The sequence below is a fragment of the Betta splendens genome, chromosome 4, assembly GCF_900634795.4.
Source record: "Betta splendens chromosome 4, fBetSpl5.4, whole genome shotgun sequence".
NCBI lineage: Eukaryota > Metazoa > Chordata > Actinopteri > Anabantiformes > Osphronemidae > Betta > Betta splendens.
In genome coordinates, this window is record NC_040884.2 from 17,067,578 (window position 1) to 17,137,640 (window position 70,063).

Here is a 70,063-nt window from a genome sequence, read left to right on the forward strand (position 1 = left end):
ACCTTAATAATGCACAGATACCAGACGCTATAGCAAATATTAGGAAATTATCCCTCTGTTTCAGTGTAAATCATTTGCTGCAGTTAATTATATTTATTTCAAAACTGCATTATTATTTAGTTATAAAATCATTAGCCTACGTAGGCATGACCGGTCCTCGTGCTGTGGGTGGGGGGGTCCCACAGCTTATTGTGGTCAGACTGAGCATGCTTCTAATGCCCTGATGAAACGTCCTCCAGGGCATTGAGGCAGGCAGTCGCCCCGTTTCATGCCCACAAGAGACTGTGGCAAGAAACTCACACATCTCATTCCTCCCACCGGTCTGTCCCTCCAACTCTGGCGCAAAATGCGTTTTATGGACATTTTCCCCCGTTTGCTGCAGATGGGTTAAATATTACATCAAAGCGTCTTTAATGTTTCGCAGAACTTCTCACATTTCGTCTTAGTATCAAGTTCAAACCTAGTGCAGGCTGCATTTTTACAGTAGATTTAATGGATAAATGTCCATAATCACATTAGCACGGGCTTAACGTATAACAAATTTCACCATGCCAGCATCAAAGACTCGACCTCTTGTCATAATCAGGCATAGCATCTTTTGCTCCACTCAAGCTCAATGGACCTTCTGATACTTGAAAATTGTCAAGGGGGTGATAAGCTGTAGTGTACACAGCTCAGAGACTAGTTTTCCCCTGAAGTCACACAGTCACAGGTTTGCATGGTTGAACTCTTTTCATGGATGATGCTGATGATCTACCCCCTCCCCCTCTGGCAAAATACAACCTTTCCCTCACACATTTATACAATATTAAAAAATACAAGAGAGGTTCTTTTCCTACAGGCGCGAGGCAGTGGAAATGGGTCCAACTGAGTGGATTTATTTGTAAAGGAAAGCATGATGTATGATGTCTGAGTAAGAAATACCACAACAGCGTTCACTCAGTGCTTCCTGTACGAGGCCAACAGGCCATCAGTGAAAAATACAGATTAGCAAAAAATTCAAACAGACAAACTGCAGACAAACTAGAATTGATGGCTTCCACCGAGCCACTCAGGGAACGGGCCATGACGTCAAAGGGAAAACATGTCGGGTTCCTCTGGTCAGGTTAATCAAGACAAGCTTCCCTGCGAAACACCAGTGTGTGTGTGTGTGTGTGTGTGTGTGTGTGTGTGTGTGTGTGTGTGTGTGTGTGTGTGTGTGGTGTGTGTGTGTGTGTGGTGTGTGTGTGTGTGTGAACCCATTGCTCATTCATAATATGCAATCTTATTTCACGGCTGATTGTATTTGCCATCCATGGGCTGTATGCATGAGGTCCCTGCCCATATTCCAGCATAGCATAAATAAACAGCAACACTCTATAATCCATCATCCCGCGTGTGCGGTGGGAGCGTGCCCAACACAAACACGGCTCCTGTTTTCTATCTGCATACGTGGCTGCGTGTGAGGCCCGGGATGGGCAGCGCTATTATGTTAGCGCTCGCTGATTGTCCATGACTGTGAAACATAAGACGCCAGCGCTAAATGAGGATTATACAAATGAGCTCCCTCCTTCCCCGTTGTTTCCGCGTCTATCGCCTGGACGCGCTGCCGATTAGACCGTTCTCACTGCTCCTACAGGAAGCTTGAAGTTGACTCGTAAGGTAAAAAAAATAAAATAAAATGTTTTTATTTTTTCACATCTAACGTAAAACAACCCCTTTAGGGTTTAAATCACAGAGAATAAAGACGTATCCGTCTCATAGTTAATTATCTGAGACTAGTCCCTACAGGTAATCAGGCCTTATGTCAGATTTGTGGCAGCCACTGACCTCATCTCTCCTATTTTCTTCCTAAGCCTAGATTGATTTTGATGTTTCACTTCTTGTTATTCTACACCCGCAGCTTTTCTGGAGCAGAAATCCAAATAATAATCCAACGATGGGACTATTGTACTCGGGACTTTATTTACAGAATGCTCTTAGTAATGCAATGCCCCACTCTGATCACTCACACACACACACACACACACACACACACACACACACACACACACACACACACACACACACACACACACACACACACCAGCCCCGCTGCATGTAATTATCCTCCGCATGTTCTCCGATCTGTCACTGCCCGAACCGATTTGCGAGTGCGCCCGTGCGGTGATTAAAGCAACTTCTGTCCCGTGGCACGAAGGGGAGTTGGTATCCTCCAGGAATCAGGCAAAGCTGCCCTGTCAGGATGATCCAGGCAGACGAGCACTCGTCGCCAGCATCACGGATGCATCTGAGGCGGCGGAGCAACAAGTCGGGTCATAATAATTAAAGACATACTGCATCTCAAGACTTCATTAATCATGGTTTATATGGACTTTGAAGCCTTAATGGAAAACACCCTGCCTCTCTGGTTTTATTGTGTCTGTACAAATTGCGGGTCTGGCGAACGCTGGGACCCCCCCCCCCCAAAACGACCAGCCGTCACACAGTGTACTGATTGAAAACACAAAGATAAGGCGGTTATGGAGAGGTCAGACGAAACTAAGCTGCTGACACTGATGGAAGTGAGAGCTTGCATGACATCACTTTGTGCATCTTTGTGTATGTTTGCGTCTTCTGGCTTGTGTGTTCATGAGTTCCCTCGCACGTGATCAGCTTCGACTTGCTGTTGGCTCCTCGCGCTCCCGCCATGCTAGAGGTGAGATCAGACGTCGATCAGAGTCGACCGGCTATTAGGCTCTCGGTACCGAAAGTGGAAACTCCAAAGGGTTTGTCGTTGCCAGACTTTTCCCTGTTTGTTTTCTCCTGGAGAGAGCGAGGCGATGCATTGCTCCACGCGTTTCCTCCCAAATGGCTTGTGACTGGACTCAGCCGGTGCGATTCGTGTCAGGTCACAACCTGAAGCGTGCGCAGTCGGACGAGCCAAAAGAGGACAGTGAAACCTAGAGCTGCAGATCAGCACGCGAGCTTCTTCTTGCACTAAAAGTCCCTGTGGCAGGTTTAGATTTCATTAGTCCTCTGAACCCGAGGAAATATACAGCAGAGGAGAGGAGAGAGGGGAGGATGAACTCATGCTATTTGTTCTTAATAATAGGTCATACCAACATATCGTCCTTCTGCAGAGAAAAGCTCCTTGATACAGTCCATAATAGCAACACTACAGCTTCAGCATAAAGTCTGGGTGGTAACTATCTGGCACTGACTCATTTCCTCTCCAACACAAGTTGCTGCCTTAAATTTGTCATTTTATGGAGTGCCTCTGACGGAGCACATCTGACAGATGAACCTTAGAGCGGCCTCCTGGAGTAAACAACTCAGAAAGCTCTGACTTGGGCTAAATTAAAGGAGGAGAGTCGGGGGGGGGTGCTCTCTGGATCCTGTGGTTTGTCAGCGTTCCTCCCAGGTGAGCTCACACTGGGCCGGCAGAGCACCCCCCACCCCCACCACCACCTCCTCTGCTACAGCCAAAATGAAATAGCATCCTCCGTCCTCCAACCTGCCCCAGTATTGTGCTGGTAGTCAAAACAAAATTAGAGCTAGTTTATTGTTTCTAGTTAGATCATCCACGACCCCTGTGATCATCATTTCAGAGTTAAGGGAACTGAAGTTAGGCGTATGTTGGTCCTGCGGCCCCGTTTTCGTTGTTGTGGTTGCTCATGTACCTGATTCTACTGTTTAAACTGTCTTGGTGGTGTCAACGAAAGATGTTCTGTGTAGGAAACAATCCCTCAATCACAGAAAAATTAATTTGCAATGAACTTGTAAAAATCCCACCACAACTACAGTGTGCATTTAAACACTTATATAACTTACTGGTAGAATATATCTAAAAGACCATGATATATTAATATTGTTGATAGTTCTGTAACAGATCTGCGTGGACCAGCAGCGACTCCACTAGAAATGTCAACCTAGACAGCTTCGCCATCTAGTGGTCAGAATGTGTATTACAGAGTTGGAGAAAATAAAAAGCGGACATGCTGGCAGAACTTACAATGTTTAGACTAATTAAGAGTTTTGATAAATTGATGTTGAAATAAATGGCATTTGTAAAAAATCTTTACTCAAGCAAGAATAAATAAAACAAATTGTTGCATTAAATAAAATAATTTTACCTTCATGAAATATAAATTACTTTAATTAGTATAATATGAGAATGTTCTGTTTCACGTTGATGAATGAGGATTTGAGTCAAGGTTGTAAGAAGTTCCTTATTCTCCTGGAGGTTCCCGTGTCCCTTCCTGTTCCATCCACTTCATCTGCCTCCCTCCAGTTCCCCTTGGGATGCAGAAAGAGGTAGTACGACACAAGACACACCAGCCCCAGCAGGGATCCTCCAACGATCAAACCACTGACTGTCAGCAGCAACGTGTCGCTCTTCACGTCTGGTTGAAGCAAAAACAGCAGCGTCGGAGCCATGACGTTTATAGCAGCGTGTGAAACGTAATAACTGATCATCTCCACTTTCATGTTCTGTCCTTTCACGTTGAAATAGGTGAACGTCAGGATGACTCCTACGACGGCCCGGTAGAGAAGCTCAAGGCGTTGGGACGAGCAGAAGTTGGTTTTTAACCAGTGAGCCCAGGTGGTGCCCAGCAGCCAGAGGACGGCGAGGGCCGCTGCGCTGTAGGTGCTCAGCAGGAGGAGGAGGCCGTAGCTGAGGATGTGGCTGGTGATGGTGCCAAGCTTGTAGAGGAGGTAGATCAGCGTGGGGAGGCCCGAGGGCATGTCTGTGACATGGGGGAGGGATCTGCGTAAGCAGCGGCGATAGTCCACCAGGGCCCAGGCAGTGTTGAGGAAGGAGAACGAAACGGACACATCTGAAAGAAATGCGTAATAATAAGTAATAATAGCGCTTCACAAATGAGCAGAACATGTGCCAGCGTCTGACTTACACTGCATGACTGAGCACTGGCCTCGACCCAGTAGTATGTAGAGCTGTAGGAGAAGCTGAGGGACGCTCTCCATGAACGCCTCAAACAGCTTGAGCATGCTCAGATCAGTCGCCAGGCAGAACAGACTGTGGTGCTCCACGCACGTTCCGTCACCCGCTGCCCAAACGGCTTTGTATCCTCTTTTCAGTAGGTGATAATACCTGAGGAAGCAGGATAAAATCACCAAGGGCGTGTCGCGATGAATAGAGAGCATGAGGGTTCAATCCTAACGTCACACACTGGCGCTTACATGTTGTCGTTCCAGTTCACACATTCCGTGAAGCTATGATTAGCATACTGTACATTCTGAGCCATGACAACCAGCAACAACAGCTAAAGCTCTCCCAGTCGGTGACTCCTACCTGATGAAGATGCCCCCGCCGCATAAGTGGGCAGCCATGAGTTTACACCTGGACAGTCCTGCTATTTTTCTCTTTCCCTCTGGGTTTATCAAAGCGTCCTCCATGTCGTCGCTGTACCAGGCAAAGCTGAAGGTCTGGGTCACAGTCTGCCCAGTTATGACGAACGCCAGCGTCAGACCAGTCCAGATATATTGTGTCTCCAGGAAATATTTGACGACCAGTGCAGAGTCGGTCCATATGTCCACGACGTACAGAACCAGTCCAGCAATGGTTAGTAACCACCGCAGCTTTGAGTACTGATTGTCTGAGTGAGTCATTACACTGTAAAACATAAAGACATTTACAGGAATGAAGTATTTTTTTTATATTTAAAGGTCATAAAACAGTTAAGAGTTATGTTGTATTCTTTGGAACTTACGTTTTTAGTAGTAATAAATAATTTAAAAGGATTCGCAGCGCGGCTGAAACAAGGGAGGTGCTGCTGCTCGACTCGGTTCCGACTCCACGTTTCTGAGACCGAGCTGACGTGGACTCCGGTGTGTCGTGATCCATGAAAGCAGCACACTATATGTGTGATTAAAAAACTGCAATGTCATAAAAACTTCACATGTGAACCTAATGTGTTGGGGAAAACTGAGGTTTGGAGCTGCAGTGTGATGGCAGTCAGCTGATGTGTCATTCAGCTCTCCTGCACTTTGAGCTCTGTCATAAACACCTGATACTGAAATGCTGTATTAGTTCATAGGCTTATTTATGAAATTGTCTTTTTCCTGCATTTTACTTAAAACAAAAGGAGTTTGGAACTTTAATTACTAACTCTACTACTAAACTGTTAGATGCTCCTTCTCCTATAATTATCGTGACTAATTATTTGACTTTATAAAAAAAAACATGTCATAAAATATATTATATAATTCAACCACGATACAATGAGTGATATAATAATAAGAACAATAATTTGCACTTACTGTAGCTGTTTCTTGGTTGTGTTCAGTCGGAGAATTTTCACATGTCCGTTTTCTTGTACTGTTCCTTGAGCCTCATGACAAGCTCTACGTCAGTGACTCTGGACTGACACTTTGCAGGGAGGTAACTGAAGTTGCATAACAGGACGCCTGTGGTGACTGCTCCCACGTTGTAGTAGGTGTGTAACCGTATGACTGAAGCACAGCCACACTGTGACAACGTTCTTTCATTTCAGCTGCTGGGATCACAGAGGGTGGGAACTTCCTATAAACGGCCACAGTAAGCGTGGGAACAGCTTTATCAACAGAAACTATGTATGTACTTCTATGTATGTTCATTACTTCTTTTTTGTATTTATAGACAATGGACAGTTTAAGGTTAAATGCTTGTGTAGCTCAACAATAGCAATTCCTTGTAAAAAAAAAACTGACTTATTTACTGACTTTATTAATATTGTTAATTTCCCTGGAACAGTGGTTCCAGGGAAATGGTTAGAGACTGGTTAGAGATACAGAAGTTCAACTACTCTACACACAGGGACAAGACAACAAGCCCTATGTTAATTAAAGAAAACCCGCAAAAGAATCTTAAACAACTTACTATTCACAAAAATAATACGAAATGACAGAAACAAATCAAATAAAACTGGCCTGGACAAAAATGCTGGCTCGCATGTTTTAAATACTATAAAGCCTACAAAAAGACTTATCTTAGTTTTATTATAAGACTATTATTAGACTATATTATTATCTGTTGTTTTGGACATGTAACCGAGACTGGCGCGTTATACTCCGAGCCTCCAGGCGGCGCTAGAGAGCTCCAGATGTTTTCCTCTTGTGCGTGAAGCGCGTCGCCGCTCAGGCGCAGCAGCTCTCGCGCTCTGGACCCTCCCACTAGCCGAGGAGTGACACGCCATTCAATTCCAGTCTGGCCCTGTGCATGAAGGGAGCTGAGGCGTTGTGCGGCCACGTAGAGGGGATTATTATATTTGAGAGACACCGACTAGATCTGCGCCGCGTGAAGCTAAAAGCAGACAGAAGCGCGTCGACATGGGGATCCGGAAAAAGACTAACAAGAATCCGCCGGTGATGAGCCACGAGTTTGTGATCCAGAACCACGCAGACATTGTTTCCTGCGTTGCTATGGTTTTCCTTCTCGGGCTGATGTTTGAGGTGAGTCCACCACGCGTGCTGAGTGGGCTTTTCGGCACGGCGCGTGGGGGGGGATGCGAGCCGTGGGTGCCGAGCACTCGCCATCACTTCTCTGAAACTGACATGGCTGTCTGTCTATTCTGGTCACCAACTACTTCCTCCTGTGATCGAAAGTTCTTTTGCGTCCTGTCCTCTCTTGTTCCTTTTCACGAAGTGCGTTACAAACTCACCGAGGTCGACTTTACGCCAGACTAAGCCTTAATTATCGCTGAGAGGATATGTGTGTGGGTGCTCCCCATGTTTCCTCCATTCTTCAACACACCTCGTCCCTGGTCCGGTGTTTTATTAAAAACAAAGTTCGTTTTGTGCCGCTTCACTTGAATTGAACGTCTCTGCGTGTCGCAGGTGTGTTGCAGTATTTTCGATCGGGTGTTTGCATTGTTGTGCAACACTTTCGACTTGGGTAGTTTTTGCGTGGATGTGTTACGTGGCAGTCACACAGCGGCGGAGAGGGCTGTCATCCCGCAAACCCGCTTAGCGCCAAACACTCGAAGTTGCGCTCGGAGGCGCAGAAACACCGTCGGACGTCGACAGCAGCGCTTTGACGCACCGTGGCCGACGCTGTGCGCGCCGGTGGTTCACTTTACCCCAGATTTGTGTGCGATTTTCAGGCGCGTTTCGTTCCCGGCGAAGACCAGCGCCATTGGTGTCACGTCTGCCGTGATGAGAACAGCTTCCCCGTTTTAGTTTTTCAAAGCAAAATTCCTCACGCAAGCACTTGCTGTAATGCACAAGGCAGTGAATTGCAGCCTTATTAGATTTGACCAACCCCTGTCAATGATGCACTGTATTTACCTGGCACACCAGTGTTGTGCATTTATTTTATGCTAACTTTGATTCGTAGATCCTTTATTTTGGAGGGGTAACGTTAGACTTCCGGTTAAGCTTTACTATTTAGTAACTTTACAACTCCTACTCCTGCAACATTTTCAATTATGGTTGATTATTGGTAAAGATTTCAGTCACATCTCATATTTGTCGAAAAAATTGAAATAACATATGTTTTTAAAAACGTTTATGCATTCAATATTCATAAATATAGAAAGGCCTCATCTTGCAGCTAAGATTAAAGGAACATAATACCAATATAGTCATATCTTCTTTTGGAGGTGATCTTTGCATCTTTAGGGCTAAATGCAGTGCAATATTTAGGTAAAAAATATATATATATATAATTGCAGTGTTATGCATAATGTGCATGCTTTAATTTGCAATGTTTTTGTGTCTTTATATACAGGTCACTTCAAAATTTGCAGTGCTGTTCATAACAGTCCAGTACAATGTCACCATATCAACACAAGGTAAGTTGAGAATACAAAAGGACACGTATGAGCCTGCAAGTGTCCTGCAGTATTCTCTCAGCGTGTCTTGCTGGAAGTCTCTCATTTGGATTCTGGAGCGATACTAGTGTGGCCTTACACAAACCCATTCGAGAGCTTTTTTTTTCTCCTCTGGAGCTAAATTTAGTCTGCCTGATTTATAAAGTTCTCTTGTGGCAAGGTTGTGCCGGACAAATTTGGGCTAAGGTGTAATATGGGCCTCTTAATTCAAATCCTGCTCGTTTCAAGGTTAACAGTTTGTCCGCCACCTTCAGATACCGTTGAATGAATGTGTGACCACAGAGCTTCCTTATGCTCTGTTGTACAACCTGGAGGATTTGCAGTTCTTATCTTGCAGACCAAACTACTTACACAGTTCTGTAACTTATTTACAGACTAGCACCTAAATTACTTTGCAGCTAAGACAATATTACATCTTTTTTATGGCTGATGCTGATTTTTTTTCCAGATGTCTCGGTTTAGAAAGCACAGGTTCAGACTTTTGCAACCTGTTTGTTCTTTTAACACTTCTTGCCTGTTGTCTACATTTTCTCATTTCTCCACATTACAGCACATCACATTGCTTTTATTGGTTTACAGATGTTACGTTGGATGCTGAATAGATAATGTGTAAGTTTATGGAGACTGGTTTCTGTGCTGACATGCACTATGACTGGCATTTACAGTGTGTTGTAATACTGCGCAGACGGGCCTCTAATCCAAACACGTCACCCCAGGAGTTAAGGTTATTAAACTTGTGGATCGCTTGGCATGGCCATTCATGTTAAGGATCAAACACTTGCATAAGCTGGGGACAGCTGGCGTTATCATATAAAACAATCTCATTCTCTTATGCACAAGTCATTTTTTTCAAACACTGTGGTCTTTGTGATGACTCTGCATGATGTCTGTGTTGTGCAGAAGGCCCAGAGGAAACTGCTGTGAGCCACTTTCACCATGGCATCAAAGACTTGGCCACAGTCTTCTTCTACATGCTGGTGGCCATCATCATGCATGCCATTCTCCAGGAATATGTGCTGGATGTAAGTCAGTCAAACGCAGTTAAATGCAAATACTTTCATTGCTACACACAGTTAACCTTTTATTGTTTAACATATGTGCAGAAACTCAACAGAAAGAAGCACTTCTCCAAAACCAAACACAGCAAGTTCAATGAGTCGGGCCAGCTCAGCGCATTCTACCTGTTCTCCTTCGGCTGGGGCGCCAGTGTCCTGCTGTCCGTATGTACTCACCTCAATCTGCCTTTCTACTTGTTTACATACGCTCTCAAATCGCCAGTGATTGTATTTTAAATGCCTTTAATTTGTTAGGAAAATTTCCTGTACAACCCAGTCACCCTATGGGAGGACTATCCCCACACCCTGATGCCGTAAGTACCCACGTACCATACCAAACCCTGCCTTGTTGCTATTCTTTCTTCTTTTAATTTCCTCCAGTGTCCTTTTGAACTGTTAACACATCTACATTTCCATATTTCTTTCATACAGATTCCAAATGAAATTCTACTACATTTGCCAGCTGGGCTACTGGTTACACGCTCTGCCTGAACTCTACTTCCAAAAAACAAAGAAGGCAAGTGTGTGACGTACTGTGGCTTCTGTCGGCGCCCTGAGGCTATTTCCTGTTTGACTTCCTTGGTTATGTTGCTGTTGTTTCAAATTATCAGTCATCTGGTTTAATTCTACGTGCGCGGCCACTCCGCTGTAAACATTTTGATGATTTTCTGCCTGTCCGTCCGTTGTGTTTACTTTTTCAGGAGGATATTCCTCGCCAGCTTGTGTATATCTCTCTGTATCTCGCACACATCGCGGGCGCCTACATTCTGAAGTAAGAGCCGCTTATTCACAAACGCTGAAATTAATGGAATGGGTTCATTCACTGCTGCGCTCTCGCACGTTTACCCATCGTTAATAATAAGAATCGCTTCTCTGCTGTTTGTTTAGTTTGAACCGCCTGGGTCTGGTCCTGCTCGTCTTGCACTACTTTGTTGAGCTGGTCTTCCACGTTTCCCGTCTGGTTTACTTCAGCAACGAGAACAGACAGTCAGGGTGAGTTGTAACCTTTTAGTTGGTGCTCAAAGAGTCGTGAATCAGTGATGTCGTTGAAGTTTGAGTGCATTGCCATGATCCTTCATTTCTTCTCCAGTTTTACCATATGGGCTGTCTTGTTTGTCCTTGGACGGCTGCTCACACTGTCCCTGTCTGTCCTCACCATTGGCTTTGGCCTCGCCACAGCCGAGAATCAAGGCTTTGACTTGGCGGCAGGAAATTTCAATATTCTTTTTGTTCGGTGAGTGTCTAAGAAGCAAAATTGGACTTTGAAGTTCAAAAGTTTTGTTTTAAAGCTTTGTAAGGAAACTGACCTAAAAATCTGCCAAAGTCAGCATTTTTATATTTATAATCCTTCAGCAATTTTGGGGAATCTACAGAGAGTGTAGAGTTTCTTTACACTGGACGAAACCTACGGCAGGAAGAAATGTAGCTGGTTACTAAGGCTACTTAGAAAAGGGAAGTTTAAATTAATTCAAGATGTAAAGTAGAGAAGTGCCAGCTACAGACTATGTCCATCTGTCAGACACCTGCTTCGCAGAGGGTTAGCAGAGGCTGCAGTTTGTGTAAACTTAACAGTAACTCAATAAACTGAAATAAATAGCAAAAATTAATACTTTGTTTCAAGTTTAGTCCAACACAATTTTATTTAAAAAATGAAAAACCAAGCAGGACACAACAGCCCCATTCCTGATTCTATAGTCATTGGTGTACTAATAACTACTTTAGTTACTATGAGAGTATTTAACTCCTTGTGCAGATGAGACAGTGTACAACCTTATAAACAATATATGTCGACTTTGGGTTTTCCTCTTACTGGAAAATAAAGGAACTTATTTCTAGTTGATACAGGAAGAGATTTGTTGCAGAAGAGGAAAAGAGTTGAACACCAGCTTTAGTAAATGTCATTAAATGACTTTTTGAGTAACACACCTTTTACTTCTCACCACAAGGATCACAGTCCTGGCTGCCATCTGCCTCACCCAGGCCTTCATGATGTGGAAATTTATCAACTTTCAGCTGCGCCGATGGAGAGAGCACAACCAAGCTCAGACCTTGAAAAAGAAACCAGTTCCTGCCAAGAGCAAATCAAAGAAAGACAAAGGTGAGGAGAGGAGGACATAGAACACAGTTTGGACAAAGAAGCTGCAGAATGTGAAGAGAACCTCATAATTATATCGTATACATTGTGTGGTTGACTTTGTTGTCTCTTGTTTTGTTTTTAGCCAATGGAGTAAATGGTGTGCACTCTCATGGAGCTGATTCACCGAGACAAAGGAAAGAAAAGTCATCATAGATACCCTCCCATGAGCCCCTGTCACCCTGTTCTTAAAGAACATCTCTCATGGGCCTCCATGGCGGCGTCAGACTCCCGATTCCCTCTATTATGCGCATTCTTAGCTTTCACACTGAACTGACCTCCCAGCTGGATTTTAAGGACCAGAATGCATTTAATGTAGCTCCATCACTTGTTGCCCAGCACACCTTGCTTTGATAGTTATTGATCTGCTGTGCCACTTAAATCGAGAGGAAACATTCGTAAACAAAAAAAGATCCTATTTAAAAAGTGCCTATTGATGAAGAGTTTTATACATGGTGTTATTTTAAATTCCCAGGTATGATTATTTCAGTGTTTAATGTTTATCCCAAGTCAGGTAAAGCCACGCTTGTTTCCTATGCTTTAGTAGTGCATATTCTAGTTTGTGGTATTTTTCTTTTCTTTTTTTTTCTCCTTGTATTTATAGCTCAGCTCTTTGTCTTTGACACCGCCGTCCCTCTTTGGAAGCATTTTTGTGGACATTGTTTATTCTGTTTGACGAGGAGTTTCAATACAGTCTTTGAGATATGACCACCACAGACTGCGCGAACCCATAATGTAAAAACATTAGTAGTGTCTTATCATCTTGCTGACACCCTCCACCTTTACCCACCTCTGATTGTGCCAAATGAGCCTGACTGACTGTTGATATTTGCCTTTTACTTACACGCCATAATTAGAGGGTAGAAATCTATGGAGCGCACTCAAGTGTATTATTGTAAGAATCACACACCTAGGTAATGTTACACTTAGTTAATATCCCCGTTAACTAAGTTTAGTCACATGGTAGCGACCAGTAGTCTATCAGTGGTTTGTGAATTTTCTCAACTTGTTCTGAGGGCTTGTTCTGTGATGGAATAAAGGTTTTCTGATAAAAGAGCTGTACAGACTATTGAACTGATTATTTGAATGTATAAAATGTGTCTTGGACCTCAGAAAGTTAAGGGTTAAAAAGGAGACTGAGTGCAGTGGTTAAAGCGTACCATTATATTACAATAATAATTAATGTACAACATCTTCAGCTAGTTTTGATTATTGTGCTTTTACTCGCAATCGCCGTCCTCCCCAATAACAAAATTATTGGGGAACATGGTGAAGCCTTCAATTACGTGTTTATTATCCCTGTACGCCCCAGTTGCTGTTACCGCCGTCTACCACTTGGTGTCAGTGTTGCACATGATTTGGGGGGACGTGAACGCCTGCTCGCTCGCTCATTTCATCCATGGACAGTTGTCCGGACAAAATCCAGGAAGCTTCATAACTAGGACACGCTTATGCCAAAAGGTTGCTATGTTATTATCACGTTGAGTGTAATCTACTTGGTTCATTTGAAACTGCAGCCAAACGACTGTAATATTTGCACAGGGAAGCCGTGTTTCTCATCGCTGTAATTATTGACAGTGATAGGATAAGTGTTATAGCAGCTGTAGCGTTGTAAAATTAACTAGGCTTGAGTAAAATTGAACTTTCAGTAATGTGATTAAGGGGAGTCCTGACTACTACAGTTATTTTACCACCCTTTTTTATTTGCGGCACTTACACTAGTCATTTAATAGGCTGACATAAATCTTTATGACCTTAAATTAACATACGTCTGGCACTATCCTCGTTGTTGTAGCTTATATCTAGGCACCGCATTTATGTTCGCTTAATTCCTCAGATGGTTTGGGAGCACGGTTATAGTTCGAACCGCAAACACGCGCACGCGACATTCAGCCCGGCGGCGTGAGACCTAACGTTTGTAAACATCCGTGTATGGAAACGTTTCAGGTGAGACTCGCTGGACCGGACCGGACCGGACCGGAGCGGAGCGGCCACCGCCACCCCGACAGGTAATTCGCTGGAGGGTTCGCTGCCGAGCCTGGCGGTGAGCGAGTGGATCCCGCCGAGCCCCGTGGTGCGGTCTGCTGTGGGGGAGGATAGCAGCTACCAGCCAGATAAACACTCAGCATTGGTTTGCAGCGCAGGAGTAACATGGCGGCGCAGTTAGCCAGCAGAAATGTTTCAGCGCCGCGAAGGTCAGCGCCGCTTCTGCTGAAGGCAATTTAACGGCCGCGACACCGCCGAAAGTGTTCAATCGTAAGTAGACGCGCGCGCGGGTGCTGTCCGTGTGGAAGGGACGTGGTGTTTTTGTTGCGAAATCCGCGATCCAGTGCGGGGTCCTCAATCTCGGTTGTGTGTCTGTCTGGCACGGGCTCTCGCTTCGGCGTTAGCCCATTAGCAAGTGTTAGCTTCTTGGCTAAGCTCGCCGTCTGAGTCAATGGTGTTTTCTGCAGCAAACTCAATTAGACGGTTCGGACGGCGAGCGTGCAAAGCACTTATATTGCGGCGTGTGCGGGCCGTTTTTATTTGGGCGTGGGTCGTGTCGTGGCGAAAGTGCGTGTGTAATTAACGTGCAGCGTGCAGAACACTCCAGATGTCACGATTATTGTGCTGAGTGAGCAAGTGGCTGAGCGTACAACACCGGACGAAGTTCGCCAGAATCTATACCAGGGACGTCGTTAGCACGCTAGCTAGCTAGCCTGCTAGCCGCGGGGCTAGTCTCGCTGCTCGGACGTCGTAGTCGGTATTTATGAGTGACTTGGGACAGTTTTCACGGCCGTGCGCGTCAGCGGGCTGTTAACTTTGTTTACGGGGGTTTTAACCGAGCCTCTGCGCCGCTCGGCGCGGCTGGAAAGTTGACGTCGCCGCATTTGTTGAAGGTGCAGGGACCGTTCTACCGAGCCGTGTGACTCTATGCATTGTGGTGCTCTGATAATAAGCCGACGTTAGTTCCCACTCGTGTGTGTGGCTCCGTGACAATCGAAAGCAGCGGCTTCAAACTGTTGAAAACGCGCTCGCAAGTGTCGCTCCGCTTCCAGACACGTTTGGAGCCGCATGCAGCTTCTGGATATTCGTGCGGGCTCTCGGGTCCTTGGACCGACGACACAAGATGGTCTCTGAAAACGCGAGGCACCAACGCCGCTCGGAGCCCGAACTTGTGTCGCATGCTTGAGTGCGGTGCCCTTCTAAGAGCTCTCCTGCTTGACTGACTCGGGACTATAGAGGCAGACAGCGTGTGCCATTTCGATGATTGTCAACGTTCCTCTCGGTAGTGCTGGAGGAATGCGTGCCGTGGAACCCGTTGAGCGCCCTCCGTTGCATCACTGCCCACCTGATGGTGCGCGGTGTTCGGTGTCACGTCGCTCACAGGGAGATTCGACTTGACGCGTTGTCCAGCTGTGGTTTGGCAGCCACTTGTGGGCTCCTGGGAAGATGTGATGTGATGGATTTATGTCAGATCTACTGGTAGCCGTACGCAACGTAGAAGATGCACAATTGGCTTGTGGGTTATGTATTTTTTTAACCACACACTGGAAAAGAACAGAGTATACCACTATTGCCAGCCCAGCCTGTTTTATTTCCAAGGCCAAGTGCTTCAAGTTATTTACTTTTCAATTTGCTGTGAAACACAACTGTCTTTTGTGGGTAATTGTAAATCAAACAATTTAAGGAAAGCAACTGACCTGGTTTTTAGGATTTGAAACATTGTTAGATGAGAACAAGAAGAACGATGACATGCTACTGTGGCAGCTTAATGCTGCTGGGATGCCGTATTGTTGGTGCCCAAGCTTTTGTTGTTGGTGTTAATTGAGAAGGATGCTTTAATGCATTATGTATCATGTAGCAGAACTTTGGCAAAATTAGCTTGAGCATTTTTATACTTTGTGATTTCTACAGAATCAGACAGTCTTGAGAAACCAGCGCAACTTATGCAACTCATGCTCTTTCTTCAGTCTCCAGAGTGAATATTAAATTGAGAAAGTCCGTTGCAAAATTGATTATGAACATTACTGTATGTTTATCAGTGAAGTATGTACAGTAAACTACAGCTGATATAATTTCTGTTAGACGTTACAAATGCTCCTTACCATCTCTAGGCTAAACAATGTGTTGGAGCTCGAGACCTGCAGGGAGCTTTGTTGTGACAGTAATTGCAGAGGTTGTTGGTATTGTTCTGGTCAGGAAACCCTAGTGAAATTGGGAGTTTGTTTTTCCGAAGTGAGATGGAGGTGAAGTCCCCAGGTAATTGTGGCCCATTGTTATTAGGCCATTCAGCATTATCTACAGCTGAATTGTAAGCGGCTAAACAAACCCCAGTAAAGCTAAGAAAGGGTTTTGGAAGAATGAAGATATCTTGATAACTTAACTCTTTGAGAATGTTGGATCTTGATGAATGTTACAGTAAAGCTGTTTTTAGAATTTAAACATCCACATCATCTTAAACCTTATGCCATCTGAACATGTAGCATGCTCTTCTTGTTTCCACACACTTTTTTTTTTATTTGCTAACAACATTAAGTTGAGTCATTTAAACCAGCCTGGAAAATGACATCTGTGTCACTGCTGCTCAGTGTGGCCATCTCCTGAAAAGCACCATACCTCTACGTCTCACACAAGCTCTTTAATGTGTTGTACCGAGCTAATTTTTGTGGGCAGCACCGAACGACGAGAGACTGGCAGAAATCTGAGCTTTTATAAGGACGTTGGGAAGCGTGGCTCTTACTCAAATCTTCGCCTTCCGTTTGAGTACTTATTGCTCTGCTTTAAATGCTTTAAACAATAGTCTTCTTTTATCAGTTTGAGTCAGTCTGTTGGTCATTTCCTTGTTTTTTTCCAAATGTAATTTATTACATTCAATAATTAAATCAAACAGGAAGATGGACCTGATGCTAGCTTTGTAAGACACACAGAAATCATGTGTCTTCCATTCATGGTTGGATGTAACATATCAGTCTACGTTGTGTTATCTGTCTATCACATGCTATATGACGTCCACGGTGTACTCTTGACATGATGCACCACTCCCCCTGGTATCTGTTTGCCTTGTCTCACTGGGCATCGCTCCCTACCGTCTCTGCGTTTGTGTTGTCATGGAAACAGCAGTGTGACAGGTCCTGGGTGGGCGTGAGGGATGAGCTGTGGGGTAATGGCCAGGTTTTTACAGCAGCAGGAAGGATGGAGGGGGGGCAGGTGAGAGATATCTAAAGCAAGAAAGAGATGCTTGATGGAAAGCTAAGAGGGCTTTGACATGGGGAAAGGAAGAGCAAGGAGTATTTACTCCCTCTCTGCTCCAAGGCATGTTGTCATTGTGTTTAGCTGACCTCAAATTAGCCATTCCATCTATCAGTGTTGAGTAGGTCCTGTCATGTTTGCTGGAGCTTGTATAAGATTTGATTAAAATATTGCTATGGCTTTTAATATTTAAGAGTGGCAGATTTAATAATGAAAAGAAGTGCTGGCCTATTTGTGACTGATCATGAACAGGGCTGATAAATGGCTATGGTGGAGTATGCCTCTTATTATTCAAGAACATTAAGGCTCTACTGTACATTTAAGAAATGGACTGTTTGAGTGTCCTGCTTTCTCTGATCAGGGTTCATTCTGGGCTAATAGCATGTGTCATTCAGGTTATACGTTTTTTTGTGACATTATTTTAGTTATTTTAGGTCCAAGTGTTTTTTAAACTGAAAACTGTGGCGCTGCTTCCTAGGCTACTGCTGTGGAGAGTCGAGCAGGTCTCCCAGGATCATGAGGCTCACAGGCAATCCAATGATTTCGACAATCCAGGCTCCTCCACTTATCTAGGTCAGCCACAGAAAAGTGCATATTGATCTTCCAAGCTAAATGATATTGTGGTGTCTACTGTGCATTGCTAAGAAGGTGCCCTCAGCCAGTTTGGCTTGAGCTGAGGAGACAGCAGAGGTCACATGTGTGACAGTATTTCTGCAGCTGTTTCCCTTTTGTAGTGAGCCTGCTATTGCTTTGTTTTGTAGGGCTGTAGGGTTCTGGTGAACTTTGCTCATTCTCATTTTATTAAAATACCTGGAGTTTTTTTTTTTCATCATTTATCATTTCATCATTAGTAGTGTAAACTAGGTAAGATAAAAATAATATAAACAATTTAATGGAGCTGTGACAGGTGATGTAAACTTTTGTGAGGCGATGTCCAAGAATAACAAAGATGACTTGTAAAGATATGAGGGTGCACTACAAATTGATAGATGACAGGATGCTGATGTGGATAAACATGGAGAGTGTGCTGTAATGTCTTAATTTGTGAGAGTGGGTGAATTGCCTTTTCCTTTCCCACAATGTGTTTGTGGCACTGGTGCTAGCATGTGGTTGGCACGTTTCCCACTGCCCAGGGTGGAATCCTTGGCACGGAGCGCGAGAGAGAAAACTTGGATTGAGCAAGATCCCTGCTGGAGTTGGGTGGGTGGTCCAAAAATATGCAGGGTGAAGAAAATCTAGTTTACAGTCGTCGTCTTCTCTGTTCTGCAATGGAAGTAAACAGCGGCTATTCGCCGCCATGGCAGGCGGTGCTAAGGTAGTATGGAATGACATGTGCAGCGCAGCAGCATTTCTCACGCTTGTCATACAGCCAGAGGAATGCAGGGATTCAGTTTCAGGCTTTTCATTTCTGTACACATTGTGAGGGTCAAATTCTGACCAGCGTGATCCTCCCCCCTAACTCTCTGTCTCTCGCTCCCTGCTGACTCAGCAGTGTTCCTTTAGTGACCTGTAGTGTGGTTTTGCTTGCTTTAGCTTTACTGTTTTCAGCGGGTTAAGGAATCTCCTTAGTTGACCTGCAGTTTTCTGTCATATTTTAAAGATTGGTATAAAGAGGTAAATCAAGGTTGAGACTAAAATAAAATCTAATCAAGCTACAAAATATTGGTGTTTTCCTCCATTAATAATGAACAACGAATTGTTTGAAAGTTGTATCAAGACAATCAATTCTCACAATCATCTGATGTTCCAAGCAGAACATGCAGTTATACTGTGTGGACCAGAAATACACACGGGTCGTTTTGTTTTAACAAACAGTCTTAAAAGTAATGACAAATTAAATTTCTGAGCTTTAAAAAAACATCATGTGAAAATTTTATTTTCCAATTTGTGTTTTTATTAATGGTGGTAATACTAATTCTATAATTATGTTTGCTTAATTCAATTACACAAACAAACCTAATTGAATAACCAAATTACCTCTGTTTGTCCCCCACAGACATGTGCGAGTGTGCATGTGTTTGTTTGTATGTTAAAGTGTTTCAATTCATGCCTTTACTCCAGAGATTTGTGGTTTTGGCACCTGAAGATGTGGGCCATCAAAACAAAACCGCCTCCCATCTCATCTGGCAGTCGAGTGCAAAACAGAGGCAGTCATTGGAGAGGAGATTACACAGGAGACGTAGGGCCGTGTTGTTACACTGACGCTCCTGCTACAGAAGCAGACTGATCATAATTCAATTTGAAAACACACTGTGGGTTGGAGAGACCTAGACCTTTGGGTACAAATAATGACAAATGAAAACATCTCTGCTTATGTGACACTCTAGTTTCTCATGATGTTGGTCTAAAAAAAAACAGATATGAACAACTGAATGAACAACTATTTTTTTTTTTTACAATGTTTCTGCAATTTGTATTTAAAATGTCAACTTGAGTCCCGTTTGACCTGGCTGGTTTTCATCTCTGGTCAGCTGATGTGTGTGTAAATGGAGGAGATCACTTTCTGTGCAAAGAGAATCATTTTCATCCAGTGCTCCGAGAGCGATGGGGTTTATCACGGTGCTCCGATTACATGTTCCACTGTCAGAGCCGCACTTGGCATTTAAAGCATCCCCAGAAATGCGTTTTACCGATTACTGTTATCCTGCTCACGCTTTGTGCAGGAAAAAGAAATGCAAACCCTGCTTTTGTGTCCTCGTGTCTTGCATATTTGACAGACTCTTGTGTGTTTTTGCTGTGAGGCCGAGCGTCGACCTGTCACTTTGTCTCAGTATTTGTCTGATTAAAGTGGCATAGTTGTGTCGGCTGATCTTTCCCCCTCCCCTCCCTGCAAACATGGAACCTCCTTATCCTTCCACTGCATAGCCGCAGGCCTCAAGTGGAACCAATTTCGTACGTACTGTAACAAGCAAGGCGACTTTATAGATGGAGAAACACACAGGCTCCATAGATATGGAGCGGACATGCAGGCCAGTCACAAGACGGGCTCTAAATCCCCTTAAAAAATGTTGATACAATCAACTGCGCCCATAAACTATGCCCTGCCCAAGTCTTTCTCACACTCTAATAACACCTCTCACCTTTTACAACACGCATTATCAGACTCATTATGGCACTTGCTACTCACTCACTTGTGATGATATCCCTTAAGTCACAGCTGAAGCAGCTGGCTTTGCTATTGGAGCAACAGATGTAAGGGGCATCTGGTGCAGGGTTGAATTTGCAACAGAGCGACCATTGATACGGCAACTGTGACTCTAATGTGCGAATAAATAAGTCTTTTATGTGGGGATTCCGTTATGCTGATCTATATGCTTGTCATATATGTGATAGGGTGTGGATTGATGGTCAAGGTATATTTAGTCAGTTTAATATAAATCTACACACTATTTAAGGTGCAGCCAGTGGAGGAGGGTGAATAAAGCCTCTGTATGTGCATCCATAAAGCTGGTGTGTCTTAAATTATACCACTGATGTGGTGTCACTGAGTGAATGAAGGGATTGACGACTCACCTGTGATTCCATGTCAGCGGACGCCATGCCAGGGTCGTCGGACAGCAGCCGCTGCACTGTTTCTGTTACGTGTTTGTTCCAATTAAAACTGATTTCCATGATTGTATTAAGCAATAGAATTAATTTTGCAAGGAAAAAATCATCTCTGTAAAAATCATTAGGGCATTTTTCATCCAGATTGGCCATTTAAATAGGATTAGCCGTAAACTAAACCGGTGAAGTGTTTCCACACTTTGGCTCGTTCTGTCACTCGGTCTGTAAATTAAGGGCTGAGCATGTAACAGCTTTAAAGTTTAAAGGAAATTCCTCCACAGTAAGAGCCGTAAAGTTTAAAAAGAGGAAGGTGGAGCTGACAGATGTACTATTAGTTTTGAAATGACATTTTAAAACATCAGCAATCGAGCAGTTTTTTGCTTTCACTTCATCTGGTGTTCAGTTCTGCTGAGTCACCTTCTGTTGGGCCTGCTGACTCATCAGATGTTATGTTGTGAGGAATATTGAGTGTCACCTATAGCACGTGGCTTCCGGCAGTGCATTTGTGCAGGGTGCAGAAGGGAATCGCTCCACTCCATTATGTCATCACATGACATCATGTGAACGCATTCCTCAGCTGGCTCACTTGGCAGGTATTTGGGAGGAATCCGTCGGTCCAAGAGGGGCTCGCTGGCTCCTCTGCATCAGCTCTTCCACAGAACACGCTTGGTTTGTGTAGCATGGCCAAAAAGCCTAGCGGAGTCATTTTTGAGCTAAAAGTTACATTCTATAATTATCCTAATGGGAATATGTTTTATAAATGGGGACTTTTCTCCTGTCTAATTAATTGTGTGCTGTGATTTGAAAAAGGCACATTGTGTTCTGCGGTGTAATAGGCTTTGAGCTCCCCAAGGAGATGAAAATACCCTGTAGATGCTTAACTTGCGCTACCACGCCGACTGAAATACAAACACTTAGCACTGAATAAGATGATATGTGCACTTGTGCTGAATCACATTAGCGGTTAAGAGCAGCTGAAGTTTCTTTGTTCAAAGAAAAGTTTAAATTCTCTTGTCTGATTATATGCACACTTTTGTTTCAGTGCCTCTTTTTTTCTAATTTCGTATTTTCACTGAAACTGTCGAAACTGCTGAGTCAGGAAACATTAGTCAGTAGGGCTTGGCTGTGAGAGTGTGTGCTGTTTTTGTAGTTTTAATTTATTGTGATAATTTTAAAGGTGAGACGTACGTGGCTTTCATTCATTTAATTCATGTTATATGTCAATGTGTTTTTTTCTTCTTTTGAAAGTCAATGTAGATAAAATGATAAAGGATTACCTTACTTTCCAGTGTTGTACAGTATATCCCAAGTCTGCTGTTATTTCTTTCAGCAGGGAGACGTGGATCATGCTTAAAGGTTTCCTAGCATTACCGTGTTGCAGCAATGGCCTGAGGGACTCTCTGGACTAAAACCAAGGTGAGAAGCAAAGCCACAGCCAACTCTCCTTTACGCAACTGTGTTGTGTGGCAACTGTTCACTCCTGTTTAAACACAAAATGACCAGTTGCGCAGATGACTGAAAATACTAGACTTTGCCTCATGTGTGCTCAACAGCGTTCTTGCATGTCATCCCCTGCAGAGTTAGCTTTATTCATCGATGCAGTTCCCAGTACACTTCGTATCCTGAGCCAACTGAAATCACTTGTGAAACACGTTTATCTTTAAGGGTCTTCCTGGTTTGTGCACTTGTTTGTGTGAGATGGAAGCAAAATGAATCCCCTTCAATATAACGTCTCACATTTTCTGCATAATTTAGTTTGATGCAGTGCATACTTGGCTTCTCATATTGGCCTGCAGGATGAAGGATGATGCTAATTAATTTTTCTATAATGTCCTGTGTAATGTTAAGAGGTGACTGGAGTGAAGTCAGTGTGTTTTATTGCCTGATAGCATTAGACTGGACTTGAAACATACAAATATATTTTGTGTGCAACTCAATTCATAATGATACACTATTCAGTGTTTAAATAGATAACTGTAGGTTACAATAAAAGAGAGATCAGTCCAGTGTATATTTATTTTACCTTACACAATAATTTCCCGTAATGACTGTTGAACCTTTCATCAGTGCAGTGCTCTTAGTCACAGATAAATAGTTTAGAGATGCTTATTTTTACCAGTTAATCAGTTTTTCCATATCTTGACTCTGCATGTGATCTTTGATTCTCTGTTCTTCTTTCTGCTAGCAAGAGCCCAGCTTTGTGCATATTATGCACAAATACCCACCCTTTCCATTCTGCGACATCCTGAGGTGTTAAAGATTCATGAGCATGATCAGCTTTCAGTAAATGGGGGCCTGGCTCTAGGTTGCACTCTGGCACTTTAGAGCCAAACCATTACCTTGCAGTGATTCTACAAGCGCTTGGGTGGGACTTGGTAGCAGGCAGGGGGAATACCTCGCTGTGTCTCAAACAATCGTTTGTTTGTTTGTCAGATTTTAAGGACACATGATTTGCTTTTTGGACTGAGTAACCCAAATAGCTGACTGTTAACTTTGTGCAATTATATAATGCACTTTCGTGCTTCAGAAGTGACACATTGGATTCTCTAAAGAGTGCCATCCAGGATCTGCTTCACTCTGATCCTTCTCTGTGAAAAAAGTCCCACTGTCAATCATCTGAGTTCTCATGGTCATAGATTGATCCTTGCATTGCTTTATTTGTCTTTCAGTCGTTCATCACAGCCACTTACTTCATCTTTTTATGCCTCCCCTTGACGCCAATGTATTATTGCAACAGCTGGCTCAAGGTAACTTCAGCAGTCAGCGAGGCCAGAGTTCATATCATACACACTGCATTATGTTAAAGCTGATTGTGTTTTCAAATTCAAGCATGTCTTTAATAGGGTGAGATGTGATTCTAATAGATCTCTGCAAAATGAGACTTGGAGTCAGTTTGGCGGGGGGATAAATGGGACACATTGCAGTCCTAAAGAAGCGCTCCTTGTTTCTGTTCTCTGTTTCCCTCTTGGGCCTGTTGTGCCAAAAAGCCATGCAAGGACAGATTACACACCAGCGAGACATTGTTCAGTGCCCCACAGTGGTTTTGTACTTTCTGGAAGGGCCCATCGTTATTATAGTGCAGGAGACTTCAAACGCTTCCCCCCCGACAGCTTTTGATGCAGTTTAATGCACAGTCATGCTCGGCACTCGCTGAGCTACAGAAGCACTGGGTGTGTCTTTATAATCAAAGCCTGCTAACCCACATGATTACAGGAATAGCACACTGGCACATACCCTCTACCCCAGCAATCAGACACTGATTTTTGTTTCCTGCATTTTTTATCTCTTATTATACAATGACTGGAATGGCTCATAGCATAATAAGCTTTTTTTTCAGGCTCCACTCTTTCAATGATAATCATGTAGTCTGGCTTGTTTCATAATGTTATGCAGCTGCATATGTTTAAAGAAAATGCATCTAGTAATATTAGGTAAGAGGGTACCACAGCTATACAATCGTGACTCAACATTGGGAAGGTTGACCCTCAAAGCGTCATAGCTTGTTCAGATTCATTCATTTACATTTATTGCACTTTGACAAAGCCTATATGTACACAGTGAACGAGCTTGAGTTAACCAGCAGGAAATGTTGTCGTCTCAGCACCGTGTGCTGCAGCAGCTTCTTGTCGTCGATGCATTCCTCCTTCACCAGACTGGTTGGCTCCAGCTCAGTCATGGAAAGTCTCCCCTTGTGACACTTAAGATAAGCAGTGACACTCACCTACGATCACCTCCTTGAAGTGTGTCTAGTGTTTTCAAAGTCAATCGATTTTTCCAAACGTACCTGTTTTTTTATTCTTTAGTCAAATGACTTGCATAATTTGAATTTTTTGTATTTCCTGTTTAGCTCTGATATTATATAATCTGTGGTACAGTGATCTAATAAACAAGCTAAGATACTGGAAAATCACCAGGGTTGTGTTGCTGTGACAGTGTTCTGCCTGCGTTTTTGTAACCTGATATTACATTTGGCGCTATGAGTCACTAACACAGTTAAAGATGAAAACCTGTAATGTGTGTTGGGACTGACCTGCCCGCACACTAATATATAATTTTCTTTGATCTTCTGTGGGCATCCGTGGCTTTTGTGAGAGCAGTGACAAAAGGAATCTAGGTAGAGGTGATTACTTTCATTAATTCCAGTGACTCAAACTGTGAGATTCTTCTCACAGGTTTTTGATATTAGTCCATATTCTCCCCTAGTGGCTGAGGTTGATAATTAACACGGTGACACACCTCTGTACAGTAAGTGCTAACACCAGTGTCCAGCTGTTTATAGCTCCCAGGGGATCAAGGGCATTTTCTAGGATTAGAAATCCCTCTCTAGTCTGCCCATGCAAAGATCCGACCCCCCAGCAACAAATAGGGCTCGCCAGTCTGCTGGTCTGTCTGTGTTGGTGTCATTGAGACGTGCCTGGTACTTTCAGTCTTTCTTATTTGTCTCGATTTACAATGACCCATCATTACTTCCATGTCAAGGAGAGGAAAGCAACCAATCATATCAAGCCCAGTGGGGACAGGAACAACCAATCACGTCTAGAATTCCCATGGTAACTTGAGCTGGAAAGGCCGAGCACAACCAATAGGAATGAAGAGGGCCACTTAGTGATCTAACGGCCTGTTTTTGTTATCATTAAAAAATGTACATAACCTTTGCCATGGAGACTGTTTTGTATAATTTCCCTGGATGTCACAGCTTCACTGCAGGGACATTGTGATGGCATTCAAAATAGATGTTGCGAGGAAGCATTCACAGTGATGTATTGTTACCTGTCCACGCAGTGTACAGACCTCCATCAGTACTCAAGTCATATGTCAACATAAGGATACAAATATGCTTTACCCTTCAGAGTCTCCTCTGTGTCTCCAGCAAACCACCACTGCTTTGACTTCATCTATTTAGGCACAGACCCTACCATTAGCTTAAAGTAGGTCACTGTAGACAAGGAGAGAGCCAAACTCAAGTATGCATGGTCACTGGTTCCCTATTTAGCTTAGCTGCTAAACGCTGTCGTTTCACTCTGGTCTACATTGTGCTGTCCTGCCGTATGTAATGACTGTAACGATTGACCAGTGAGCTGTATTTTTCATAACCGTTCCATGCTTGAAGTGGCTCAGGGTGTATCACAGTGTTGTGCTTCCCAACCTTGTATACTGAGTGGGGGACAGTCTGTTTTTCTTTCTCCAAGGGACTCAAAATCACCTGTCCTACCTGGACTGTGCAGACTTGGCTTTAGCTTTTGGGTGAGCATTACAAGGCGGTCCAGGTAGAGCATATTCACAGGCGATTGTTGTGATTGTACAGCCATTCCGCTCTCAGTGTGAGCTGGCTTTGCTTGGTTTTGTGTAACGAATGGGTACATGGTTGAACTTGCAGTCTGGTGCTGTGGGCAAAGCGCCGTGCTCTCATTTCGGGCTCTCTGGGGAGAGCTGCACCATCAGAGAGAAATGATTGAATCTCTTTCTTCGCTCCATTTTCACTCCTTTCTCCTGGAGTGGATCAACCTGTGCCCCAAGTGCAAATTTGTGTGCCCGTGTGTTGTATGCATATATGCACGTCTATGTTGGCATGATCCCAAAACTACATCTTGTGTAGATTATACATTAGATGTTTTATGGTTGTTTTAGATATTAACTGTGTGTGTGTGTGTGTGTGTGTGTGTGTGTGTGTGTGTGTGTGTGTGTGTGTGTGTGTGTGTGTCTCTTTCTTTTTTCCTAGACGCTGATATGCACTGAGGATGAGCGGACTCAGTGAAAACACATCTGACCCTGCCAGGGCAGATTCAAGAAAACGCAAGGAATGTTCTACCGAACTTTTAGGACCCAGGTAAAAATCTTACCCATAACCCCTCTAACAAGGGCAGACATCATCAAAAGCTCAATCAAGTTGTGGCAACTGTTTGTATTTTTTTTCTAATGTTACATATTTGTTTGGTTTTTGCACTGACTTAGTTTTTCTCTTGAACTTCTCTTTAGCTCTGCGTGTTCCTCTTACCCTTTGACTTCTCTTTCTCCACAGTCCCAAGCGCAGCAATGAGAAGCGCAACCGTGAGCATGAGAACAAATACATTGAAGAGCTGGCCGAGCTGATCTTTGCCAACTTCAATGACATCGACAACTTCAATGTCAAACCTGACAAATGTGCAGTCCTGAAGGAAACTGTGAAGCAAATTAGACAAATAAAGGAGCAAGGTACATGTTGCAAACAGTTTTTTTAAAATTATGTATAAGAAACCATCAACTCCAGATTCTGATAAGTTTACTAGGTTTTCAGCTGGCAGCTGAATGATTTTGCAGTATACAGTGTGTGGCATTGAGGTGATGTAAGATTTTCACAAACAGACAGTTTTAGACAATAGTTTATCTAAAACATTGTTTTAGATAAACTAGATAAGTTTAATTTAACTCATCAGATTCAGCTTTTTAAATGAGCCATACAGGAAAAGCATCTGAGTGGTAAATAAAGGGTTGCCCACTTGAGGTACAGATGATACAGACCAGCTGATGATGTCATCTTGCTATTGTGACTCAGAGCCTAGCGTTATGTAATGGTGAGCAATGTGATGCAGAAACGAAACACCAACTAGCTACAGTCTGTCCAACATTCTCATACACTACTGACTTTTTTATATCCCCCTATCTCACATGAGCCTTCGCTCCTCGGTTTACATGAAGCTACCATGTATTATTTCATTATGATGTAATCTAACACACCTTTATTGCCATTTCAGTTTGTTTAGTAGTACGTTTAACAGACTGAGTAATGATATTGTAATAGATGAAAGTGAGACATACAGTAGCTGCTGGGGTGCAGCTAGTAGTTTCCTTTACTTTTTCAGTTAAAAAAAGTTATTAAATCATAAATTAGATTATATACAACATTAACTATTTGCTCTTTTCTCCCTAAGTGACATATTATTAGCTAGATGATCAAGGCCTTTCTCTATTTGTGGCATAGCTCTGCAGACAAATCCAGTGAGGTTTGCATTGACATTGAGTGATAGGTCTGTATGCAGGTCAGCTGTGCTGGTATACTGGGCCCCACTGGGCCCCAAGATGTCCTGCCGATACACCGGTCATTATTGCTAGAGAAATAAATGTCGTGTTGCACCAGCCAACAGAGTGAGAGTAACCAATGCTGCATGGGTGTTAGCTTTCATACATGTCTACCTGAGGAAAAAATGTGAACGTGAATATTTTTTTACTGCCGCTTTTCTCACCCCCACTCATTCACAAACCCCACCTACCATTACCCCACTCATATTCTACCTCTCATCATTGCCTTCAAAAGTAGGGCAGCCTAACCTTGTTGCACATTAAATGCCCATTCTTATTTATTTGATTGTTGTTTTTGAAATTAGTTTGCTCATCCAATGATGAATAACATAATTAATAGATAATTTATCATTTTATGATAACCTTTATTAATAAAAAGCACTTTCTTTGCTGTTTGACCTAATAGTAACAGCTTGATTTGGAGCAGAGCTGTTTTCACACTGTCAGTGTTTCCATAGTAGCCTATTTGTGCATGACAATGCAATTTGTCCAGCGTCCACCAGCATGACTGCTTGCTCTCACACGCGCATTTACAACAAGCTTTCACTCAAATTGCTGCTCTGTGCTTCTGTTTAAGCCATGGCCACATGTTTTTACAAAGGGACAGAACGTTTTTGCTTTGTATTGGCAAACACACCTGTTAACAAGTGACCTATTTTGAAGTATCTTTGTCAATTGTAGGAGAGGGGAAATTTCCTAGTTTGACTTCCTTGTGAGATAGTCCTCCATAAAGTAATGTTGCTTCTAAACATTTGCCATCGACTTTCCCTTTAACAGAAAAAGCTGCGGCAGCGAACGAGGAGGAGGTTCAGAAGGCTGATGTCTCGTCAACAGGCCAAAGTGTGATTGACAAAGATGCCTTGGGGCCAATGATGCTGGAGGTGAGAAAAGGTTTTAAGTAATTGCTTTTGTATTTAGAAAGCAACTACACAGTGAACAATCCCTCAAACACTAAATGTGATATATGATCATCCTTGTCATGAATGTAATAGAGTGTTATCCATAGAGAACAATCACAAATAGGCCACTAGTGATTGTGTGTGAGTGCAACTGTGTGGTGTAAAACCTGTCAGCATCTTGTATCTGCCCTGGATTGGCTGTAAATCGGCAAGTGGAGCAATGGCCTCGTTGTCCTGGGAAGGGCCACTGAAGTGCTTACGTATAATGGGAAAGAAAGCAACAGCCTGGCGAATGAATTGGTCCATTGAGTCTATCCTCTCACACACTCTCTCCCTCCCTTTCTGTCTCACTTGTTCAGTTCACTTCTCTCTCTTCTCTTTCTCTCCCTTCCCATTGTCTCCTCATTCGCCTCTAGATCTGTCCTGTCATGGAATATTTATAGCTCTCCTGGTCCAGCGTCACTGAATTGACATACTAACTTGTGACTAAATATAGCCCGAACACAGCCTGCATGCTTTCCCATCTGCCAGCAGCCCCAAAACACCGCGATCGGCCATTCATACGCGCCCCGCTACGGCTGTGTCTCTGTCCGCCAACCCAGGCTCATTACAGGACACTTTAACAAGAATGGCTGCCAGCAGGAAATGTACCCACGCGCTCCGTGACCCTCCTCCAAGGCCTCACTGCCGCCCACTCTCATGCAAGCGTAGGGACCATGAAGGCCACAAAAAGCCTTAAACCGTTGTAACTTCTACTGTACGACCAAGTACTGTTTCATGTTGTGGTGTGTAGTCCACATTCCTGTTAGACTGCCTGTAACTTTGCCTGCTTTGGTGTGATATGACAACATCATTAGTAGACACTAGACTGTAAGACATATTGACTTACAAGTTTTGGCACATAGATGCTTTTTATCATGAGAAGCATTGTGAGTCCTTCTTGCAAAGCATCAGTATCATATCAGATACTAGCCAATAACGTTTCTTGTCCAGAATCTTGGATATGTACAAGGCTGCCTTTCCTTTTTAGTACCATATTTCTTTTTTCTTATGGGAGGTTTTTACCACATGTTTGGATATAGTAGCTGTATAGGGGTCTTTAACTATAAACTAGCACAAGCAATGCTTTGAAACTGAAGAAGACATGAAGGCCACTTCTGTTAAATGAAAACCTTAACGGGTGATTAGCTCATGGAGCGTGTAAAGCTGTCACCAAGACAAACAGTAGCTGCTTTGAGGAATCTACAATATAACACTTTTTCCCCTAATTACACATTTGCATATTTAAATATATAAGTTAAATAAATAAATAGTACATATTTAGTAATTTCTACTACTTATGTTAATCAGGACGTTGTAATTAAGGAATTGGCTAACAGCATTATGCAAGAGTGAAGAGAGAAGGCAATAGTTGGCACCAGAAAGTGTTTGCTCTGTTTCTGTTTGCCCCACTTGTCCAGCACATGGCCTTTTTCCACACTGGGTGGAGTTATACAACCATGTTGCATTGTGGAAGCGTTCCTTTTCATGCAGTGATAAATGAGATCTCCAGTTTATTTTCAGCTTGTACTTTAAGATGACCAAGACACTCACTTGGAACAGGAGTTTGATTCTTCATATTATTGCCTACTCTAGTTATGTAATATAGGATTGTGATGGCATATGGAATTAATGATTAATATGGTTCATGTTATGCAAATGTATACAGTTTTAAGAATATATGTTACAAACTCAGATTGTGAATCTCTTATCTTATGCCAGCTTTAATTGTTTTACAAGCACCAACATTTCCTTTTTAAGAGCTCTGAGAGATATGATGGCCTAATTGACACCATCTTGTGAGTAATGGCTGACCTGGGGCTGTGTTTTTTCAAACAAGTGCTCCTTCACTTCACATGCTCCAATCTCTGCAGGTTGTTTTTTTTTTCTTCTTCCTGTTTTCTGTCAGCCACACTGATAACGAGCATCTGCAGGAGTGATTGACGTACCCACCACACCGTGACTAATCAGTCTGTCTAAGATAAAACACAGACACGCTGCCTAAATAGTTTTGTCTTGCATGGTTTTCAGTTTGCTCTTGTGGACCGCGCACACACACACTTGTTTTAAAACTATTCAGACCTTCAGTTTGCAATGTGCAAAACCCATTTAATGAAATTATTTGTGTTTGTTATTATTTTATTTGTATGTAAATGTTTCATAGCTATATAAGAAGTGTGGCTGCAGTACTGGCAGTAAGGTGCTGATAGGAATTAGCGTGGGCAAACATGTTTTTACCCTCCTGCATCACTTTTATAGATTTCTGCAGTGAATAAATAAACATATGTCTGAACACTCCTTCTCTCTCTCTCTCTCTCCCCTCCAGGCCCTGGACGGCTTCTTCTTTGTGGTAAACATGGAGGGTAACATTGTATTTGTTTCTGAGAATGTGACCCAGTACCTGCGCTACAACCAGGAGGAGCTGATGAACACCAGCGTCTACAGCGTCCTGCACGTCGGGGATCATGCCGAGTTCATCAAAAACCTGCTACCCAAATCCCTCGGTTAGCTTCCATCATGTTTTCCCTGATAGCATTCTCTTTTCTCGCAGGCTTTCTAGTCTGTCATTTACTTTTTTTGCTTTGTTAGTCGTGGTCCACGTCTCCCCCTTTTTCCCCCAACTCCACACTTCTTTTTTTGGCTTAATATCTTCACCTCTCTACTTTGGTGTGTTAAATGTATGTTGTTGGTGGCTAGTTGACAGTGGTCTGTTTAATTTAAATGTTTGCGGTTAAACAGCTTCTGGGAGGATGCTGGAAAGCTGGCTTATTCAGAGTGTTACATAAGCTTTATATATAGGCTTGTTACTGTGAATCAAACCTATAGCTTCTACATTTTCTCTCTTCCTGGCCAGATATTTGCTTTTGCTCTTCGCTCCTTCCTCCCTCCTCTTGCAGCTAATTAACTTCCTTTTTCAGCTTCTGTCCCCTGTCAGCAGCATCGCACTCTTCCTACATTTTCATCTCATGCCCTTCCTTCCCCTTTTTCTTTAGGTTATTTTGATCTATCTCTCTTTCTCCTCCATACACCCTCACCATTTTCCTAGTTTACCCATTTCTATTTCCTACCCCCACCCCCCTAAAAACTTTGCCTTGTCTTCTCATACACCCACAACCATTTTCATCCTACATCTCCTCCATTAAAGAAGTGATAGTAATGTATGTCAGGGCACCCCATCAGGCGCTTTTCTAAGTCCTTTCTCCCTTTCCTCCTCTCTCCTGGTGCTTCGGATTGAGGTCTGAGTGCCCAACCATCTGGGTGGGAGAGCAGCACGGAGCAGAGCACCCTGGAAACGATCAGCGAGCTGTGTCCCAGATACTAGGAGATTATCAATGCACTGAATGAGATCACAAACCAGATGGAGTGTGATGGGAGTTTGCTAGGGTGAAATGAGTCGTGTGTATGTGTGTGCGTGTGTGACTGTACATGCCTTTTTTTCTGTGTGTATGTGGGTGCACACATTCATATCTACGTGCACATGTGTGTACATGTGTCTTTGCTTGTGCCTGTGTAAGTGTTGGAGAGATGATGAAGGTTGGCACCGACCTTTTAGAGGACATGCATATGGAAGCCTGGCTGTTATGCATGGCTGTGGATAGATGGCACAGGGCTCATGGTTCCAACTGCTCATTATGACTGATCTCTACCCAGTAACTGCTCTCTCCTTTTTACACTTTTTCCGCCTTCATTTACTCAGTCTTGTTCTCATTATGTCTTTCACTTGCAGTGTGGTAGCCTCTTTGCTCATTTGGTGCAGCTCCCCAGCTCCATATTTTTGTTGTTCAGTTCTGGCTGTAGTAAATATTTCTCAAATAAAATCTCCAGGAGGCCACATTGCATTGTAAATCACTTACCTCCTCTTTCTCCTCGTATAGTGAACGGCGTTCCATGGTCCAGCGAAGGTCCGAGGAGGAACAGTCACACGTTTAACTGCAGGATGCTGGTCAATCCCCACAGCAAGAGCCAAGATGAGCCGCACGAGCATGAGACCCAGCAGCAGAAATACGAGACCATGCAGTGCTTTGCTGTTTCAGAGCCCAAATCCATCAAGGAGGAAGGAGATGGTACGGAAAGAGAAAGTGAGAATGTGTGGGGGAGAAGGGAGTGGTTAGACCACTGGAGGATCATTTATCATTAAAGTACAAGAATAAAAATGAATGGGCTGTGGTTTAAAAAAAAATCGCCTTCAGGTTGCAGCGCTTTTAGTTTATTGTAAAATATTAATTTATAACTGACACTGTATGTGGAAAAGGATATAAGCAGCTGATTGAGTGGTGCTGGTGCCATGCAACTTACATCCATGAAAAGTTAAGTAACACAAGGGAGAGCAGGTTCTGGCCAGCTGTCATTAAAGCTTATCTATAATTCATGTATATCCTTCAAAACCTGGGCTTGCGACTCCCAGGGAAGGATGTGTTCAAATCTTTTATTTCAGTGGACCAGTCTGTTCATAACCTTTTTAAATACATTAAAACACAGCAATTATGAACAGTTTTATGTCAGAGAGGAGAAATGAGTTGTACTGCATTTGAGGTAGGTGAAATGGTTTTATGACTTTTAACATAGGATCTTGTAGTCAGTGTATTTCTGTCACAAGGAACCTTTTGTTCAGAAATGTTACATGGTAAAGCGTTCATGCAGTTTGCGATGCTTTTAGAACAATGTTATATATTTCATCCACCTAAATCCCTTTAGCCCTGTGGTTTTCATGGGCAGCCATCATTCCACCTGCCAAACTACAGCTTTGTGGTTAATTAAAACAATAAGTGAAAATGTATTTTGCTCCAAGTATAGTCTCAACCTGTCTCTTCCCCTCTCTGACTTCCTTTGTTCACCAGCTGCTTGCCAGCCGTACTTTGGCAAGTAGACTAACTAGGAGGTACGCCAGGGGTGTGTGTGGGTGGGGGGGGTGGTTGAGTGGCTGTGTGTGTGAGCGAGAGAGAGAGAGAGAGAGAAAGATGGTGAAGCAGGATCCAGTGGTTACAGTTGCAGGAATTTGCATAGCCATAGACCAAACGGAGAGTTGAGACATTGATAGATTTATAGGCTCTTCGTTAAAGCCAAAATGAGGTAATGTAAATGCAGAAATGTTGACCCTATCCATTAGGTGTGGGCTTGTGTGTATTAGATGGCAGACGTTGGGATCACCCCAGTTCTAGGTCTGGTGGTGCCGTTCCGTACGTGCCTGCGCGTGTGTGTGTGTGTGTGTTACAGACTGTCATGATTGAGCGATGGTAAATCTTTAATGTGGGGACAGGAGGGGTGTCATCAGTGTGAGATGGCACCGTAGGTGAGACCAGCTGGAGACACAGGCACAGGAGCGCACATTCACAGGCATGCATTCACACATGCACGCTCGCACACCTTCAAAGGTCACACTTTATCATTTTCCTCGCCAGCGATAGCTGCTCCTCCTCATGAAAGGAGCGGAGCCCTGATCCCCATGCTCATTAATAACTGTATTAATTATGTTGCTAGGAATAACATGCATTTCATTTTCTATCCCTCCCTCTGTCTCTGTCATTTATGCCCCCATCCTCTCCTCTCTCTGTCCCATCCCCCTTCATCTCTTCTCTATCTGCCCTGTCCTCTTTTGTTACATCCTCTACCTTTTTATCTTTACTTTGCACTCCCTCACTGTCTGCTTTGCTGTCTTCTGCTCACTTTCTTTCTAGATTTTCAGTCGTGCCTGATCTGTGTGGCTCGCAGGGTACCCATGAAAGAAAGGCCGATGCTTCCCACACACGAGAGCTTTACCACGCGCCAGGATTTGCAAGGTACACAAACTAGCCGTAGCCAAGAATTACAAGTAAAACGCAACAAACTTAATGATTCCTTTTGGTTAGAGGCTTTTTTTGTTATTAGTGGTGGTTTTAGGCTACTCACCATTTATCATCACATTGGCAAAGCTTAATTCGCTAAAGCTTTTGTCCACATTGAAACTAACAGGATGGTGTTTCTCCTATAATGTGTTCGAACTCTAAGACATTTATTCACACACAGGCTTAGACCTCTCTAATCCAGTGCCCTGTGTTTAGGTAAAATAACATCTTTGGATACCAGTCTGCTGCGGGCCTCCATGAAACCAGGCTGGGAAGATCTGGTGAGACGCTGCATTCAGAGGTTCCACCTACAGAATGATGGAGAGATGTCTTTCGCCAAAAGACATCAGCAGGAAGGTAACACTGATAACGCCATGGTCTGTTTTTTTTTGTTTTGTTTTATTTTAATCCACGTAAGAATCTTTTTAATTTCATGGTCTGCAGGGGCACAGGTCTGAAACTTTGGTGGTACATTATATTAAAAGTTTTGAAGGGACAGCCTGTAATCAATGATGGCCTATAATAGTGTATTTATCTGATGAACAAGTGAAGGTTATGCAAATTATTCATCAATCTAAAAACTTTCTGTGCATCTACTAATCAAAGTGTCTGCATACACAGTTTTACGCCATGGCCAAGCATTCAGCCCAATCTACCGCTTCTCCCTCTCTGATGGTACAATTGTGTCAGCCCACACCAAGAGCAAGCTGGTCCGCTCTCCCACCACCAACGAGCCTCAGCTCTACATGTCCCTACACATTCTACAGAGGTATGTCTGATTTTCTTTTTTTTTTCATAACTGTGTCAGAAAGAGGCAAATCTACAACTTTTATATGCTCACACATTTTAACCTGTTAATGCCCTCCCGCACATTGCTTAATTTATTCTGTGTGGACAGGATATTAGGAAATCATGGTAAATGAAGAAAAAATCAGCTGTAGCATTTCTTTACAAAGACAACATGGCACTTACTCAGGGTAGTCTAAATACCACTACTCAGTATAAGGTTCACTAAAATGGTAGAAATTATTGAATAGGAAATAATGATCTATGTTCTCTGCATATTTGTTTTTAACCTCTAGGGAACAGACATGTGGAATGGGTCAGGACATGGGTCCTGGCAATCAGGCCACAGCAATGGCCCCCAAACCAATGAACTCCTCCACCCCCTCCATGACTCCTCCAACCCCAGGCAGCTTGCCAGGTTTGGGGCCTCAGGGCCAAGACACTACCATCAGCAGCAACAGCACGCCTTTTTCTCCTCCAGGTCCTGCTGGACCCAGAGAGCCAGCAGCCATGGGGGGCCATATGCAAGGCTACCGTTTCGGCTGTCCCCCACCCCACAACCACACCGGGGGCATGCAGCCACCCCAGCAGGGCCCAAACTGGAGGATGAATAGTCCTTCACGTGCCAGCCCCAGCCCTGCCGGTGGGCCCCATCCTCCCCAACAAAACTCTATGCTGTCACCTAGGCATCGAGGTAGTCCTGGGGGTGCGGGCAGCCCTTGTGTACCTGGAGGCTTGCACTCACCCTCACCAGTCGGGATGTGTGGTGGAGGACCTGGAGGTGCAGGCAGTAATAGCGCGACTAACAGCTACACTAGCAGTTCATTGTCAGCTCTACAGGCTCTTAGCGAGTGCCACGGTGTAGGACACGGGCATGGGCCCCCTCATGCACATACTCTGGGGTCTCCAGACAGGAAGATAGGCTCCCCAGCTGGAGTCACACCAGGATCAGGAGTAAGTACTCATCTGATGTCAAAAATTGGAGTAGGCAGTGGCACTAGTGGTGGTACAGGGGAATCATTTGGCCCTCACACAGAGGTGGGTCAGGGGCACAGCCAGGGCCCAACAGAGAACAACCCAGCTGAGGTCAAGGAGGAGAGGGAAGGGCTCCCCGAGGGCCAGGATGCTCACAATCGTCTTCATGACAACAAAGGCCACACGAAGCTACTGCAGCTTCTCACCACCAAGCCTGAGCCCCTGGAGACACCCCTGTCACCTTCTGCAGGAGGTGAGGGCAAGGACCAGACAGGAGCAGGGTTCCGTGGTGGCCACGCTGCAGGAAACACTCATGCAACGTCTCTTAAAGAAAAACACAAGATTTTGCACCAACTTCTTCAAAACAGTGCATCTCCAGTCGACCTGGCCAAACTCACGGCAGAGGCCACAGGCAAGGAACTGGAACAAAACCAGGGCGCCAGTAATACAGCTCCTGGGGCGGAAATTACACCTAAGCAAGAGCCCCTAAGCCCCAAGAAGAAAGACAATGCCCTTCTACGCTATCTACTGGATAAGGATGACACTGTCTTGAAGGACAAGGTAGCCAAGCTGGAGCCTGGGGAGGTGAAGGTTGAAGCGGGCAAGAATGTCAAGGTGGAGAAGCAAGATGCAGGATATGAGCGGGCTGAGCAGGTCAGTTTACGAGTCTTTAATGCACACTTCATAAAACTTTTTCCACTTTGGAAATACATGTTACGGCATCAGGTACTAGAGGTGTCCTAAAACTGTGTTTTGTAACCTCGTTTTCTTGCTTATTTCCAAAAAACAAAACTTATTTGCCCTGCACTGCTCCACTTGCCTTCTCCTCTCTGTCTGTGCAATAATCTGGGTTAGGTAGCAGATGTTGGCTCCTCCAAGTCCCATGTCCACACAGGCTGTTGCAGCTAAAGTCACAACAGTCTGGTAGTGTAGAGGTCACACAGCATTTGTGGTATATTTACCATGACAGTCAGATCGGTCTTTTCATATAAGCCTAAGAACTCCTCAAGTTTTCTGTTCACGTATAAACACACATCTGGTCCTTTCACTGCCTGTGTGTTGGCAGCGCAAACCAAGGGAAGCTATCCACCAGCTTCAAACAACTGTGACATTTGGAAGGAGCCCCTGTGGTTCTTCAGCCATTTGATTCTGGTTGCACTTGGCCAGAGTCCTCAGGTTTGGCTCAGAGCTCAGGTCAGGCTTGGCACTGCAAGAGAGGAGAGTAAAAGTGAGAGAGCTACTGGTAAAACTCAACATTACTGTGAAGGCCAGACCCATGCAGAGGAGAAAACAAATGAGTGTGGAGACAAAAAACATTTCTTACAGGAAACCTGTGTCTGACACACTCTGCTAAGCACACACTCAAGGCACAAGTCTGTTAATATTGGTCTGTCACTGCTAAACCACAGTATTATTCAAAATTACATAAATGCCCTTCCACTTTCTGCTGTTCTTCTTTCTCTTCACTTTCTTTTTTTGACCTCTTGGCTACATGTATGCTGTTAAATGTAACAAACCTTTTTGTATAAATGTTCTCTTACTCTTTTTAAAACAATATAAGGCAAACAGTTGTAATTCAAGTAGTCTAGAGAAGGATGTAATAATACATTTATTTGAAACATGCATCATTATTAATAGGCCACCGTCTGTAAATATTGGAAGAAACCTTGTTCTTATTGCTTTGTCATTTTACCCTCTTCTTTACGGCACATTTGTATAGAAATGTTGTGGTTTTCCTGTGCAGACAGAAAAGCGGTGGCACAGAGTGTCAGCTAAATGTGCCTGCTGGCCGTGCATGTACAGTATGTGCCTGGCCACTTGGGTACATATGAATAAGAGCAAAAGCTGATTGAATGGATAATACAAGCTGCTGTTGGACTGAACAAAGAAGGAGAGATGAGTGAGGTGTAGATACCCCCAGGAGAGCCCAGCCTCGGCAGGCAGCGTGAAAATGATGAGCCATATGCTCTTGCATGTCCTCTCTGCTACCATGGAGATAAAGGGGAGAGGGAGTGGTGTGTTTGTAGAGCAAGCTTCGTACAAGAAACAATAGATGGGAATGCAAATTGTGAAAAATATATTTTAATTTTATGCTTGTAGGGATTTTATTCTTAAAAATCATGCTAGTGTAGTAAAGATGAAAAAAATCAAGCCATGGCAAATGTAATTGTTTACATTTAAATATCTGTTAAAGCCCCTTTTAATAATAATTCAATTATATCACAACTGATATCAAGTTTCGAAATGTGATCACCCCTAAACATCTGATGGAAATAAATCACCTAATGTTTCTGTATTGATGCATTTTAGTAGTCACATGTTGTCTTTAAAAAAAATTTTTTTTTTAATACGTAAAAAAGAAAACAGGGCTGTTTTGATGCAAGTATCAGAAAAATGAATACAGCTTTAGAATATTAGGAACACATTCTAGTATTTACTGTGCCCAAGACGTGAAAGCTCCTTTTTTAGTGGCTATATATGTGTTGTGTTGTGATTCCAGTTAATTCCTGATTTTACTTACCACAACAGTTGTGACTCGGTTTCTGTTCCCTACTGTTGAATTCCTGCTTCGCTGTGTGCGACTGTGTAGTAGTTGAAGAGTCCACACATCCTCCTCTTTACCAACCTCGCTGTGTTTTCTCACTATCCCTCTTTCTTCCTTCATCACTCCTCCCCATGATTGAGGGCTGAATTATTGATGGTCAGAGTAGAGCTAAATGAGAAATCAGAGCAGAGTAGCAGTAGTGGTTTAGCTGATGGCTAAAAGGGCTACAGTATAGGTATGGTGGACTAGTCCCTCGGGCCTATGGGATGCAGGATTAAATGTGCTTTATGTATGTGTTTGTGGCTGTTGCAAAGTGTTATGTAAACATACTGTTTGCTTAGGGTGAATAGACTTGTTTCCTCAGCAGCAACACAACTGTCTAGATTCATGTCATTTAATTTATAAGTTTCTACATAATAATGCTGCAAGATAATTCAGATAAAACAAATAATTACCCAGAGAACAGTAAGAAACCCTACATAGCGGTGTGGTAGAAATAGTATTTCATTGCACTGAAATCACAATCACGACCAGCATTTATATTTTTTAAGAATTTTGCCATTCATCATTTCAATTTTATTTGTGTACCACTGTTTTTAAGTAACAATGACATTTGTAGACATTTTTATTAACCGGTATTTTAAGCTTTACTGTTGTAAGGTATTAGCCTTGTTGCCTTCAGTAGCCTACATTATTGTCTAAAACACTTAATTAAACCATTGAAATAGTGCAGTTTCCCTGATGTACAGCATGTCACGACAAGCAAACCCAATGTCAGGCATGCTGCTCTCTGGTGGCCGCTCATAGTCACCACACTTTATTTACTTGAAGTCCTGTGGGCCTCTCTAGGAAACACAACGATCAGTTATGCTGTTGTTGTTTCTGTTCTTGCTCTTTGCACTTTAAGTATACTGATATGTTTTACTGCATTTTTTTAATTCTCCATTGTTAGACTGTTAAGACCTGCGTATTCATGATATTTTGTTCCCATGTGTCAGTGAGAAGCACACATATAAAAGGGAAAACAAAATCCATTTTCCAAAGACCTTTTTATAGTTGTCACTTCCTCATTTCAGCAAGCGAAACTAGATCCCGGCAAGGCTTTGCCTTTTGTTTAAGATAGTTTTGTGAAACGCTAAACACAATCTGGACAGACCGTTCAGAATCCATCTGTATATATGCAGCCCCGGGCTGTATGAGCTGCTCAGTCCAGCTGTTTACAGTAGGGGAGCAGAGAGCTGTGCAAACTTTAGCACCAGCCAAAGTTCTCCACTCTGTTACCCTGAACCTTCGGCAGCTACAGGTGTTTTCTTCTCTGTCCTTACTAATTCCTCAACTTATCGAAGATGAAATAATAGGACCTTCTTATTTATACTTTGATTTTTAAAAAGAGATGCAGTACAAGATCAAGTATGATAGTATCTGAGGAGAATTGTCAGTACAGTGAATGTTTGATATAATGTAGATAAGCCAAGTTAAACTGAAGTATGGCCTCGATGCGATTTTAAAGTGGTTCATTTTATCTCAGGGTTGGTTTGACAAGGCCGACTCTGTACTCACCTCCCTCATACAGCCCTTTCATGATCTTCGCTTTTGCTGCAAAGCCTTACTCTGTCAACAGTGTTTTGTTTTCACACTTTCCCCCATCCTTTTCTCTTTCCCAGCCATCGGAGCTGGACGCCATCCTGAATGACCTGCAGAATGCTCAGCCACAGCTCTTCTGTGATTCAAGACCGGTTTCATTGCCGAGTCCTATGGACAAACAGAACATCATCAATGACATCTTGCAGATGTCCGAGACCAATCCTGCCATGGCAACACAGCAGCCACACCGAGGCATGGGGCCTGGAATGGGTCCAACAAGTGAGTCCCGTACTTACCTGGAAATAAAATAGGGCTGAAGTAGGCCTTAATGTGTTCTAGATAATCTAAGACATAATCAGTGAAACAAAAGTATTGGTTGTTTGTATAATGTCAGATAGCACAAGTACATGTTTTGAAAAAGTGTCACACCACCCAATTACTAAGCTGCTTGATGTTCTGACCTTCTAATCTCTCTTACTTGTTCCCCACACATCCAGACACCCACACTCTTAGATAAATCTGAAACCTGCGAAACTGAACATTCTCTTCTTTTATATTCTTGTATGTTTGACTAAAAGCATTTGTTCCCGTCTTTAGACTTTGGAGGTGTCCGACCAGGCCAGCCAGGCAGGGGTGGGCCTGCGAGGAGTGTGTCTCTGGACATGAATGTGTCCCCCCAGCAGCCCTCATTACAGTACCCCCTAAGAGCCACTAGTCCATATACTCTAATGCAGCAGCAAAGCATGGTGGGAGGTCATGGCATGATGGCTAACCAAACTACCATGGTCAACACAGGTAAGTGACGGTTCATTATGTTAATAATAACAAAACTTGTCAAACTTGTCAAAGCATGTCGTCCATGGGTTATCACACCCCTAGAAGGAATCACTAGAAGCAATAGCTTGCCAGCTGTTACACACGTAGGCATTCAGCTAAAGGCACTGAAGTAAATTAACTAAACAATCATTGTGGTTTTCTGTGCCTTTTTAAGTTCAGGCTCTGTATTAAATATAAATCCGACATGGGTATTGGTTAGCAAAAGAGGCAAACCACTGGATGGAACATAATTGCATTATATTTCAGGACTTTGTTAGCTCATGTAGCTGTTTTCCAGATGCCAACAAAGGCCTCTTTTCCCTTCGGGAATACATCCCCCTTCCTTTCTGTGAGCATTTCTTGCTCCTTAAGTCTGTCCAGACTCTGTGAGAAGGGATTTCAAGTCACAAACAAGAAACATTCACAAACAGCACACGGATTTATTGGGGAATCTGCTCACAATTGAACACAGCAGATGACCAGATGGTTCTGAACTTGTATCGCAACATAATCAAAGTAGATTTGCACTTAACCAATTTAAGATTTTATATATTCAGATTTATCAGCTTAATGGATCTGTGTTGACTTCAGGTCAGATTTATCAGATGATCCTCCATCAATGGAAAGATTATTTGCTTCAAGATGTGCTTAACGAAGTCAGGGAGAGGAAGGATTATTTCTAAATACATTTTATGTTTTCCATCAGCTCAGGCACGAGGCTGAAAATTGCAGTGCAGAAGTTTTTGAAAACCAAAAATTGTAAAACACAAAAGTCCTTCTATTCGTAACCTGAATCAACATTACATATTTGCGACACCCCCACCTCATATATGACTTGTCCTTTGCCTGGTTGTCTCATGAAGACAGCAAATATTATCTGAAGTCTGACATGAAGCATTTCTCACTGTTGCACATCTGTTTTGGCTCTTGTAGGACTCATAGCTCCAGGTGGTCCACGACCAGGTCTGCAGCAGCAGCAAGAGGGTTGGGTGGGTCCAGCATCTGGTCCTGGGCAGCAGACTCCCATGCAGGGCAGGATGGGGCCAAATGGTGCTCCCATGAGGCCTAGCAGCCAGCCAGGGCCAAGGCAAATGCTCCAGTCTCCAATGATGGCTATTGGTGAGTACACCGTTTTAGCATAGTACATTTTACTTAAAACAAGCCCAATGAGTTTGATCATCGTAAGAACACAACAGCTTCTAAGATAATGTGAATACAGACACCAGATGCCTATGAACCTATGATGCTGGAGAACTGTTAAGGGAAAAACCTCAGTTCACCCATGAGTGTCTGGCTTGTAAAGATTGCCACCTTGTGGTTGGTCTTAGGAGAGCACATTATTGTAATGTTTTAGTTATAAAAACATTTGTCCTAATTTTTCACATTTATTATTTTACATCATTGAGTACTACTTAATTTAAATTGTACATTGATAAATACATGTGAAAACAAATCATAAGCAAAGTGTTAAACGTAAGTACATGTTCACCCCCTTGAAGTCTGTTTATTGGAGGCACTTTTGGCAGAGATTACAGCACTGAGCCTGTGTGGATAGATCTCACTCAGTTTGCACATCTGAAGACTGTAATTTATTTATTTTTTCTGGTCTGCCCAGACTCTTGTCAGTTTGCATAGGGTAGAACGTGCCTTGACAGGTCTAGCTGTAAATTGAAGCATGTGCTGTCTCTTCTCTCCAGAGTACTAACACTTTTAGATTTAAAGAGCTTGAATGTGTTTTTTACTGCAAATATCCATCCCTGACACATTTATTAACCATTTGTGGAAATGCTTAAGTTTGCCAAGTCTTTTGTGATGTGTTTTTTCTCCAAGAAACTGATTTGGGTGGGGAAAAAGTAAAAGCAAGAAACCTTTTGATGTTGAGTATCATTTTAGTTTTTAAGGTAAATGACCAGTTCTTATTTCCCTGTTTAGCTCCGTCTGACATGGATACAGGTATGGTCAGCCACCACTTCTCCCAGCAACAAGCTCCACCCAACCAGACAGCCCCGTGGCCTGACAGTATGATTCCCATTGATCATACAGCATTTGTGAACCAGAATAGGTAAGAAGCTCCTCTAATCAATCTGCCTTTTCAAACCTTCTGGCTGTTTTATCTGTTTTATGTTCATTATGTGATTGTTCTTTGGGGACATAAAATACCCTTTGTTCTCTTTCCAGGCACTCGGCACCCCAGGATGAGTTATTGTGCAGTACGGGGCTTGCTTCTGATGGTGGTGGGGGAGTAGACGAGGGGGCCCTCATGTCCCAGCTGTACACAGCACTAAAGGATTTTGATGGTTTGGAGGAACTCGATCGTGCTCTCGGGATTCCTGCTCTGGTAGAACAGGTGAGATCTGACCTTCATACTCTAAAGTATTTCAGATACTTGTTGGATTTGAGTGAGACGTGTTCATTTGTTTTCACCTCTTAATGGTATAATTTGATCTTTTTTGTGCCTATCTTTTCCAGAGTCAATCACTGGAGCCAGACCAGTTTTCCCAGGACCCCTCAATGATATTAGAGCAGAAGCCCCCCATGTACACCCAGCAATTTGGTCCTCCACCATCCCACATGGCCCAAAGGGTCTACCCTGGTTCTCCAATGCAAGATCCAGGCTTTCACCCCATGTCAAGCCAAATGGGTCCACGCCCTGGTTACCCCATGATGAGAATGCAGGCACGGCCAACTCTTCGGCCCGCTGGGGTCGTCCCCAACCAACCCAACACACTACGACTGCAGCTCCAGCACCGGCTACAGTCACAGCAGGCATGTGTGCTCCTAGAATATTATTCTACATGATGTCTGTATGATTGAATTTTCCTGAACATTTGTGAAACTCTGCAGAAACAAAACTGTTGTACACTGTGGCATTTATCAGTTTAAAATTCATCGTAAGCAATAATGGACATAAAGGTTATCAGTTAAGTGAATGTTGATTTTCAGTCTCATTCCAATACACGTCTCATGTGGAATACATATTTTTATTGTTAACTATTTACTAGCTGGATGTAAGGAGCATCTCTAAAATTGCATCACTAACTGAAATTAAAGATTTTAGAAGGACATTAGGGTTTGCTTCACAGTATATTCCTTTTCTGTCGTTTGTCCTTGCAGAACCGCCAGCCTATGATGACCCAGATGAGTAGTGTGTCAAATGTGAACCTACCTCTTAGAGCCAATGCTCCAAACCAGGTGAGTCATCGCTGCCATCTCAAAATGTTTAACCTCTCAAAGTAGTGCTTCTGTATTCTCATTTACGTGTATTTGTCTTGTGTTTCTTATAGGGAACCATCAATGCCCAGATGCTTGCACAGCGTCAGCGAGAGCTCCTGAGTAATCACCTGAGGCAGAGGCAGCAGCAGCAGCAGCAACAACAGCAGGTCCAGCAGCAGAGGGGCATGATGAGAGGCCCAGGCTTGAACCTTCCTCCTAACATGGCCGCCGGAGGCATGAGTAACCCCCGGATCCCCCAGGCCAACCCGCAGCAGTTTCCCTACCCGCCCAGCTACGGTACCAGTACAGGCCTGGCCTCACCACCTCCCCCTACCAGTCCCTTCTCCTCCCCTCTCTCCCCAAGCCTGCCCTCTCTCCCTTCAAACCCCCAGCTCCACTTGCATGGCACCTCCTCTTCCTCCACCACCTCCTCCTCTTCACAGATGATGATGGGAAACACAAACATGATGGGCGGACAGTATGGGGCCGTACTCAGCCCCCAATTGCAGCACAGTGCCTTTCAGTTTCCCAACTCAGGTACTCCTGCCACACCCCAGTCGACCACACACCTCATCCTACAGCCTCTGTGTGTGTATGTGTGTGTTTGTGCTTGCGCACGCCGTCAAGTCTTTTGTATGTTGATGTAACTTTAGTTACACAGCATCACATGCTATTTAGTAGCTGCAGTCATCATGTTAGTACTGATGACTTCATTAGACACTGCTACTGAATGACTTGAATCTTACTGCACATTCTGTTCTTTAACATGGATATAACATGGATATTATTATCATGTACTTTAGGCTCTTTCCAAAATGGTGTCTTGAGTATTCAGTCTCGCTCCACCAGGGGGCGCAAAAGCACAATAATCAAAGCTGATGCAAATCTTTTTATCTATTTAAGTGGTCACATTTAAAACTATAATCAAGCCTGTTCCTCACAGTCTGACCTCCAGGCATGTGGTTTTGGTGTAATCTATAATATGGTAATGTAGTACTTACTAATACTTACTTCCTAATAACCTGTTTTTATTTGTTTGTAATATATTAATTTGTTTCTGGCAAGTGGTTGATACAGAATCAGCGTCTTTATCCTTCCAACCATCTTTTCTGCATCCTTCCTCTATTCCTTCTGTCCTAAGACATCTCCTGATCCCCTTACTGTTGCTTGTTCCTTACCTGCATGCATGTAGAACTTACTAACTGCATATCAAATATGCTAAATGCTAATAGCAAGAGATTGTCTTCAGTCACTTTTGCTCATGCTGTGCCATGTTTCTTCATTTCTTTCATTCAGTATATTGGTTTGGTGCAGTTTCAGCATATCCTGTGTAGTTGACCCATTATGATGTGTCCACCGCAGGTATGAGCCAACAGGCAGACGCAGGGTTTGGAGGCTCCAGCACACCACAGAGCCCCCTGCTTTCTCCCCGCATGGCCCATACACAGTCCCCAATGATGCAGCAGGGACAAGCAAACGCTGCTTTCCAGGGCTCCCCTGACATGAACGGCTGGCAACAGTGCAACATGGGAGCCAACAGGTAAAGGCCTGTGTAGTGTTTAGGTTAGGACTCAAAAGAAAAACATCCAGAGTTCACCTTTCACGGTTCTCTTTCCTTGCTCTTCTTTACAGTATGTTCTCACAGCAGCAGGCGTCACCACAGTTCTCTCAGCAGAATAACGGCAACATGTACAACGGCAACGGCATGAACCTCAACAGTGTTTCTATGGCAACCAGCGGCATGGGCCAGATGGCCGGGCAGATGAGTGTCACGTCCATGGCCTCTGGGCCCTCGCCCGGCTTGCCCTCCATGGGGCAAGAACAGGTAAATACTGCCCGGTCAATGCCGATGGATAAGTTTCCTGAATATAGCAAAAGCGAACAACCAGTATTACGAGTAAATCGTAACTATTTTAGTGAGGCAACGTAAGCATGACTCTGTCAAATCGGAGGATGTGGCCCAGTAATAACCTGAGGCCGTCCCTTTACTCACATCCTGGTAGGAAATTAAAGTCAAGCACTTTTCAAAGTTTAAGCCTTGGAGGTTAACAAAATGGACCCTTTGTAGTTTTACACAGTAACCGAGGGAGTAAGAAAATGTAAAAGGTTTGCCTTTCGGACGCTATCCTCTCCACACTGCTTATGTATGTCTTTGTCTTATCGTAAGATGCTAAGTGTTTGGGTACACTTATTGAACAGCTGCGCTAGTGAATAATTTACTCAGTAGTTTACGTAACTCTTACAGCCAGAGTTCTACTGCTTGAGCTTAGAGGACAATGATGTAATTAGCAGCAGGCACTTTAGAGCCAGACCATTTAGACTGTAGACGCGTTTATTGTGTGGTGTTGGAAGGCGGACTTGTCTGGACCGTGGGCTGAGCCGCTGGTTCAGTCAGATCCGTCAAACCAGTACGTAAGCAGCCGCGCTGAAAACGTGTGAAAGTGTTTTCACTTTGCCAGCTCTCCATATCTATCTATTTTCATATATTTAATTTTCTCCCTTTGTCTCCGCGGCATTGTTAGCTGGGTATAAGCCTGCGCTGTTGTTTGTGATGCTTTTAAGCCCAATAAAGGGCCATGAATATTTAACAAAGGTACTGCTGTTTGATTGTCTGCACTTCAAACTGTTGTAACATACCAGTATATCTGTCACTTGTTTTATCCCCCTTCCAGGTTTATAGAAATAGATCAGCACTTAGATTATTTCAATTATTTACCATTTGGCCATTAGTGAAGGCTTCTGCTTTGTTTTAGGTTTGATGGTATGTTCGACGATGTTTGTACTTGCTAGTTGCACCTTTGGCTGATTTACTCAAGTTCAAGTTCTGCAAGTTCAAGTTGACTGATGGCATGGTCCATTGAATCGTGTGCTTATTGAATGCTAAGAAAGTTGTGATGTGTGTCGTTTCTCTGCAGAAATATTGTTGACCCTCATGGAGGCATCCTGAGTCATCATTGATCACCTGGTGCAAGGAGCACGACGGCCCTTTAAAAATTGTACAAACGCGCAAACCCACCGGCGGGCCCTTGAACCAGCTGTAGGCCGTGTCCTGCCCCCGTCTCCCCCACGCCCAAGTTTCCAGTCTGTCTCGGCTGGGCCTCTTCAGAAGCCCCAGAGGAGCCCCGGCCCTGCACAGACTCGAGTGTGAAGAGGGCTGGGGAAGGATTGTGGATCTGTCCAACACACCTAACCCTCCTGGAGGAGAGCCTCGTGATGAGCCACTCTGTCTGCCTGTCCAGCTGCATTCACCTAGTGTGACTTACTGTAGGCCTCCTGGTGGGGGACAGCAGTGGGTGGGATCCCTCGCTCTGATGAATGTATTCCTCTCAGTGGACAGCGGCCATTTACAATCTCATCTCAAAAATAATATACACTGTTATTTTGTTTTGTTTTTTTCTTTATGTCATATTTTTATCACACATTTGTTGAATTTCCACACAGTTCCATCATGGCAGCAAAGACTCCACAGGTTATTTTAAGAATAATACAAGGAGCTCAAACACTTAGCCGGTTTTGCCTTTTTGCTGTTCTTTATTTTATTATTATTATTATTATTGTTATTATTATTATTTTTAGGTGGTTTTTTCTTGTGCGAAATAAGATGTAGAATGAAGATTATGATCTTGGAAAAACACTGCAGAAGAATGGGTTGAGTGATATGCTGATTTGTATGGTTAGACTAATTTAGTCAAGAGGTTTATATAGTGTATTAAACTAAGTTTTATTTTTCTGTATAGATTCATTTTAATTATTTTAGATGGTTCTTTATCCTGGTAGCAAGAAGAAATATTTCTTAAAAGTGTGAAAGAGGCACTTTTTTTATCATTTTAACAATAATGGTTGTATTCTTTCTGAGAAGATTCTATTAACCTGAAAAATGGATTATACGTTGATCCTGTCGTTTTCAGAACAAGATGTCAAAATCAAATATGGTTTTTAAAATTAATTACAGAGATTGTACATACCAATAAGTAAAAAAAATCTTTCCTATTTATTATATTCCTTGGGGTTTGGTTCCCCCTGTCTGGTCACAACTGCTTCTTATAAAGTAGAGCAGGTGTTTTATTTTTGTTTGTTTGTTTTTGGTTTGTTTAGTTTTTTTATTTTTTGTGAGGGGAGGGGGGGGGGTCAGCTGAAGCCTTTGAGTTCTGATGTTCTGGTACGACGCAAACAAGGGTGGGAGGTAGGTCGGAGTTGCAAGAGGGTGTGCTGTGTATACAATGTACAGATTATTGCTTGCTTCTCTGCCTTTAGCATAGAACACAAAAAATGGAAAAAAAAATGGGGAAAACTCAATACAGCCATACAGTAACTCAAAATAACAGAAGTGTGCTTTCTATGTTGTCTGGAGTGAAAAATGCTTCATACAAGCTGCTATAGGTGCAAAGTGTTCCAGTGTGATGTAAACAAGCAATAACAATTACTTGAGGATCTCTTGGAGTTTTTTGTTTTGTTTCGTTTTTGTAATTTTTGTACAGTTTCCTGAATGAAAAGGACACCTTTTTGCTCCACGTTTGGATGCAGTATTAAACCGTTTTTATTGCAGTTTGTACCAAGAAAGTCTACATCCACACAGCGTTCCTATTAAATTATGCAGCGCCGACTGAGGCAGGGAGAGACGTAGTTCGTGATGCCCCTATAGACACACACGCACGCGCCCTCTCAGCCTCCAGTCGCTCTTCTATAGCAGAGGTCCGAGTTAAGACTGCAGGGTTCACGCGACCTCCTCTGACAGACACTTAGCCATATTTTATGACCTCAGGCAGTTCGTTCAACTTTAAAGTGTTCAGTAATCACTTGCTCTTCTTGCAGCCCTAGGGGTTTTGGTTCGAGCTTAAGATCTAAAGCAAGTCATTTTCTCTAACCTCAGCGGTACATTTTCCTCGAAAAGAAATGTTTTTATATCGCCTATTTTAACCCAGGACAGACTTGGAGCAAGCCAAATAACCCTCACCTTTCAATCGGGTTTTTGAATCCTACCAGCTTTTATTTTGGTAATAACAGAAGACCTGTCTGTTAGCATGCCCGCAGAAAATGAGAAGTTATCATGATGTCACTTAACAGGGTCTAATGTAGATGTTGCAGCGTAAAACAGGAAGAGAATCATTTTGAATGTATCGTCACCAAAGGTCTAAGGATGTGACTGGTGCCATTTAGTGTCGATATGTTGACAACGTGTTGTTTTACAGTGACGCCATGCATTTCTCAGAAGTTGCCCATTGTTGCATTTAAAAAAAAATCACTTCTACATGAAATTTGAAGCTGTAGCAAGACAACCTTGGGACAACGGAGGTCTTCGTGTTTTTGGGTTCGTCATCGCCGTCGATGTTCTGCAGTTGTGCTGTAGGCTTACAGGACTTTTTTGATAAATGCTGTTTTGATTGTAAAATGCAGTTGTGTAGAAACAAGCCTTTTTGAGCCGTTTTAGAGGATGATTCACCGCCCTTTGCAAAATTTCCAAAGATTGTCAGGATTTTGAAAACTCAAAGCCATGTGGTAGCAATGCATTTTATAGCATTTATAATGAGGACAGAAATAAATATTTTGCCCCTTAGAAGCATCCAGGCTTTGGACCCACAAAATATTTTTTCTCTTTACTTTTAGTTTTAAGGAACTTCAAATGCCCTTTTGTATTGTCTGCAAATTTCTTAGAGCTAAGATGCAACCTTGAAATGCTACAAACCCCAGCAAAATGCCTTAGATTTCGTCTGTTGTTGTTCTCGTTCATGACACCGCTGTAATAAATTTGTACAATGACGTGTGCTCATTGCTGAGGGTGGCTCATTGTTCAGCTCTTCTCGGACCCTCGCAGTTCCCCGTCCCACGTCACTGCTCTCTGTTGTGTGCTGGGTTGAAGACGCTGGCTTCATTACTCCCACCTCCTCACTGTTTGTATGGAAAAGATGCTACATAGGGATATTGAAGCAATATATAATATACTATATGAACTTTCTGTTGTTTTCCCCAACTGTTTTTTTCTGCATTGTTCACAGGAATCACACTGTACATCCGCCTCCACGTTTGTACCCCCTACTGTGTGTGTGTGTGTGCGTGCGTTTGCGTGCGTGCGTGCGCGTGTGTATGAGCATTTTATGCAAAATTAGATATAAGAGAAGTTAAAACCACAGTTATGCAAGTTGTGAACTCATATGGCTTTGCTGATGCTATTTGCCATGTAAATAAAGAAATTCTGTTATTGCAATATTTAATGTACAGACTCTTCTGTGAAAGTGAAAAAAATGAAAGCCTCTGTGCACATTTTAATGTATTATGCAATGTGAAAAACGTCGTATTTTCCTTAAATATCCAGCAGAAATTATTACGTTTTACGAACTAAATTTAACGACGAAGCTCGTCGTGTTACTTTTCACAGATGTTGAAATTCTACTTGGGTACAGTGCTATGTTTCAGTCTGAATGTTTTCTATTTTGCCTATTGCAAATATAGTTCATAAATTGTAAGTAACTTTAAATTTCTCTTCACACTGCAGCGTTTATTATTAATTTGAATCTAGACTAGAATTAAAATTAATAGATCAAATATATTGAAAAGAGAATTTCAGTCGTTGCGTTAAAATAGCGCTCTAATTAATACTAAAATAATCTGTATTGAATGCTATATATTTTATGCCTATTTTTGGTTAGTTGTTGACATCTTTACACAAAACTGCTAAACTAAACGAAAATAAACAACGACCCGATTTAAAATTTAACTTACTCGTTTTACTTCCTTTTGTTCAGTACGGATTTGAAGTAATAAAGAAAATGATCTAGTTAACAGCCATTTATTTCAGCCATTGTTTCAGCACATCCAAGTCATAACAAGTAATACTTAAACTCCGCAGGAGGTCGATCAGATAATGTCTTATCGCGTGTGCGTTAGGGTTTGTGGTGGAGGGAGGGAGCGGTTTCTTCATATGGAAATGCTTGGGGTTGGGGGGGTTTCAATCCGTCCCATTGTAGCAGAGAAGTCAGAGCTGAGCGGAGAAGGGACCGGGTGGGCTGTCTCTAAGAAAATTATTCCTATTGCATTGAGATGCATGAGGTCGAGGTGATGCCTGGCCAATAGGAGGAAGGAGCCGGGGACGCATCTTCAGCCGACCTGCCTGCGCACAACAGGCTCTAGGTGCCCTGAGATGACCACAGACCGAGGCACAGGCGCAGAGAGCGGACCCCGCGACGCATCAGGCGGAATCAGGGAAGTCATTTAATCATTTCATCTCAGGAAAAGCTCAGCCGAAGCCCGTGGACATGACAAAGTCGACTCCACTGTGAGAAGTGTCTGCTTTAACTCAGAAGGTAAGTTGGTGTAAATGAATAAAGACAGTATTTTTAAATTAATACTCTACAGTGTCATTTTGAAATCAGACTTTTCATTATATTTCCATTTCTCTGTTGTATTTTAGTTAACATTCAGAACGAAGTATTGAACTGCTCCTCTGACTGTTTTTGAACGACAGCCAGGCCCATAAAACGCTTCATTAATGTTGACCTCAGCCCTGGACGACTGTTCTTTAATTAGTGTCATGACCCTGATTTGTCTCTGTGTTTACTGGCTGACTTTTAAAACACAGCTCGAGTTGAGCTGCTTTGAAGCTGATGAACGTCTGATCTGCGTCCTCTCAACTGGAAATATTGCAAACTCGGCTGCTGCCGGACCCGAAGTCCTTGTAATGCAATATACGTAATGCGTGTTCATCCCCACCAGGGCTTCGTCTGATTGTGGGTTTTTGTTTATCGCTCTAAGTTTCAATATATTATTATTACACTTTTATTAGTAACATGCTAGAATAAAGTCAGGTGGAATATAACGACTCAGGTGTGGTCATCCTCTTGATGTCATGTTTCCTTTTTTAGTTTCCTCGCATTAAACTTTTATAACCCCACCCCCCACCCCCTTCTCTCTCTCCCCAACCCACCCCCATCCCTCTCTCTCACCCACTGAAGGCATCACCATCTCTGTTGGAACCTTCGCTTCACCTCCGTGCTGTCACGTCGACGTCCCTGACCAGTATCCCAGTGGTGCTCAAGGACCGGGCCAGCATGCTGAAGAGCAGTCCCGCCCGGGGCTTCTATCCGGCCCCCCTCCACGGCCCCCATCCCTACTTGGACTTCTTCCCGCAGACGCACAGCCTCCTCCATCCTCTCAAGTCCCTCGGTCGCCTCATATCGGACACCGACGCGTCCATGCCGCTCAGCCTGCACGGGGGCGCGCCCCCGTTCCTCGGCCAGGCCGAGCACCACACCTCGGTGCTGCACGAGCACATGTTGAACGCCTCCTGCATCCCCTACCTGAGCCAGATGTTGCCCGGACACGCGCTCTACTCCAAGCCCGAGGAGCTGGCCGCCGTGGTGACCGAGCACGCGGCCGGTCCGCTGTCTTCGGACTTCAGCAGCCCGTTCAGCGAGCGCTCCTCCTCCGCCTCGTCCTCCGCCGCCTCGCCGCCCAAGGAGACTTTGTTTCGTGTTCACGTCGCGGATCTGTCGCCGGAAAAAGCGCGCAAGTCCTATAATTTTAGCGAGGATGACCTGTTCACGGTGCTGTACGGATACTCGTGCAGCCAGGAGCGCAGCGTGGGCCACGCTGTCTCAGGAGTGGCTCTGTCCGAAAACCAAGGCAGGACCTTCCCTCATATATTCAATTAGTGTAACAGAAAATTGCAGGGCAATTTTTAAAACTGATTTCTGTTTGTTTCCTCCTCAGGTCCTGACCCTCACGTTCTCCCGCTGGACAAAGAGACGCTCGAACTTCCAGACGGTGAGTCCGCATTTCGCTTGCTTACTTCCCTGCGACTGCGTTGAGCCGCTGAGGTTTGACCCTCCCCTGTGTCGGTGCTGCAGGTTTAACCGTCCTCCAGGCTGCGTGGGGAGCCGCCTCGCACCGTGGAGTGTTCACGGACAAAGGCAGCATTGCCAAAGGGACGCGCTTCGGGCCTTTCCAAGGAAAACTGGTCAACACTAGTGAGATTAAAACTTACGACGACAACACCTTGATGTGGGAGGTAACGTATCCAACCTGCTATCAACGACGGACCGCGTCCGTGGACCGCTGTCTGACGCCGCATCCCCCCTCAGGTGTTTGAGAACGGCCGGCTGAGTCATTTTGTGGACGGCAGAGGCAGCTCGGGGAACTGGATGTCTTTGGTGAAGTGCGCTCGTTTCCCGGAGGAGCAGAACTTGGTTGCCGTGCAGATCCAGGGTCAGATCTTCTACGAGGCCTGCAAGGAGATCAGGCCGGGCCAGGAGCTGCTGGTGTGGTACGGGGACTGCTACGTGCAGTTCCTCGGCATCCCACTCACCCTGAAAGACCCGAGGGACGAGAACAAACCGGTTCCACCCACCGAAGGTCAGAGTTTCACCTCGTGTCGCGCGTTAATCAATTACCCCGCTTGGTTTCATAAAGCGTGGTATTAAATCCGCGTGTACCGTTTGCAGATTCCGGCGAGGGGTTCAAGTGTGACAGGTGTGGCAAGGTGTTCGCATACAAATACTACAGAGACAAGCACCTGAAGTACACGCGCTGCGTGGACCAGGGCGACAGGAAGTTCCCCTGTCACCTGTGCAACAGATCCTTCGAGAAGAGAGACAGATTAAGGATCCACATCTTACACGTTCACGAGAAACACAGGCCTCATAAGGTATGTAGTACAGGTAGAGTGCGTCGTTGGGCGCGTGCGGCAGTTTGTGTGGTGCTGAAAGAACAGCTCCCTTCACCGTCACTCACAGCCGGATCATTTTTATGGGTCCCTGTTAACGGGAAAATTACAGGAAAGTCTAGTTGATGGTGAACAAACAGCTCGAAGCGTCGCAAGTTATTCAAAAAATTAGTTATTTAAATTTAACGTATATAATTTATACATAAGCTACCGTTACAAATATTTCTAAAAGAAAACATTTGGTCCAAAATATGGATAAAAATAAAAACGTTTGCTGGAACAAAAACATAACATAATGGGTATATTTTTAGTTCTGACATGTGTCAATTTAAAAGCTGCCTCCTGTGTGTCCTCTGCAGTGCTCAGTGTGTGGAAAGAGTTTCTCGCAGTCGTCCAGTCTGAACAAACACATGCGTGTGCACTCTGGAGAAAGACCCTACAAATGTGTTTACTGCAATAAGGTGAGGAGAGTTTCTTATCTTTTGTACTAGAAATTAGATCAAAATTTGCCTGCACCCTAACATTACAAGTGGTTTCTTTGTAAAACGTGTAATATATTATATTTAAATAGTTAAATTGTTAAGGTTGTTAATGTTAGAAAATCTCAAAAATCACAACTTTTCTCTTTGTTTCTAACAGAAGCGTTTAGCTTCTTTTTTTATTGTGTTTTTATTAAGCCTTTTATTCTGTACAATGCAGAACCTCCGCGTCCACTGTGTCCTACCCACCTTTTATAAATTTCAAGCATTTTGGAGTCGCTTCCTACTTTCTTGGCGTATCTCTCCTTCTAGTGTCTGTGGACGGACACGCTCCGCGGAGACACTTACATGCTAATTATCGCCAGATGCACGACCTCCCTTTGTTTGCCGAGATTCTACTTTTAATTTACGGCCCTGAAATGAGAAGACCTGTTGTTGTTGGTCGTCCTCGCTACATCCTCCCCTTTCAAAGCACCCCTTTTTGTTTAACTTAATCCATCCTTCATCTTATATAACTATAGGCACATTTTAAAGTGAAGTATATGGCCTATTTGTGTTTTATTTGTACTGGCTATTAAGGAATTAAATATTGATAAAGTTTGGCTGTTGCGATGCTTCTCCGGATGTTTCTTTGAAGTAACCGATCATAAAGGTCCAGAGGAGGAGGAACTAACTTTAGATTTAACAAAAAAATGGGAATTTAACTAAAAAAAAACAACTAAACAAACGACACCGACCGTGTTAATGCTCTTCTGTCCAGGCCTTCACTGCCTCCAGTATTTTGCGCACACACATCCGTCAACACTCCGGAGAGCGGCCCTTCAAGTGCAAGCACTGCGGGAAGGCCTTTGCCTCCCACGCCGCTCACGACAGCCACGTCCGCAGGACCCACGCCAAGGACAAGCCGCACGCGTGCGACCTGTGCGGGGCATCGTTCCAGGACGAGCAGGAGCTGAAATACCACGCTAAAAGCCACAAAAGTAAGAAAGCGAATGGAGTTTTATTTTTTTTATTTTTTTTGCAAATATAAACAAATCGCTTCTGACGCAAGAAACGCAGAAAAAATTATTATAATAACGCCAACAGTTGATATTAAATCGATATAATAATAATAATAATTTCCTTTGGAAAAGCAGCTACTGTTTAAGTAGTAATATGCATTTGACGAGATTTGTATCATAAAATACTGTCTTTCTTTTTGTTCATTCGTTGCGTTGCTGTTTTTAAACCCTCTGCAGAAAGACAAATCCTGGGCAGCACCGCTGTCCAGTCCTCTCCAGGCGGTGGATTACAAGAGGACTCCGTGATTCCAGGCAAAGACAATTCAAAACCACAGAAAACAGCGGCACAAAACGCTCCTTATACCGGGTTAACGGTTTTAAATCCGGAGTATCGGCCCTGGAACTAGTCTGTGACCTAAACCCGAAGAGATGTTGTAAAATATTTTACACGAAACAAACATTAACATTTATAATAGATAATTACCATGAGATAAAGAAGGTAGGATTTCGTTGTCTTTACGTACTGCTGCTTAAAAAACGTTGTATCAAGCATATTTATACAGGCTCAATTTAATTTATATTATCAAAATGTTTATTTATGGGTATTTTTAATATATTAAAATACGCTGTTTGTGTCTTTGTGGTTAAAATATTTCTGTCTGTAATAGTTTGTGAACCCAATGTGATTTATTATTTCCAACACCAGCTTAAAAAGCAACCCAGTGTCATTTTAAATTTTAACATTTATTGTAGCTTGCCTTCTTTTAATTTATATTTTCTTTTATGTCAAGCAGCAGATGCAATCAAACCTGTCGCTTTTTTCAGGAAGAACTAATAAAAATTCAGCGCATGGAAACAAAATATCTGCTGCAGGTGTGTGACTTAACAGGGACTTAGTAAATAGTTTAACAATGACTTTTATACAGTAAAGACAGTTTTTGGTCTCCGTCTGTGACAATAACATCACAACAAATAACAACAAAGTAGGATGTGAATTTAATTAAGGCATGCCAAAATATGCATTAGGACTTGAACTGTGTGTTTAAGGTAAAGTCTGCGCGTGAGTGTGTGAGTGTTGTTGCTGATTTGCACCAGTCTTACCCTTACATATAATTTGTGCATGTGGCCCTTTGCCATTTTTAGCTGTGATGAATTGTCTCTGTGCTCACAGTAAAAATGAACAAACCCCACTGGACCCAATGAATGACAACAGAGAGCAGCAGCGAGGTGGTCTATTGCTCCACACACAAAGCAGCTGCTCATGATTGACATCTGCCCTCATACTGTCTCCAACTGGCCCACATGTGCTCTCCTGAGATCAGACAGACAGACAGACAGACAGACAGACAGACAGACAGACACTGTGTGTGTGTGTGTGTGTGTGTGTGTGTGTGTGTGTGTGTGTGTGCGTGCGTGTGTGCGGGTGCGTGTTTGTGTGTGTGTGTGTGTGTGTGTGGCTGATTGCAGGAAACCCCAGCTGATAGCAGTGTGGTGGCAGCAAAGAGTTTGACAAATTACACGGTGTCCAGTCTTTGTCCTGCTGCTCGGCTATGTCACCTTTAACCTCTGGGTCGCCATACTTCTCACGCCGACAAGACACATAAGAGAGACAAACTCAGCTCGAAACTAACGAAAAAGACAAATCAAAAGCAAAAAGAAAATGAAAGATCGGTATCTGATGCTGCTCTGCATAGTTGCGCTGTTTATTTTCTGTAACGGATGGACAGCAGCCTTTGGGGTCAGGGGTCAGCTCCTCACTGAATGTGTAACAGCCTTCAAATAGCCAAAATATGGATGCTTGAACAAGTGTAGATCAGCCTTGATTGGACCGGCCCCTCCCATGTATACAACCCCCAAGTCTCCATGAAGAGACCCACTGTGAAAGGAGAGGATACTCCCCTTTGTGGCCTTCGAGGAGCAGAGGGGTGGAGGACACAAAAACACAAAAGGCCGAAAGAAAGACAGAAGGAGGATATAGAGAATGAGCTGCCAGAGGTGAAATACTGAGATTGTTAGCGAGCTGTGCTATAGGACTGGTTTTACTGGCCCCTCCCTGATTGGCCCAGGCCCGGATGATTTCTTTATTTAGGTTGTTTATACTGATTGATTTCACACTTAACCTCTGGGCCAGTTAACAGGGCCTCTTGAGGTCTATCCATCAGATTAATCTTTATATTAATCTCTATAGTAATGTGATATTAATGATAGGAGCCAGTGGGTTTTATACCTCACTCACATTCTCTGAAGTTAATTCCCTCTGAGGCTGGAGCCAGGAGACTTTACTGGCTACTAAACAGAACTGTCTTGTAAATGTAGCCATAGCTGAATTTTAACATAGGGATGAATTTATAATGTTTGATCACAGGAAGAGGAGATATTCTCCTGTTTGGGGCTACATGTAAGCATGAATCATGGATTTTTCATACAGCTAGATGACTCTTCTATTCCAGTCTGCTAAGTTAGTGGAGCTGAGTGGTCCAATGCTCTGATGTATTAGCTCCTATTGATTGGCTAATAGCTGTCAGTGTAGAGTGTGTGTGTGTGTGTGTGTGTGTGTGTGTGTGTGTGTTGCCGCACTTGAGGCCAGCTCCTTTACCAGACGGACCTCAGAACCTCAGCTGAGTGGACTCATAAACTATAACCACACAGGCTCTCTGTCCATCTGCCTCAGTCTGCCTCACACCACATGAGGACGCGCTGTGAACTCTCATCTTAATAAATATCCTCACAATCATCCAAACATTCACTTCTGTAGCATCTATGGCGCATGTGTGAAATAAACTCCAGCATTTTTGTGTGTTTTAACTACTGTTTACTACTTTCTTATAAATTTAGAAAAATAGTTTGAAAGCTAGAAAAAATTTACTTCTCCACATCAGTGAAACTGAATGATAGTCTACTACTTTTTTTTCCAAATGTACTATTTTTTTATTTATCACTCTTTTTTCATATTGTCAGATTATGTAATCATTCAGTTTTGTTGCTTTTTCTATTTCATATCAGTAGCATTTCTGTTTCCTGGTTGTATTTAAAATCACTAATCTCAGGGATGAGAAGCACTTTAGTTAAATCCTTTAAGTTTGATCGAATCCACTGAACTGTGCCTCCTCCTGTGTCCTCAGTCAAGGGATGCAGCAGATCAGCTGTGTGTTGCCATTCATGCATCAGGTCGGGCTGTTGTTCTCAGCCAGTGTTTTCCACTGGGACAGTGACCAGTACAGCAGGAGACACACATGGAGGCTCAGGGACCTGCATGCTGCTGCTGGATGAAAGGCAGAACAAACACTGTCGGTGAAGTCTCTCCATATTGCCGCACAGCAGTGTGTGTGTGTGTGTGTTGGGGGGGGGCAAAGTATGTTGCCCTGTGGGACCAGAGTGGAACCTCACACCAGCCCCCACAGAGAAGGAGGCCATCTGCCCACTTCTCTCTCTCTCTCACACACACACACACACACACACACACACACACACACACACACACACACACACACACACACACACACACACACACACACACACACACACTCATCTAAATAACCCCTCAAATCTACCTGAAGTCAACCTTTATATTCACATTCGCCTTTCTCTCCATCAATCACTCAATCACTACTTGAAAATTCTTTTGGACCAAATCAAATGCAGTCACTGAAGGAAGGGAATGTTGTCGGCTGACATCTGGCATTGTGATTCGGGATGTTAGAGAGTGTTCTAGGGAGCTTCTCCCCATGCATCACGCTTTACAATAGTTCCCGGTGTGCTATTTGTGTGGCTATTGTAGCTATACCCAACTGTTATTCCTGCGGGTGATGAAGCTGGTGGCAGGACAGAAATCAGGACAGTTCTCCATCAAACAGTACATGCGTCGCTGGTTGGGTTTTTGCATTGTGTGAATCCACGGCCCGATTTCCTTCTTTGCACTTGCAGATATTGTGTTTGTTTTCTCCGATAGAGTCTGACCACGACGTTATGCCAGGCTGCATGCTCAGACGCATGCTTCTCTCTGCAGGGCACTGCAGTGATGCTAAGAGGCGCTGGGACGTCTTCAACTGATACTCTAGGACAGTTGGACCACATGCTGCTGTGAAACCAAAGGGAAAACACACACTGGTGCTTCATGCAGCCTCTCATCCTGCTAGTAGGAGCTGTTTGTACCAATCAAACATCAAGCAAGAAGCAAAGTGTGCTTTTAAACCAGCAGAAGGAAACAGCTGCACGTGTGATCCCTGAGGGGAGGATTTACAACATATGGACACTGTACTGGAGCCACATGCGCGTCCATGCACAGGCGATGGTGACCTCCCAGCGTCTAAAGATGTTTGCTGTTAGTTCAACTAATCCTAACTAAGCTTTCCATTTAGACGAACACTTAGAGGGCAGCACTCACGCACGGCGGACGTCCACTCTAATGTCCTGTCAAATAGAGATGTGTGCCTTCTCTCTGTTGCTGTTCAAGGAGAGGGAACGGGGGGAGGAGGATGTGTTATATGTCACAGTCCCTGCTAGTTTACTGTGCGTCATGCTGCGTTCGCAGATCAGATTCATGTGGACGCTAATAGTCATGCACTTAACGCTATATGGGGGTCAATGCCCTCCGACCTTCCTTTCCCTGCCCTTTGCTAAGCTAGTTGCTAGCGCCGCTATACTGCTGTTGTCTGCGAGATAATTGACCGTGACCCCAAGCAGCTCCAACGTGTCCGTGGGGTCAAAGGGGAGAGCAGGAGCTAAAAAGCCCCAGGGTGCGGATGTTTAGGCTGTTTAAGCACCTGATGCTTCGCTGCGACGGTTGGACCCTTAGCGGGCGCCTCAGAGCTGCGCCGGCGGCGATGGAGGCGGAGGCGGGAGGAGGACGCGCCGGGCACTGAGTGCGCGGCCGCCGCTGAGAGGACCAGCACTCGTGTTGGTTGTGTCGTGCTGTGCGTGCGGTGCATTACGCGTCTGTGTCCGTGATTGCGTGCATGTTTTGCCACAAGGAAATAGAGTGTGTCTTAGCCTTGGAGCCACAGACCCCAGCCCCCACCCACCCCCAACCCACACCCAACATGAGTCATGATGGCTTTTTGACAGTATAGTGCTTGAAGACAAATGCCCCCGTCCTGCTGAAACATTCATGAAGCCTTATGACCCTCTCCTCTACCTAATGTACCCTAACAGGCCTTTATGGCCTCTCCCTAGCCTAGCGCCACCTTAGTGCTGCTTCCCGGCATCTAACTTCTTAACACCCCGCCACCACTGCTCTTTTGCGCCCGTTCAGCACTTTGCTGGAGACGACTTTGTCCTGAGACCCATTGCAGCCGCAGCCACTGCAGCTTGCGCCGCGATGCGCTCCTCCTGGTGCCGTTGGGGGCAGATTGGGCCGACCTCGTCTGAGATGGGTGCCCCACTTGTTCCTCCTCTCCTTCACGTGTGGTCACCAGCGGCCTCTGTCATCTGACTCCCAACGGCCGCATTGATCTGTTAAGATTGTCACTTTTCAAAAAGCCCCTTTAGGCTTCAAGGTTTGACAACTGATATCCACATCCTTCTGTGTTGTGACAGGTTCGGAATCAGTCTGACACCTTCACCCAGGAGGAAAAGGAAAAGAGAACATTAGGCTGCAGCATTTTTTTTTCAGGACCGAATGAACGTGCATGGAGCAGAATGACCTCAGCTTGTCATTGGGACTGAACGCTGTGTCCTCTGTGTGTGTCCACTCTGTGTAGCTCCACAGGGAGATCTGGCCTGAGCCGTGTGTTTTACTACTCTCCTGGCCCTCCCTACTGTGTTTACCTCTCCGTGGTAAAAACGCCATATGCTAAACAGGCTTGTGTTACAGCTCCGGTTACCAGGCAGAGCGCCGGCGCCACACGCACTCCGACATCAAGCAGAATGCACATATCAGCCATATCCGAGCCTATAAAGTGGAGCCGCATTGATCTGTTTATGCTTTTTTAACAATCCCCGACACTTGGAATTCATCTCAGCGCAGACAATCTTCTAAAGGCCATTGATTCATCTGGTAACACCAGACCAATTAATTAGTGGTGGCAATCACCGCTGCTTCTTGTTATCAAAGCATTTCAACAATACAATAATGCATCTCTATAAATACAGTTTGCTTCAGCAGTCAATACTTTCATAACTCACTTGATACAAACTATGCATTGTAGACCACATTATCGACAGCGCTCTTATTGACTGAGGTGTCACAGAAGAGTCAGGATACCGTAAGAGTCCGTCTACATCTCTGATAATGTGCATTCATCAGAGGAAATCTGCCAAGCGCTGCAAGAATTCTCTTCACTTCAGGATTTATTTTCCGCTGGGAATGTGGTGCCTGCTGGGTGAAAAACTCTGTCCCAGCTTATTTATGGATTTTTAAAAACACATTATTGTCAAAAAACACTCTATAAGCAAAACAACTGTTTTCCTTTCCCCGCACTCAGCAGGATAAATTCCTTTATTTTTTGCCTTCGGTCCGACTGCAGCTCAGCTCTGTGAGCTCCTGCAGCGAATCAATGCTTCTGAAATGGAGCCGACCTGCAGTCATATTAATGGTGCATGCATCACCTTAAAGGGCTCCTCCCAGAAGACCTTCCTGCTCGCAGTCGCTCACATGCTCCTCCGAACGCAGCAGCTAGCAAAGGGGAAGCAGAGGTCAAGTCCTGCTTACCTACAGCTTGCATTACAAAGACCTGTTCATTAAGGACCCGGACCAAATCAGAGGTAGCTCTCTGATGACGCGAGGGCGTTTGGGGAGATATCGTATGATTTCCATCTTCTCAGAAACAGGAAATATCTGTTTTCTGGACATGAAAATTCCTGTGTGTGAGGATGTGTTGTCTGTATCACTGACCGCAATACATCAATAATGGCACCTTTTACTAAAAGGAAAAAAAACCCAAAATAATCTGCAGCCCAAAAAGATCAATACTGGAAGAAGAGCGTGTTTTTTGTGGTACCGGTCAGACATGCGGCACCTTTCACATAATCTCCTGCTCTCTGAGGATTAGCCATTAACATGTCACCTTCAAACAATATCTCCTCCCGACTTTGTGGACTACACGCTTCCATTGGAGCTCAAATTAGCTTCAATGACGAGCCTCTCATTTCCACGGGCCCTGGTGGAGCTCAAAGGCTTCCTCAGGAGAATAAGCTTTAAATGTGACCCTTCATTCATTGGCTGCCTTCTGAATGAGCAGCCCTTGTGAGTAGAAGGCAGGGTTTGAGGCCTTTTGTTGGCAGCTGATATGAACAGCAATGGTTTAAGCTGCTCTTGTGAGTTAGTTTTGTGAAGCCATTTTGGCCAAAAGGGCAGAATTTAGTTGTTGTAGAGTTTTTTTTAAGTGTTATAAAACTTGAAAGCTTTTGAGCCTCTACAACTGAAATTAATCCTGAAAAGCGGCCCACCTGCACTCCTCATTTTGCAGAGCGGCGGGATCCGTTGCACTCACTAATGACGTGTGTTGATTTCATCCTGGCAGCAGAGCGGCAGATCCCCCTCTGTCCTTGCAGTGTTCAGGCCCAGCGCCTTATTGATCCCAATGAGTAAGTTAATAAGCTTTGGACTCATTCATCAGCTGGGTAGAGACTGGAACTGCACGCGGCAGTCTTAATCAAGTCATCAGTGCCCGTCAAGCATGAAGACGGTAATTAAAGGAAGAGGGAACGTGGGGATGAGGAGCAGGGGTCTACAGGGTTCTCCGTGGGGAGAGATAGAGAACTTCAGAGGCCCATTTATAAAGCACCAGATCACAGCGACAGCGAGGGCGAACCTAGAGTCATGGCTCTGTCTTTATTGTGTCCAGCTTTCACATTAATCTGGCCTCAGCTAATCAGCCACTGAAATACAATCAAGCAGGTGATGCACAGGGTGAGCTGAGGGCGGGCCATTCATTCCAGCTTGAGCAGGCCCTCCTATACAAACAAGAGACAAACGACAAGAGGCGAGACAAAGAACAGCCCCCTCCTCCTCCTAACAACACACACAGCTGAGGAAATCACCAATAATCACCACCACCACCATCATCATCATCATCATCCTCGATATTTCACCACTGTAACAGAGCCAGCACGCACGGCTGACTGTCTGAGCTCATTGGGTTTCTGTGGCGGATGGTCAGATTTACTACAGCAGCGCGTGAGCGATGATGCTCCTCTGCAAACAAAAGGCATCAGTCGTGGATGAGAAAGCCAGAGGGAAACTGTAGCGTGCAACAGGCTCTGATTTATCCTCAGTGTATCCGCAGAGGCAATGCTGTGTGAGTTATGCGACCCGTACGGGCTCCGGAAGGTCACGGACGTTGGCGATAGGAGAGCGAGCATGTTTCACGGTTTAATCCTTAAACGTGAGCGTCAGGAGAGGTTCAAAGCAGCTTCAGCACAGTTAATGTGTTTACTCCATCTCATTAGCCTTCCTCTGGTTTCCGTCTTGTGTCCATGTGTTAATACATGTGTCAGTGACTGCGGTGTGTTGGCAGCAGGCCTCACTCAGGTGCTGCTATCCCCCAGTGTCCTATTAGCCTTAAACCTGACCATTAGACTGTCCCTTCAGCTCCTACACCTAATGAAGGCAACTCCCTCTGAGTGACCGGTAATTGCGACTGTTTTCATCCTGTGACCCATCTCTTGCAGTTGCGTGTGTGTGTGTGTGTGTGTGTGTGTGTGTGTGTGTGTGTGTGTGTGTGTGTGTGTGTGTGTGTGTGTGTGTGTGTGTGTGTGGTAACATTAACACGTGGTCACAGAAGCACTGAGGTGTTTACTGCTTTATTAACTTAATTTATGACCTGCCTATTAGTAATAGTTAGCCTTTATTTAACTTTTTATATTAAAGGCAACTTACCCTTTTCATGTTTATCCTGAAAGCATGACACTTGTTACCACCTTTATAAGATCCCTCGTTCATGATTGTTTTGCTTTGCTGGCCATTTCCTTGCTCTTCACGTTAATTACTCATAGACATACCCGTCTAAACTTTACCATCCTCCTCTCTCAGGTCTAATCACACACTGCAGCGGACAAACTGAATACTGATTCCCCTCAGGGACTCAAACTAACAACCACAATCACAACCTGCTTGAAAATTCATAATTAGCCCAGGGAGCGCAGCTCCCATCCGGATGTGTTACAATGGGTGGCACATATTCTTTGAAAAAGACGACTCCATGCGTCTAAAGGCTGTTGATGCTGCTGCAGGAGGACGCTTTCTCACATTAGCAAATGCTCTAACAGCACAGGCTCACACATGCTCCTAAAGAGCAACTCAATTACAGCACAAGTCCTTCATAGATCTGTTAGCTTATCGGATAGCCAGATCACCTGATCGATAGCGAACAACCACAGAGGGTTTGTTTGTTTAAGCCTGCCAATCACTGACGCGGGTCCTGCAGAGCTCATCCAGAGCAGCAGTCACAGCTCCGCGGGCCAAACAAGAGCGAGGGGCCAGATGCTCCCAGTGGTTTACAGTGGAAAACACTGCTCATCCCATCTCACATAGCAATCGGCTTCAGTGTATTGATCCCCATATAACCATTGACAGAGCAATCTCAGAATGACCAGCCTGTTATTCTATTAAAGGCTCAGCCCACTGATTATTTCTTTTTTCCCTCTCCTCGGTGTAACCAGCTCTCCCATCATTGCCAGCGCCTTCACAGTTAATAGGTAACTGATAAATGAAATGAATGGCCACTTGTTCCTCCGTCACAAAGGCTGGCGATGGGAGCGGGCGGACTCTCGGCGCGGCGGCGCGAGGCAGCACACTCCAGTGTTTGCGTTACGGTGTCATATAGAAGCCGGGCTCTTTGTTCGGCACGCTCCCCGGCCCACGTCGGGGCTTACCGTCACAGGGCTAATTGTGCTTCTTTTAATTCCCTTTGTGGCACAGCACACTTTTCTTGTGTGTGGGGGGCGGAGGTGGGTGGAAGACGGCCTTTTGGGGGCGACTGGGCCACAAAGAGGAGGGTGAGTATTGGGAATAATGAAGGAGCAGGCACGTGTGACCAACAATGGATCACCCGGATTATGGTGGAGACAAAGATAGTGTTGCGGTAATTACAGTTACATTGTGTGTGTATGTCAGTGTGTACTGATGTGTAGATCGGGTATATAACATGTTGCTCGATTAGCAGCTAACCTGGCTACTGTGGAAAGACAAACACAGACCTGCATTTGATTTATAGAAAAGAAAAATAACAGTTTGATGTGATTTGTGTTTTTGCCTTCAAAATAAAACACAGAGTCTGTTTTGATTTCAACTAAGGCCATAATGTGGCCATAATGATATTTCTCATTAATGATGTGCATCTTAACCATCCTAGTTGATTTTGCACTCTGTACTAGTAAAAGTAGTAATACATATATTCGCAGCTTTAGTGGCTGGCCTTTTTTATTTTGAAACCAAGCAGAATGATGTTACTGTTTGTTTTTAGAATTTATTTGCAGGGTGGTTAAAAGTTTTATTTGATCACAAAATACAATAAGGCTAGTAATAAAAAGTCATCCATTCCTCTTCACATGTTTTGTCTGCATACAATATCGACATGTTCTCATTCAGACAACCACAGGAACAGATGTTCTCAACTACTGGTTAAACTCCATAACCAGTATTTTATCCCTGTCACGCAACAGTAACAGCCTTTGTGATGTCATCAAAACTTTATAAAGTGTCAAACTAAGGCTTCTGGCACCAGTTAATCACTGGAGGCCCTCCTTACTTCCACTATCCATCCACGTCTCCCAGCTTAGGCTGATTATCAGGAGTGGCCCATTTACAGTATGGCTGGAAGGTAATTAGTGGGATGAGCTGGGCACGACGATCCTCTTCTCGGGGGGTGAGAAGCCACATGCAAGTACCTCTGGCCTCTAAAGGCTGGTGTTTGTCAGGGAGGAACGACACAATAGTAAATGCATCTGAGTCAGACCTGCCGTGTTGGGAGAAGAAGAAGGAACAGATGTTTTATGCAGCGTACCTAAAAAGCTCATCTTCAAACTGCATTCATTTAATCCAACTATAATATGTTTTAGCATATTAATAGAATCCAGGGCTTGTTTCTCTGGCTCTTTTTTTATTTCTGTTTCAATCTTGCTTCCTTTTCAAAACAAAAACAAAAGAAAAGAAGAACTTATCTTTCACTCAGACATGTGCTCCTCTAACAAATGATAGAGCAGAGCCTCTGCTTAGGGCTCCTGGTGATCACTTTAGCTCAAGGGCCTGAAACACTAACGCTGACACATACTTCACTTGTCGCTTAAGCCTCTAAAGGACAATTATTCCTTTCATATGGAGGTGATTGTGGCCCATGAATATGAAATGTTTGGCATTCCCTCCTTTAACACTGCGGGGACTGTGTGGATGCTCAGGGAGCAGGACAAAGTCCTCAGGGTCCATTTCCATATGTGTTGAGGAGGGTTTCAAACAGACCTGTGTTTACAGTAAACTCTGGGATTCTGCTGAGCGCCTGGAAGGACGGAAGGAGGCTTTAGACAGGCTCTCGTTTGCACTTTTGTTTCCTGTTTGCCTGATGCATTTATTTGCTGCTTTGATTTGTGGTGACAATCTACATTCTCTATTACTGAAGAGTAATTTATAATTAATAATAAATTAATTTAAAAAGAAGGACTCCTTAAAATATAACCAATTTACTCAGATGTATGGATCTTTTATTGTATATATAGTATATCTGAGGTTTCTGGATTAATTACAGTCCTCCATTACCAGATCGGAGCGTTCTGGTGTGTCTCTCAGCAGGGGAGGATGCTGGGGTTGTTCTCGGGTCTGTACTGTGATTGATACAGGATCCTGCAACCAAAAGAGCTGTTCTTCTTCTTTTTTAGCAAGACACATATTTGTTAATGTCCTCATCATTCACTAGGAAAAGAACATTCAGCTGACCTTTGTCATGGAGGGACCTGTCTGTGTCCACTGATTGGATGGATAGGTCCACCAACCAGGCTCCTGCAGGCGGTGGTAGGGCTGTGGGTGATGGGTCTACAGGGGAGGGAGCCCTTTTACATAAGCATGGGCCGCAATCTGCTGGGATTGCTCTGCACTGTGAGGGGCCTCCACAGGTGTATATTAAGGGTCTTTATTTTGGAGCCCTTGCACTTTTTAACACAATTACTACACCAGCCCTCTGTCCTGATCTGTTCAGCTCATTCATATGCATTAGCAGCTTGCTGTGTTGCAGAGGTTCCAGTTGCAAGCCCCCCTCCCAATGGGTAAATTAATTTGGGGAGTTGTCCAGACAACAAACCAGAGAGTCTTTCCGCCACGCAAGAATGTTGACCTTAGAAAGCAGCACAAAGGGGACAACTAATTTGAACGGCTAGCTTTCCAGGAAGCAGAATGTGGTGAAACAGTACCACAGAGGGTGATAGTTCAAGCATGGGTTCCTCTTATATCACTGAGTGCTGCTGTAAAGCCATTAGCTGATGGAACCGTGCAGCAGTCTGGGACGATTTCCTTTGTGTCTTGTCAGAAATGTAAAAAAACAGGTAAGCGGTAATTATATTTTTAAGTATCAGATATCACATTTACTCTGGCGTCCTGGAATTCAGCGCCTCGTATTCCAGTTACACATGCAAACACCGTGGTGTGTGTCATTACTGCGTTTTCCCGTAGGTTGCTCGGTGGATAGAACAGCCAAGGTTACACACAGGAAGGCTGCCGTGCGTGTGAGTGTAAAACGTGGGGGGATGGCAGCATGCCGTGCATTTATGAACGTGCATGTCTGAGCTTGATTCCCTCCAGTAGCCGCCGGCAGACACGGGGTTTCATTAGTGATTCCTGTAATGTCAATAAAGTTGGGGTGGTTAACAGGAAGAGTGTGTGCGATGGGGCTGGGGGAGACCAAGCCAAGGCCACAGCAGGTGTCAGACCAGATGATGATAATGATGATGATGATGGTGGTGGTGATGTCATCACCGGCTGACGGGTAGATCTCACCAGCACAATGCGTTTGTAAAAAACACTCAGGATTGTTAAAACTGAATGTAAACGGCTCGTAATGGAACAATAAACCATTATATAGATGCAGAGGATGGGGAACTTATATTATTTCATTAAAATACAAAAAAAAGAGAAATTCCAAAACTATATGTGTAATCCTGAACCATCCCGACAGGTCCTGGGAATCAGCTGGACCCTCTGAGCGTCCCTGCGAAGTGTTAGGACAAAGCGCCATCGGTTGGACATCTGTAAAAATGCAACCCCACGTCTCCTCTAGCTTGATGAGGTGGGTTTTAGCACTAGAGGGTGGTGTTGTATCTGTCTCAGAGCCAGGTCTAATGCCTCTATATGCACATGAACTCGAAGAGCTACTTGATCTCTGCTTGTTCAATATGGAATATTCAATATATGCACATGAGCTGAATGTCGCTCAACAGTATTAATATTTCTAATAGGTTTGATTTTCACGGCGTCTACAGTGATTCTAATGAGATGCTTGTACTTTTTTGCTGATCATGAATGATCTGATGGTGAGTGTGAATGACATGTTAAAATGAAAAGAGGCTTTGTCGTTTTTGAAAAGGCTTCCGTGCTTGAGCATTTCATCATTCTCACATGGGACGTTTACTATGTAGCTCAAACAGGCACGTTTTGTCTTTCTGACTGAGCACAGCTTTTGGGTTGAACACTTGTGGTAGTGCTGTACTTTATGAAAACTATTTCTGAGAAGGCCTGCACATATTAACCTTTGGGAATAGCTCTTCCTGTAACTCATGCCTTTACACTCCCGCTCTCCTTGGTAATAGTCATGGCCAAACTGAATGTGCATGGCCTGACAGTAGCTTCCCTGTGTTTTCTAAATGAATTTCAAGCAGTCGTGTACTGAGAACTAGACAAACAATATGCAATGTGCTACATAATCATAATCTCCTACTAAACGTGACAACGTGACAACAACAACAACAACAACAACAACAACAACAACAACAACAACAACACTGTCAAATACTTAATGTGGTCTGTCAGTTGTATAACTATCAATGCAGGCTGCACCTTCACACTAATACACACACATTTTAAATATTTTTTTCCCAACGATTCATAAAATAGAGTTATGCCATAATCTATTCACCTTGCAATACTCTAAGAATGACAGCCAGATGGGCTCAGTAATTCATCATATGTGTCTTTATATTGTTGTTTATTTCAAGGTTTCGGTGGTTCGGTGGTTGTGTTATTGATTAGCCTGCAGTTGACTGATTGTCAGCAGCAGACATAACAATCCAACAAATAAAACTCTAACCTGCTCCAGGAAATTGGAACAATGACCTTAGAAAGATTTATTCACCTGACAGATACTGAGAATTAACCCTCTCTTTGAGGCATTTCAATCTACATCAGTAAATATATTTTCTATTTTCTATTTTTTTATTTTTTATAGTCTGTAGAATTTAACCTTTGGTAAATAGTTAGCTTGTTTTCAAATTATATATACATATATATTACTTTCTT

General features: G+C 43.8%; 4 protein-coding genes across 13 annotated transcripts; 3 read left to right on the plus strand and 1 right to left on the minus strand.

The window, feature by feature from the left end:
• Positions 1–3,547: 3,547 nt before the first annotated feature.
• Positions 3,548–6,442, minus strand: xkr9 (XK, Kell blood group complex subunit-related family, member 9). The gene is made up of 5 exons (XM_029148547.3): positions 6,244–6,442; positions 5,694–5,839; positions 5,276–5,596; positions 4,875–5,074; positions 3,548–4,799 (listed from the first exon to the last, which is right to left on the minus strand). Exons 2-5 carry the CDS (start codon positions 5,825–5,827, stop codon positions 4,171–4,173), a joined length of 1,284 nt encoding a protein of 427 aa, XP_029004380.1. The 5' UTR covers positions 5,828–5,839; positions 6,244–6,442; the 3' UTR covers positions 3,548–4,170.
• An 89-nt stretch (positions 6,443–6,531) lies between these two features.
• tram1 (translocation associated membrane protein 1) lies at positions 6,532–13,037 on the plus strand. 2 transcript variants are annotated; one of them, XM_055507906.1, is made up of 11 exons: positions 6,532–6,555; positions 8,690–8,753; positions 9,693–9,814; positions 9,896–10,012; positions 10,103–10,161; positions 10,280–10,364; positions 10,549–10,619; positions 10,736–10,840; positions 10,938–11,081; positions 11,794–11,945; positions 12,067–13,037. In XM_055507906.1, the coding sequence occupies exons 3-11, from the start codon at positions 9,764–9,766 to the stop codon at positions 12,135–12,137; spliced, it is 855 nt and encodes a 284-aa protein (XP_055363881.1). In that variant the 5' UTR covers positions 6,532–6,555; positions 8,690–8,753; positions 9,693–9,763; the 3' UTR covers positions 12,138–13,037. The 2 variants fall into 2 exon arrangements, with proteins under 2 accessions (XP_055363881.1, XP_029004381.1); XM_029148548.2 differs by lacking the exon at positions 6,532–6,555 and adding an exon at positions 7,136–7,413.
• A 744-nt stretch (positions 13,038–13,781) lies between these two features.
• ncoa2 (nuclear receptor coactivator 2) lies at positions 13,782–50,698 on the plus strand. Of its 9 annotated transcripts, none has more exons than XM_041070290.2 (22): positions 13,782–13,990; positions 22,090–22,175; positions 26,479–26,586; positions 26,779–26,951; positions 28,593–28,696; positions 31,080–31,257; positions 32,629–32,832; positions 34,429–34,530; positions 34,792–34,932; positions 35,197–35,344; positions 35,658–36,990; positions 40,546–40,744; positions 41,063–41,260; positions 42,215–42,400; positions 43,214–43,343; positions 43,460–43,628; positions 43,751–44,047; positions 44,396–44,473; positions 44,566–45,031; positions 45,857–46,034; positions 46,127–46,319; positions 47,410–50,698. In XM_041070290.2, exons 3-22 carry the CDS (start codon positions 26,498–26,500, stop codon positions 47,419–47,421), a joined length of 4,578 nt encoding a protein of 1,525 aa, XP_040926224.1. In that variant the 5' UTR covers positions 13,782–13,990; positions 22,090–22,175; positions 26,479–26,497; the 3' UTR covers positions 47,422–50,698. The 9 variants fall into 9 exon arrangements, with proteins under 9 accessions (XP_040926224.1, XP_040926223.1, XP_040926228.1 ...); XM_041070289.2 differs by lacking the exon at positions 13,782–13,990 and adding an exon at positions 14,061–14,237; XM_041070294.2 differs by lacking the exon at positions 13,782–13,990 and adding an exon at positions 14,061–14,237 and having other exon boundaries at positions 44,566–44,791.
• An 831-nt stretch (positions 50,699–51,529) lies between these two features.
• prdm14 (PR domain containing 14) lies at positions 51,530–56,046 on the plus strand. Its single transcript, XM_029149571.2, has 9 exons — positions 51,530–51,544; positions 52,441–53,110; positions 53,198–53,251; positions 53,335–53,495; positions 53,569–53,839; positions 53,929–54,131; positions 54,509–54,610; positions 55,389–55,608; positions 55,867–56,046. Exons 1-9 carry the CDS (start codon positions 51,530–51,532, stop codon positions 56,034–56,036), a joined length of 1,866 nt encoding a protein of 621 aa, XP_029005404.1. The 3' UTR covers positions 56,037–56,046.
• Positions 56,047–70,063: the final 14,017 nt, after the last annotated feature.

Excerpts from the sequence above, each read along its gene's own strand:
- prdm14 (XM_029149571.2), top strand. Across the intron at positions 53,496-53,568 it reads ACAACACCTTGATGTGGGAG|GTGTTTGAGAACGGCCGGCT; the intron begins GTAACGTATCCA and ends ATCCCCCCTCAG. Across the intron at positions 54,611-55,388 it reads AATGTGTTTACTGCAATAAG|GCCTTCACTGCCTCCAGTAT; the intron begins GTGAGGAGAGTT and ends TCTTCTGTCCAG.
- tram1 (XM_029148548.2), top strand. The coding sequence starts at position 7,291 with ATGGGGATCCGGAAAAAGACTAACAAGAATCCGCCGGTGATGAGCCAC. Across the intron at positions 9,815-9,895 it reads TCCAGGAATATGTGCTGGAT|AAACTCAACAGAAAGAAGCA; the intron begins GTAAGTCAGTCA and ends ACATATGTGCAG. Across the intron at positions 10,162-10,279 it reads TATCCCCACACCCTGATGCC|ATTCCAAATGAAATTCTACT; the intron begins GTAAGTACCCAC and ends TCTTTCATACAG.
- xkr9 (XM_029148547.3), bottom strand. The coding sequence starts at position 5,827 with ATGGATCACGACACACCGGAGTCCACGTCAGCTCGGTCTCAGAAACGT. Across the intron at positions 5,597-5,693 it reads TATTTATTACTACTAAAAAC|TGTAATGACTCACTCAGACA; the intron begins GTAAGTTCCAAA and ends TATGTTTTACAG. Across the intron at positions 5,075-5,275 it reads GGCGGGGGCATCTTCATCAG|GTATTATCACCTACTGAAAA; the intron begins GTAGGAGTCACC and ends CTGCTTCCTCAG.
- ncoa2 (XM_041070290.2), top strand. The coding sequence starts at position 26,498 with ATGAGCGGACTCAGTGAAAACACATCTGACCCTGCCAGGGCAGATTCA. Across the intron at positions 26,587-26,778 it reads ACCGAACTTTTAGGACCCAG|TCCCAAGCGCAGCAATGAGA; the intron begins GTAAAAATCTTA and ends CTTTCTCCACAG. Across the intron at positions 35,345-35,657 it reads TCCCTACACATTCTACAGAG|GGAACAGACATGTGGAATGG; the intron begins GTATGTCTGATT and ends TTTAACCTCTAG.